At 41.3% G+C, this 60,948-nt stretch overlaps 3 protein-coding genes and 1 pseudogene across 3 annotated transcripts in view; 3 read left to right on the top strand and 1 right to left on the bottom strand.

Annotated features, from left to right (window-relative positions):
• The first annotated feature begins 3,671 nt into the window (after positions 1–3,671).
• On the top strand, positions 3,672–32,276 carry LOC135504260 (FERM domain-containing protein 4B-like). Its single transcript, XM_064922646.1, has 22 exons — positions 3,672–3,909; positions 15,992–16,057; positions 16,199–16,293; positions 18,076–18,171; positions 19,994–20,078; positions 20,398–20,454; positions 20,547–20,569; positions 21,643–21,726; positions 21,929–21,994; positions 22,443–22,500; positions 22,646–22,732; positions 24,388–24,464; positions 24,563–24,701; positions 24,877–25,018; positions 25,197–25,330; positions 25,606–25,722; positions 26,761–26,989; positions 27,100–27,156; positions 27,259–27,529; positions 28,214–28,983; positions 29,228–29,366; positions 31,532–32,276. The coding sequence occupies exons 2-22, from the start codon at positions 15,992–15,994 to the stop codon at positions 31,569–31,571; spliced, it is 2,832 nt and encodes a 943-aa protein (XP_064778718.1). The 5' UTR covers positions 3,672–3,909; the 3' UTR covers positions 31,572–32,276.
• Positions 32,277–32,761: 485 nt separating this feature from the next.
• Positions 32,762–35,726, top strand: LOC135559331 (leiomodin-3-like; annotated as a pseudogene).
• A 2,836-nt stretch (positions 35,727–38,562) lies between these two features.
• LOC135504257 (PRA1 family protein 3-like) lies at positions 38,563–42,866 on the bottom strand. Its single transcript, XM_064922645.1, has 3 exons — positions 42,635–42,866; positions 41,505–41,722; positions 38,563–39,812 (listed from the first exon to the last, which is right to left on the bottom strand). Exons 1-3 carry the CDS (start codon positions 42,811–42,813, stop codon positions 39,634–39,636), a joined length of 576 nt encoding a protein of 191 aa, XP_064778717.1. The 5' UTR covers positions 42,814–42,866; the 3' UTR covers positions 38,563–39,633.
• A 59-nt stretch (positions 42,867–42,925) lies between these two features.
• The window catches only part of LOC135559330 (NEDD8-activating enzyme E1 catalytic subunit-like), an 18,276-nt gene continuing 253 nt past the window's right edge, over positions 42,926–60,948 (top strand). The window contains exons 1-13 of the mRNA XM_064993508.1: positions 42,926–43,290; positions 43,383–43,421; positions 52,720–52,831; positions 52,927–53,007; positions 55,415–55,690; positions 57,028–57,100; positions 57,226–57,339; positions 57,579–57,632; positions 58,227–58,263; positions 58,366–58,447; positions 58,622–58,722; positions 58,862–58,980; positions 59,071–60,948. The exon at positions 59,071–60,948 is cut by the window's right edge and continues 253 nt beyond it. Of these exons, the coding sequence (XP_064849580.1) occupies positions 43,271–43,290; positions 43,383–43,421; positions 52,720–52,831; positions 52,927–53,007; positions 55,415–55,690; positions 57,028–57,100; positions 57,226–57,339; positions 57,579–57,632; positions 58,227–58,263; positions 58,366–58,447; positions 58,622–58,722; positions 58,862–58,980; positions 59,071–59,159 (1,197 nt within the window). The 5' untranslated portion in view covers positions 42,926–43,270 and the 3' untranslated portion in view covers positions 59,160–60,948. The remainder of the gene's footprint in view (positions 43,291–43,382; positions 43,422–52,719; positions 52,832–52,926; positions 53,008–55,414; positions 55,691–57,027; positions 57,101–57,225; positions 57,340–57,578; positions 57,633–58,226; positions 58,264–58,365; positions 58,448–58,621; positions 58,723–58,861; positions 58,981–59,070) is intronic.

Genomic DNA, 60,948 nt, shown 5'->3' with positions numbered 1-60,948 from the left:
GGAGTTAGAATGTTGGCTGTCAGAAGTTTTACAATTTAAGTTAAATTTCATCTGCATATTTCACGACATGGCATATGAGAGTGGGATGAGATTCCCAATGGGTTGGAACATACTTTTCTCGTCAATCATTTTGAAAAATCCTTCACTTAAAAACTGTAAATCAAATAATCCTCCATCGTTTAGACAGTGGATGAATGAAACACATTATTATTTAAATATTGGAAAACTATGGGCTATGGAGAGAAACAGAATAGCGCAATTTGAGGCCATATGGCATAGAGTGTTACAATCACTGGAAATGTCCAGGGGGTGAAGGATGAGGGCAATTGTTGTGAGACAAATGGGATGTGTGTGGTTGTGGTGGGAACACGTGGGTCTGAGCAGGTGTGATGTCATTGATGTTTGCTTGAAAAAAGTTTGGACACCTAAAACTTTACATTACATTTTTTCATGATGGAAACTGAAATGTTAAAATGTAATTGTTAAAAATAAAATTGTTGGGAAAAACATTTAAAAGCTACAGTCTGACAGCAGTGGTTACAGTGACGGTTCGTACGGGCAGTTACAGTAAAGAGTTTCTCAGGAGCCTGGCGCTGTCACCTCTTTCTGGATGTAGCACCATGTCCTTCACTAGGTGCACTGCAGCCTGCTTTCACCTGCTCTGCAGTGACGTGAACTGTGGTTGGACTGCTCCATCTCTGGACATGATCTTCAGGGCCTTCTTTTGCACCCTGTGGAGTTGGGCCTGCTGCTTTTGGTTGCATCCAACTAACAGCAGTCCACCGTATTCCAGACAAGGTCTGATCAGTGTAGTATATACTGTTACCAGATCTTCAGTGGGTAGGCCATTTCTGTAAAGAACAGTCAAAAAGTGCAGGCGTTTTGTGGCCTTTCTCACTGACTGTTTCACACGTGTGTCACCACTGAGTTTAGAGTCTCAATGAAAACCAAGATACAGTACTTGGTACTTGTTACCACTGGTACTTTCTGTCCTACTACGATGAGTGGTGCTGGTTGTGGAGGGTCTCTTGAACACACACATTAAAAGACTTTAGAATGAATGTACCTTAAGCCACACCCCTACAAATATCACCAGCATGGTAACTGGAAAGTATGGAAAGTACATGGATGTGCATATGTTCCTTAGCTTTTGTACATGCACTCTCCAGCATGGCCAGATGGTGAGTAGCCTGTCTGCAAACATTTTGGAGAAAATGACTGAGCAAGTTGGTAAGTCATCATGTATTTTTGAGAAGTGTCACCACCGAACAATCTAATATATCCATAAATATGTAAAGTATGGTTGTGGGACTAAAATATATGTTTGCTGGGATGTACATCTGTCAAAATGAAAGAAAGCTATGGGGATTCTTTAAAGTCCAAAATATGTTAAAATTTACCAATAGTTACAACCAAAATAATTGACTAAATAGAGTTATATAGAGGTCTCATCTTTGTATCTGTGTCATTATGGCGTTTGTGGCACCACTGGTACCATGTGTGCCATGCTCTACCAACTGAGCTGCAGAGGACCACCATGTGGGTAGTGGACAAGTGCACACTTCAGGAAAAAGTGTAGAGTATAGAGATGCATAGCCAGCTGGGGGGTTCCAACCCTCCAAGAGCCCAAACATTGACATCTATTTGGTCCAAACATAGATGTCTATAATGTGCTCTACAGTACTGTACTGTAATGTATTGTACTTTACTGTACTGTGCTCTACTGTATTGTGCTCTATTTAAAAAAAATATTTGCGGGATTTAGTCATGTGAAAAAATATATATATTTTATGAATATCGCTAGCTGCAACAGAAAACCACCATTTTTATGTCTCTGTGTCCAGTATGAAAGAAGTTAGAGCGAGTTTCACAAGCCAATGATAACCGGTTCTAGCTGTTCCTGTTCAACCGGATCTGGGGAAGTAGAGAAAAGGCTTCATTGACAAAATCTCTTACTACCCCTTAAATATAGAGGAAATTACAGTCATTGCAACTAATTACATTTTTTTTTTCCTGCAAAACACCTTAGTCTCAATGTCAACAGTGAAGAGGTTACTCCAGGATGCTGGCCTTCGAGGCAGAGTTGCAAAGAAAAAGCCATATCTCAGACTGGTCAATAAAAAGAAAAGATTAAGATGGGCAAAAGAATACAGACACTGGACAGAGGAACTCTGCCTAGAAGGCCAGCATCCCGGAGTCGCCTCTTCACTGTTGACATTGAGACTGGTGTTATGCGGGTGCTATTTAATGAAGCTGCCAGTTGAGGACTTGTGAGGTGTCTGTTTCTCAAACTAGACACTCTAATGTACTTGTCCTCTTGCTCAGTTGTGCACCGGGGCCTCACACTCCTCTTTCCATTCTGGTTAGAGCCGGTTTGTGCTGTTCTGTGAAGGGAGTAGTGCACGGCGTTGTACGAGATCTTCAGTTTCTTGGCAATTTTTCGCATGGAATAGCCTTCATTTCTCAGAACAAGAATAGACTGACGAGTTTACGAAGAAAGTGCTATGTTTCTGACCATTTTGAACCTGCAATCGAACCCACAAATGCTGATGCTCCAGATACTCAACTAGTCTAAAGAAGGCCAGTTTTATTGCTTCTTTAATCTGAACAACAGTGTTCAGCTGTGCTAACATAATTGCAAAAGGGTTTTCTAAGGATCAGTTAGCCTTTTATAATGATAAACTTGGATTAGCTAACACAACGTGCCAGTGGAACACAGGAGTGATGGTTGCTAATAATGGGCCTCTGTACACCTATGTAGATATTAATAGTCATTTACAACATTAACAATGTCTATACTGTATTTCTGATCAATTTGATGTCTTTCAAAATCCAGAACATTTCTAAGTGACCCCAAACTTTTGAACGGTAGTGTATATATATTGAAACTGTCTAGCAAACGTATTAATTTTAAAATGTTGAAACCCTTTACCTCTCATTATCATTCACGTGATGACAATATGTGAGTTTTTTTTTTGCTAACATATAATGGAGGGTCCCTGGGTCCCTAATGGTCTTGGTCTTGAGACCACTCAAGACCATATTCATTTGGTTTTTAAATTGTCATGGTCTCAACTCACTGTGTCTGGATCTTGGGACCAATGTCCTGGTAGAAATATTGGTCTTGGCTCCTGGATATTATCTTTAGTCTTTGGATACAAACCATAGGCAACCCAAAAAGATGACAATGATCATTGGCTGATCACTCCCGACAATGAGATTATTTGATCTGGTTCTTCTTGGCAGCACGTTATAAACCACAAATTGCCTCAGGTTGCTTTCATGAGATTTACATTTGAGATTTTCTGAAATATAGAGCATTTTATGTCACTTTAGTTCAATCCTATTAATTGTTGATGAATAGATTTTTTTGAAGGCAATGGATGGGTGGGGTTTATGTCACAGCCAATAAACAGTATTTTGGACATGCATTAATTTATACAATGGCCACAATTGGCTACAATAATAATTATTATTTTAAAACCCTGAAAGGCATGTAGATAGGTTTGCGATAATAGCTAGGTAGAAAAAAATGGTATTCCGCATTGGTCTGCATCATGTCTAATTCTAAAACATTAACCTTATTTACCAGCAATGAGCATAGTGTGATCCATTGTGTACAGTTCAGTACAGCCGCCGGAGCTGAGGACAGCGAGCGCTAAAATCTCCTTTCACGTAAATAACTGCGGGGTGAAGGCGTGGTGAGCGTGGAAGAAAGCAAGCGTGCGCGAGTAGCCCTACGAGAGAAGGCTACTAATAGTTGACAGCGATACAGTCCACTGACTCTCTCCTCCTTTTGCTGAAAACGTAACAGGGATGCATTGAATGCGTTTCCAATATGCTGGGGGAGACCTATGTTAGATTCAAGAAACCAACTAGCTGAAATAAAAGGAAACGCCCAAAACGAAGGTAAGACTGTCCCAATACAACGTGACAATAAACGATAATGGGGAGAGTATTCTCTGAACTGTGCAGGGAACAAAGTATACCAGGTCATTCATGCATCGGAATGGGATCCCACTCGAGTGATCAATGATTTAACCGGCTTTATCATATCATTGTAGGCTTGGCTATCTTATTGTAATTGTATTATCAATATTGGCATCAGTGTTTTTTCTTTCAACAAAAGAATCATGCCAATTCATATACTTTTATTTCGCTTTTTCTGTAATCGGGGACTCAGGTTTGTCATTTGACTGAAAATAACCACCAATGTACAGTAGTAGTAACCTAGTCATTGTTCCTACCCCATTGTGAAATACGTGTTCCTGTTAGCGTACAACGTTTTAATGGGTCATTAGCCTACTGTATACAATTGGTAAATAATTTTCTTTATGTGAATGGAATATACTAAAATATGTTTTTGATGATGAGATAAGACACATAATACATTTGCATTCTGCCTGACACACCTTGCTATCCAGTCTTGTCTGCACTAAACAGCAGTGTATAGAAGGGATCGGTTCGGGACCGATATGGACCGGGGTTTGGTCAGTGAGGAAGGATACAGTGCAGAAAGAAGGCTTCCTTAAAGAAAATGGATTGGGTACATTAATATTAAGGCAATGATTATGTAGCTTTATTTATCTACATAAAGGATATCTTTAGGATTAGGCCTGTTGTAAGTAAATACAGTAAGCGATTTCAATTCATATATAAGCATCAGAAACGAAGTCCAGTTGATTAATTAGCAACATAATTTTACTCTGCAAGTATACTGTCTATCCGTTTTACCGATCTGTTTTTGTTCACGCGGTGTATGTCCATGCGGTGTATGCCTACTTAGGCTACATGTGGATAGTCATAAAGAGTTGTGGATTATTTGCATCCTTTATTTTGCATTGTACGTTGTCAGTGACTGCTCTAAGGCAGCTAGCAGGCTCACTCCACAATTTTCATGAGAAACATGTCACCTGTGTAGTAGCAGCCAAAGCAAACAGCAGCATACAGTATAATGTCCTGGTACAGGTGGCAGTGCCAGCTCTGGCCTGATGTTACCGATTGACTACGTAGTGAATTCGTTAAAACTATTTGAAAAAGTACTCAACTCAATTCTCAAAACTTTTTTTTTTTTACACTGTACAGATCTTGCAGTGAATAGAACAAAGAAAGAAGAGGAAAACCATCACTGATAGTGATGATAGTGTTGTCACTATTTGTCTACAAGTTGTCACTATTTGTCATGTTCTCTGTGAGATTCAGGAAAAGAAAGGCTTTTGACGTAGTTTTAGGCAGCCTGCATGGTCAACGGGAATTTCTAGTTTGATGGCTGTTTTTTTTTTTAGAAATGGAAGTGGATGAACTTCACTATCCTGAGACTTATCCCGTTGTGATGGCCCCTGCCGTTGTTGGTCAGGATATCCTGTTGAAAACAGTATGGTGAATAATGCAAAGCAGCACCACTGGAGATGGGGGGCATTGTTTAAAACCCACTACATAAAGCAATGACTGACCCCTTGAAACAAGCAACAAGGGTCATAACAAACAAGTTTTGTTTAAGTAACTAAATATGCAGTAAACTGAAATAATACATTGTACCTTTAACAGTAAACATACACCATGTAGGCATCAACTTCTGCTAGTTTACTGCCTCTACATATTTTCCTCTTGTGAGTGTACCTCAGTACATGAGAGATGGTTTGTGAGGCTGTTTGATGCTGGTGATGAGCCACACACCACAACACTCAGTTGGCAGTTTTCCTTTCAGGAGCCTTGACGTCTCCTGAGGATTTAAATGAAACACTGTCTAAAGAGAGGATTCTTTTTGGAAAGGCTGGTTATCCTGCATTTATTCATAACCTGGAAGAGTTAAATATTGTTACTTTACATAAATACTGTTACAAGTCCATAGGTAGGGAAGTATACACATTCTATGAAACTGCATAAGTGTTATGTCAGTCTTCATCATCAAGCATTCATTGGTAATCACACACCTGTTCAACTCCATAACTCTACATACTCCAGATTATCGGCTCTTGCTAGTAGCTATTATAACTGATGACAGTAAATGCTCATTTTCAATAAAAGTAATAGTGCTACATGTCACGATAATATTGTTTTGACAGCCAATGTTATCTTTTGATGATAGCATCTATAAAAGCTTTGTGATTCGTAGTTCTGTTTACCCCGTTGCAACATCATTAATATCCCAATCTCTACTCTGCTCCTCAGTGACTGAGTGCCTCGCTCCTTCCCCAGGGCTCTGCAGAAAGTCACAACAGCTCCAGATAATACAACGCCCATTTCAGTAGGCATGCATACCCCTCACTACAGCACCTGCTTCTGACACCCTATAGAGAAACAGCTTTTCATTCTCGTCGCATAGCAGCTGTAGTGGAGGGATAGCAACAGTTACGGGTACAACTAACACTCTACTACTAATACTACACTACTACTATTACTCCAACAACCCCAACTAGTACTACAACTACTACTACTACTACCACTACTACTGCTGCTACTACTGCTACTACCACTACTACTACTAATACTACTACTAATACTACACTACTACTGTTACACCAACAATTCCAACTAGTACTACAACTACTACTGCTACTACTATTACTACTACTAGTACTTATACTACAACAACTACTACTACTACTACTACTACTGCTTATACTACAACTACTACTACCACTACCACTACTCCTACTAATACCACTCCCACTCCTACTACTGATACTACTGCTGCTACTACTGTTACTACCACTACTACTACTGCTACTACTACTACTACTACTTATAATACAACTACTCCTACCACTACCACCCCTACTCCTACTACTACTACTACTGCGACTACTACTACTACTACCACTACTGTTACTACTACTACTACTGTTTATACTACAACTACTACTACCACTACTACTACTAATACTATTACTTCTACTACTACTACCACTCCTCCTACTACTACTGCTTCTACCGCTACTACTACTACTACTTCTACTTCTACTACTGCTACTACTGCTGCTACTACTGCTACTACCACTACTTCTACAACTACTACTACTGCTACTACTGCTGCTACTACTTTACTTCTACTCCTACTAGCCTACTACCTCTACCTCTACTTCTACCTTAACCACTACTTAGTGCTAATACTTCCACTACTTCTGAAAATACTGCTACTACAGCTGTCATGATTAGACAGCGTAGACAGCATGGTTAGTGTGCAGTGCTGAGTGCTCTTTGATTGCAGTAGTTGCAAAACACCAGTCTCAACGTCAACAGTGAAGAGGCGATTCCGGGATGCTGGCATTCTAGGCAGAGTTGCAAAGAAAAAGCCAAATCTCAGACTGGCCAATAAAAATAAAATATTAAGATGTGCAAAAGAACACAGACACTAGACAGAGGAACACTGCCTAGAAGGCCAGCATCCCGGAGTCGCCTCTTCACTGTTGACAATAAGACGGGTGTTTTGCGGGTAGTATTTAATGAAGCTGCCAGTTGAGGACTTGTGAGGCGTCTGTTTCTCAAACTAGACACTAATGTTGGGCTGGGCTAGACAACCTGGACCCTCTCTTTCTAACATTATCAGCCAAAATTGTTGCAACCCCTATTACTAACCTGTTCAACCTCTCTTCCATATCGTCTGAGATCCCCAAAGATTGGAAAGCTGCCACGGTCATACCCCTCTTCAAAGGGGGAGACACTCTAGACCCAAACTGTTACAGACCTATATCTATTCTACCCCGCCTTTCTAAGGTCATCGAAAGCCAAGTTAACAAACAGATCACCGACCATTTCGAATCCCACCATACCTTCTCCGCCATACAATCTAGTTTCCGAGCTGGTCACGGGTGCACCTCAGCCACGCTCAAGGTCCTAAATGATAACATAACCGCCATCGATAAAAGACAAATCTGTGCAGCCGTATTCATCGACCTGGCCAAGGCTTTCGACTCTGTCAATCACCACATTCTTATCGGCAGACTCAACAGCCTTCGGTTCTCAAACGACTGCCTCGCCTGGTTCACCAACTACTTCTCAGACAGAGTTCAGTGTGTCAAATCGGAGGGCCTGTTGTCAGGACCTCTGGCAGTCTGTATGGGGGTACCACAGGGTTCAATTCTCAGGCAGACTCTTTTCTCTGTATACATCAATGATGTTGCTCTTGCTGCTAGTGATTCTCTGATCCACCTCTACGCAGATGACACCATTCTGTATACTTATGGCCCTTCTTTGGACACTGTGTTAACTAACCTACAGATAAGCTTCAATGTCATACAACTCTCCTTCAGTGGCCTCCAACTGCTCTTAAATGCAAGTAAAACTAAATGCATGCTCTTCAACCGATCGCTGCCCGCACCTGCCTGCCCGTCCAGCATCAGTACTCTGGACGGTTCTGACATAATTTGTGGACAATTACAAATGCCTAGGTGTCTGGTTAGACTGTAAACTCTACTTCCAGACTCACATTAAGAATCTCCAATCCAAAATCAAATCTAGAATCGGCTTCCTATTTCGCAACAAAGCATCCTTCACTAATGCTGCCAAACATACCCTTGTAAAACTGACTATCCTACTGATCCTTGACATCGGCGATGTCATTTATAAAATATCCTCCAACACTCTACTCAGCAAATTGGATGCCGTCTATCACAGTGCCATCCGTTTTGTCACCAAAGCCCCATATACTACCCATCACTGCGATCTGTATGCTCTCGTTGGCTGGCCCTCGCTTCATATTCACACCAAACCCAGTGGCTCCAGGTCATCTATAAGTCTTTGCTAAGTAAATTGCCGCCTTATCTCAGCTCACTGGTCACTATAGCAGCACCCACCCGTAGCACGCGCTCCCACAGGTATACAGTGGGGCAAAAAAGTATTTAGTCAGCCACCAATTGGGCAAGTTCTCCCACTTAAAAATATGAGAGAGGCCTGTACTTTTCATCATAGGTACACTTCAACTATGACAGACAAAATGAGGAAAAAACATCCAGAAAATCACATTGAAGGATTTTTAAAGAATTTATTTGCAAATTATCGTGGAAAATAAGTATTTGGTCACCTACAAAAATGCAAGATTTCTGGCAGACCTGTAACTTCTTCTTTAAGAGGCTCCTCTGTCCTCCACTCATTACCTGTATTAATGGCACCTGTTTGAACTTTGTTATCAGTATAAAAGACACCTGTCCACAACCTCAAACAGTCACACCCCAAACTCCACTATAGCCAAGACCAAAGAGCTGTCAAAGGACACCAGAAACAAAATTGTAGACCTGCACCGGGCTGGGAAGACTGAATCTGCAATAGGTAAGCAGCTTGGTTTGAAGAAATCAACTGTGGGAGCAATTATTAGGAAATGGAAGACATACAAGACCACTGATAATCTCCCTCGATCTGGGGCTCCATGCAAGATCTCACCCCGTGGGGTCAAAATGATCACAAGAACGGTGAGCAAAAATCCCAGAACCACACGGGGGGACCTAGTGAATGACCTGCAGAGAGCTGGGACCAAAGTAACAGAGCCTACCATCAGTAACACACTACGCCGCCAGGGACTCAAATCCTGCAGTGCCAGACGTGTCCCACTGCTTAAGCCAGTACATGTCCAGACCCGTCTGAAGTTTGCCAGAGAGCATTTTGTATGATCCAGAAGAAGATTGGGAGAATGTCATATGGTCAGATGAAACCAAAATATAACTTTTTGGTAAAAACTCGCCGTGTTTGGAGAACAAAGTATTCTGAGTTGCATCCAAAGAGCACCATACCTACTGTGAAGCATGGTGGTGGAAACATCATGCTTTGGGGCTGTTTTTCTCCAAAGGGACCAGGACGACTGATCTGTGTAAAGGAAAGAATGAATGGGGCCATGTATTGTGAGATTTTGAGTGAAAACCTCCTTCCATCAGCAAGGACATTGAAGATGAAACATGGCTGGGTCTTTCAGCATGACAATGATCCCAAACACACCGCCCGGACAATGAAGGAGTGGCTTCGTAAGAAGCATTTCAAGGTCCTGGAGTGGCCTAAGTCTCCAGATCTCAACCCCATAGAAAATCTTTGGAGGGAGTTGAAAGTCCGTGTTGCCCAGCAACAGCCCCAAAACATCACTGCTCTAGAGGAGATTTGCATGGAGGAATGGGCCAAAACCTTGTGAAGACTTACAGAAAATGTTTGACCTCTGTCATTGCCAACAACGGGTATTTAACAAAGTATTGAGATAAACTTTTGTTATTGACCAAATACTTATTTTCCACCATAATTTGCAAATAAATTCATTAAAAATCCTACAATGTGATTTTCTGGATTTTGTCTGTCTTAGTTTGTCTGTCTTAGTTGAAGTGTACCTATGATGAAAATTACAGGCCTCTCTCATCTTTTTAAGTGGGAGAACTTGCACAATTGGTGGCTGACAAAATACTTTTTATGCCCCACTGTATTTCACTGGTCACCCCCAAAGCATATTCCTCCTTTGGCCGCCTTTCCTTCCAGTTCTCTGCTGCCAATGACTGGAACGAACTGCAAAAATCACTGAAGCTGGAGACTCATACCTCCCTCACTAACTTTAAGCATCAGCTGTCAGAGCAGCTCACAGACCACTGCATCTGTACATAGCCCATCTGTAAATAGCCCATCGAACTACCTCATCCCCATATAGTTATTTATATTTTGCTCCTTTGCACCCCAGTATCTCTACTTGCACATGCATCTTCTGCACATCTATCACTCCAGTGTTTAATTGCTAAATTGTAATTACTTCACCACTATGGCCTATTTATTGCCTTACCTCCGTTAACTTACCTCATTTGCACACAATGTATATAGATTTTTCCCCTATTGTGTTATTGACTGTACATTTGTTTATTCCATGTGTAACTCTGTGTTGTTGTTTGTGTCACACTGCTTTGCTTTATCTTGGCCAGGCCACAGTTGTAAATGAGAACTTGTTCTCAACTGGCCTTCATTCAAATAGCCTTCATTTCACAGAACAAGAATAAACTGAAGAGTTTCAGAAGAAAGTGCTATGTTTCTAGCCATTTTGAGCCTGTATGTCATGTTCTGACCATAGTTCTTTTGTGTTTTCCTTGTTTTAGTGTTGGTCAGGATGTGAGCTGGGTGGGCATTCTATGTTGGATGTCTAGTTTGTCTGTTTCTGTGTTTGGCCTGATATGGTTCTCAATCAGAGGCTGGCGTTAGTCGTTGTCTCTGATTGGGAACCATATTTAGGTAGCCTGTTTTGTCATTGTGGGTTGTGGGTGATTGTCTATGTTTGTTGCTTGTGTCAGCATAGGTATTATTATAGCGTCACTGTCGTTATTCGTATAGTACAGTTTTCTTTGTGTTTTTTCATCATCTATTAAATAATGCATTCACACCACGCTGCGCTTTGGTCCGCTTCTTACAACGATCGTGACACTGTAATCAAACCCACAAATGCTGATGCTCCAGATACTCCAGATAACTAGACTAAAGAAGGCCAATATTATTGCTTCTTTAATCAGAACAACATTTTCAGCTGCGCTAACATAATTGCAAAAGGGTTTTCTAATGATCAATTAGCCTTTTAAAATTATTAACTTGGATTAGCTAACACAATGTGCCATTGGAACACAGGAGTGATGGTTGCTGATAATGGGCCTCTGAACTCCTATGTAGATATTCCATTTAAAAAAATCATCAGTTTCCAGCTAGATGAAGGCCATGGTCATTATATTTTACCAATGACTAAATTTGGCCAAAGGAGAAATCAGATATGGTAGAATTCCAAACACCACTCCTATCAACTCACTGCCTCAGGATCCCAGAAGGCGCTAAGCCTGGGGGAACAGGTGTCCCAGCCTCCCCTCAAATACTGCTGCTCTGTGTAGCCTTACCTAGAGATTAGCTATGGTGCTGGAGGTCATGACCAGTCATCAGCAGAAGTCAAAGATGCAAGTTACAAGTTGCTTTTGGGTAATTTCCTTCCCAAGCAACCAACAAGTGGTCTCGTGTCACAACACTGGAGATTTTTTGTGGTGCCCTAGCTGAAAAGAGTGTTGTGACTGAATGGAAAACTACTTGATTACATTGAGGTCACTCTGGCTTGATAGAATTGGAGCTGGGTATCCTGTTTAGTAGGCTGTTGAAATCACAGGAAGACATTGTTTTGGCTGCTTAAGAGTGTTTGGTTTTCTTTTGGAGTGGGATCCCTGATGTTAACTTGTTTACTTTCTAATGACTTTTTACTGAACTAAAGTTGTCAAATCCACCCTTGACACATCAAAGCAAATTACCACAAAAACATAGACTAAGTCTTATAGATTGCTTTGCAGTATGACTCCAGGAAATGTCAACCTGATCATGGAAATGTGTATAAAGGAATCAAGAGATCATTTAGCCCTGCATCACAGTACATGTCTAAACCATGTGCAGAGGACAAGTATATAAGTCTAAAGAGCAGACGTGGGCTGGCGTGCGAGACCGGGTTTCATCAATAATGCATGAAGCCACTACCACTACTTCTAAAACAGGTCTAAATCAAAATGTACAAGCAACCGGAAAAATATGAATGGATTGTTTTTGATTGATCACATTGTCAGTGTTACAGGGCCTTTAAATCAGACCCCTTAATTGAATGATTGTTAATTAACATAATTAACAGAGGGTGATTTGTTAATTATGACTTTCCTACCCGAACTGCTTCAACTCCCAGCCTTTCATCCAAAGCCAAATATAGACATTCAATCTCCATCTCTACCATCTCAATTTAAATTAGTTCGTTGTTGGTTTAGCTTTTTTGGCTCTTTGAGATTATTTTATGGAATGAAATGCGCTATACAAAGTGTATTATTAGATTTGTCTGAGACAGAGGTGGTATTACTGTCTGGTATCCAACACCTCGGTTTCGTCATGCTCTATGTTTCCTAGAGCATAAATGATTTGGCTACAATAGGAGTCACCTGCACCACGTCTCCTGGCTGACCCATTTTCCCTCAGGCTTAGCAGAAGCAGTGCTCTGAAAGAAAAGTCTGTAGTCTAGCATCTGACCCAGACGTGCCTTGGCTCAATGGGTTAGCAGCACATATCAATGATATTGTTACGCAAACCAACCCAGCCAGACTTGGGTTCGGTAGGTATCAGGCGTTGCAGAACAGGGACAGCCAAGCCAAAGCCTGGCTGGGTGTTAGCTAGCGTGCAGTATGGACAAGCTGTTGGTCAGAGGTGCTCGCTTTGTGCTGGTTGTCAGTGTGTGGATCTTGAGGAAGAAGGGCTACATGCTAGGGACGATGAGCTCTGGACAGGGATGTGTTCAGACGTGTGTCCTCCCAGGGGAACTCTACCAGGTACAGCAGCACTTTATAGATCAGTAGGACTTCATCTGTCATTTACAGTATAGGGCTGTTAGAGGACAGGGCTGGTGGAGGTGTGTGTCTTTGCCTTCTTTAGTGTTACCTGTAACTATTATATGTGATATTGAGAATGTTTTGTGAGCCATTGCAGGTTGTATATTTTATATTTTAGCACTTCATGCCATAATTTGGTGGACACAGATTAGAGTCAGGTGTGGTGTTGATTGTTTTTGGAGTATGTGTATGTATTTTACGTTTTTAAGTGCTACAAAAAGCTTTTGGGGGAAGAGTGGGGTAAGGTGAGCCAAAGGGGTAAGTTGAGCCACCCTTATTTCTATGAAACCATACAAAAAATGTATAATTTGCTCAATATTTAGGTAGATGTCATCATTTCATGGAGTCTGTGAAGGAAGAAATCACATGAAAAAAGTGGTAGAAAGTTAGGTCCAAAAAATTTATTTTTGCCAAGTCAAAAGAATTTATTGTGTTAGAGGGTTCATGATGCTTGTATCTAAACCAAAGTAGATCATTTTAAAATGGCTGTAAACCTCAGTTGGGGTTTCTATAAGCTTCAGTATGAAGTTCTAAACCTAGCATGAAAGTGCATCCTTGTAGCTGTGTGGGCTAATATAGTCAAAACGTTTTGAGATAAATTGGGACAATAGCCATGGGGTAAGTTAAGCCAACGGTTGAGCCCATGGCAAGTTGAGCAAATTGAAGTGTTTTCTTCACAGGCGTAATGCAAGGCATTTTTCGATTGGATATGAGGCAACAACAGGGCCTGGCCTATGTAAAAAAAAGTACAGAGTATTTGATAGTTGTTAAGCCTATGTTAAAAGATGCTTCAAAGGATTAAAATACAAAAAAAGTGATGATTTAGTGATTTAGTTTAATTGTGTTTTGGAAATAAAGATAGACATGTTTTTAAGAGGTAGTGTTAATATTTAATTCAGTACTGAAATCTGCTTAAGGATCCGCCCCTTTTTTTAAATTTTCACCTAAAATTACATACCCAAATCTAACTGCCTATAGCTCAGGACCTGAAGCAAGGATATGGTATTCTTGATATCATTTGAAAGGAAACACGTTTCTGGAAATGTTAAATTAATGTAGGAGAATATAACACATTAGATCTAGTAAAAGATAATACAACCATATTTTTTGTACCATCATCTTTGAAATGCAACAGAAAGGCCATAATGTATTATTTCAGCCCAGGCGCAATTTAGATTTTTACCACTAGATAGCAGCAGTGTATGTGCAACGTTTTAGACTGATCCAATGAACCATTGTATTTCTGTTCAACATTTTATATCAAGACTGCCCAAATGTGCCTAATTGGTTTATTAATACATTTTCAAGTTCATAACTGTGCACTCTCCTCAAACAATAGCATGGTATCATTTCACTGTAATAGCTACTGTAAATTGGATAGTGAAGTTAGATTAAAAGAATTCAAGCTTTCTGCCAATATCAAATATGTCTATGTCCTTGGAAATGTTATTGTTAATTACAACCTCATGCTAATCACATTAGCTTAGGTTAGCTCAACCGTTCCGCAGGGGAGCCACCAATCCTGTAGAGGTTTTAACTTACCCTGACCTGCGGCTCAACTTACCCAATACCCGGTGTAATTTGTGCCAAGAGACCACTTTTTTTAGATAAGCTATGTTTTCAAAACTGAAATGTACATGAATTCTGATTAGTTTTAGGGATACACAACATATTGAAATACATGTACATATCTTTGTTGGAAGGAATACTATGTTTCCCTTGACGGAGTGATGCTGAATGCATCTCAACTTACCCCACTCTCCCCTTCAGAATTACTTAAAAACCTTCAGAACAACAAATCCTCTTTGGGTTACTTTAGTGCTAAATCCATGAGACAATGGAGTCCTTGTAATTAAAAACAACATCAGTTATTATTTCCTGAACGTGATTAAGCTCTCTATCCTGTGCATTGACTTTGTTAAAAAGAAAGCCCCGTGCCTCCTGAGTGGTGCAGCAGTCTAAGGCATTGCACCGCAGTGCGTGATGCGTCACTACAGACCCGTGTTCGATCCCAGGCAGTGTCGCAGCTGGCCGCTACTGGGAGGCCCATGAAGCGGGGCGTACAATTGGCCCAGCGCTGTCCGGGTTAGGGGAGGGTTTGGCTGGCCGGGATGTCCTTGTCCCATCACACTCTAGAGACTCCTTGTGGCGGGCAGGGTGCACACATGCTGACTTCAGTTGCCAGCTGTGGCCAATTCCTTTGTAGATGCACTGTAGCCAATTCCTTTGTAGCTGCACTGTGGCCAATTCCTTTGTAGCCGCACATTGGTGTGGCTGGCTTCTGGGTTAAGTGAACAGTGTGTCAAGAAAGAGTGCAGCTAGGCAGGGTCATGTTTCGGGGACGCATGGCTCTCAACCTTCGCCTCTCCCGAGTCCGTACGGGAGTTGCAGCGATGAGACAAGACTCTAACTACCAATTGGATATCATGAAACTGGGGAGAAAAGGGGTAAATATAAGGTTTTACAAAAAGAAAGAAAGCCTTGGCTGATGTTTGATTTTGGTCAATTTGTATTGACTGAGACAAGATTTCTACACAACTGAAATGTCCTACAATTGTCATTAATTGCATTTGCATCTAAGCAGGGTTGGTGTTGATTGACAGTATGAACAAATCCAATACTCAGCATTTACTTCCTGTACTCCATTGTAGATGACGGAGGGGAGACTCTGCCAGGTTCATCTCCTTGACGACAGGAAACTTGATCTGCTGGTTCAGGTACAATATCTTAAATAATTTATGAGATTATTGTAACAGTACTTTAGTTTCCTATGAATTTCAAATAATTTGGACCAAAAATGATAATGCCCTCAAATAGATAGGCCTAATGCCCGCTTCAAACAATCTCCTATTCCACAGCCCAAGCTGTTGTCCCGTGAACTGCTAGATCTGGTGTCCTCCCATTTTAACCTCAAAGAGAAGGAATACTTCGGCCTAACATTTGTTGATGACAGGTAAGACACTGCTTATTTTGAAAGTATATGGGTGTTAGAACATACTGTGTGTGTGTGTGTGTGTGTGTGTGTGTTTGTGCCAGTGTGTGTGAGTGCTTGCGAGCGCTCAGTGGTGGTCTTGGCTATTTAAGATTAGGGAGGACAATTAAACATTTTATGAGCATATTTCTATTACAACATATTGGATGACTGTCATTCATAACTGTCATTCATATTCCATTCACAAAGTAACATTGATAGGTTTAGGCTACTACAATGATACCATATTTTTCCCTACACCCATCATGAGGTTGCTACAAACTAGCCTATGAATGAAAGTTTATGAAAGTTTATAACGTAGGTGCACATGTCGAGAGACAAATTTGAGTAATCAAGGTGACAGACAGTGACACACACCAGACAGTGACACACACCAAATACCGTCATCTAGCTGATCAAGAGTGTAATCATTAGTCCAACTATCACGGCTCAGGAAAAGACCCAGATGCAGACAGTTCGAATAACGGACGTTTATTATTTAAACCTGGGGCAGGCAAAGGACAGGTTAAGGGCAGGCAGGGGTCGGTAGTCCAGGGCAGAGTCCAAAAGGGCAGGCAGAATGATAAAAAAAATGGAAAACTAGAAAACGGGCTCAAGGACAAGAGTAAGAAAAACACCCTGGTAGGCTTGACAAGACAAGACGAACTGGCAACAAATGCACAGGGGATAATGGGGAAGATGGGCGTCACCTGGAGGGGGTTGGAGACAAGCACAAAAACAGCTGAAACTGATCAGGATGTGACACCAACAGTTGCAAACGAGAGTTTCTATTGGACAAATTCAGGTAGGTTTATCCCCGTTTTGTTCTGTGTGCTTCCTTTTAAGAAACGTTTTTCGATGGAATGAATTGGTGGAATGAATACACCCCTGATCACTAGAGCTAGAGCATTAGTTAACTCATTACGATCACACAGTACTGTGTACAGCAAGCAGTTTAGCAGTTACACTAGCGGGCCCCGGTGGCAATAAATTAATAAAACCGAAAGCTTACCTTGACCTTGAGTTCTATTGTTGGATAGCCTTAGCTAGCTAACAAAAATAAATGGCATTCCTCTCTGTTTGAGCCTGGTGTTTGAGTAGGCTAAATTAGCTAGCTGCATTAAGTGAAAGTAAAAGTTTTAAAAATACAATGAAATCTCTCTCTCTCTCTCTCTGATGCTTCTCCTTAATTTTTAAAGAAATAAATTAGTTAAAAACTGTTCAACTATTATCTTTCTCTCTCTTTGAATCAACTACTCACCACATTTTAGCATTGCAGTGCTAGCTAGCTGTAGATTATGCTTTCATTAATAGATTAATTCTCTGAATCTTTGATTGGGTGGAAAACACGTCAGTTCATGCTGCAAGAGCTCTGATAGGTTGGAGGACGACCTCCGGAAGTCGTCATAATTATTGTGTAAGTCTGTGGAAGGGGGTGAGAACCATGAGCCTCATAGGTTTTGTATTGAAGTCAATGCACACAGAAAATAGCTGTCCCCCGGCTAAACCATGGTGCTACCCCAGAGAGTGCTGTTGAGGCTACTGTAACCTTCATTAAAAACAGTGTGTTTTAATCACACGTTAATATATTGCCGAGAATATATTTAGTATATGTTTTATCTATTTACATTTTTTGGGAAATTCACTGAGTAGGATGGTCCTCCCCTTCCTCCCATGAGGATCCTCCACTGATAAATGTATGCTTGTATGCTTCTTACCAGTGCTGTTTGTTTACTTAACACTTTTCTTCATTGTCTCTTGTAGTGGCCAGTGTAAATACTTGCAGTTGGACCGAAGAGTTCTAGAACATGACTTTTCAAAGAGGGCTACCGGGCCTATTGCCCTCAACTTCCTGGTCAGGTAGTTAATGCACCAGGTCCATATCTGTACCACATATATCCTGTTATTGGTTTAAGATGATAATGACGGCAGTAGTTTTATTACATAGGGAATATCTAGTAGTGGGTGATGAGATGTATTACTGATTATGCATGTACAGTGCCTTGCAAAAGTATTCGGCCCCCTTGAACTTTGCGACCTTTTGCCACATTTCAGGCTTCAAACATAAAGATATAAAACTGTATTTTTTTGTGAAGAATCAACAACAAGTGGGACACAATCATGAAGTGGAACGACATTTATTGGATATTTCAAACTTTTTTAACAAATCAAAAACTGAAAAATTGGGCGTGCAAAATTATTCAGCCCCCTTAAGTTAATACTTTGTAGCGCCACCTTTTGCTGCGATTACAGCTGTAAGTCGCTTGGGGTATGTCTCTATCAGTTTTGCACATTGAGAGACTGAAATTGTTTCCCATTCCTCCTTGCAAAACAGCTCGAGCTCAGTGAGGTTGGATGGAGAGCATTTGTGAACAGCAGTTTTCAGTTCTTTCCACAGATTCTTGATTAGATTCAGGTCTGGACTTTGACTTGGCCATTCTAACACCTGGATATGTTTAATTTTGAACCATTCCATTGTAGATTTTGCTTTATGTTTTGGATCATTGTCTTGTTGGAAGACAAATCTCCGTCCCAGTTTCAGGTCTTTTGCAGACTCCATCAGGTTTTCTTCCAGAATGGTCCTGTATTTGGCTCCATCCATCTTCCCATCAATTTTAACCATCTTCCCTGTCCCTGCTGAAGAAAAGCAGGCCCAAACCATGATGCTGCCACCACCATGTTTGACAGTGGGGATGGTGTGTTCATGGTGATGAGCTGTGTTGCTTTGACGCCAAACATAACGTTTTGCATTGTTGCCAAAAGGTTCAATTTTGGTTTCATCTGACCAGAGCACCTTCTTCCACATGTTTGGTGTGTCTCCCAGGTGGCTTGTGGCAAACTTTAAACAACACTCTTTATGGATATCTTTAAGAAATGGCTTTCTTCTTGCCACTCTTCCATAAAGGCCAGATTTGTGCAATATATGACTGATTGTTGTCCTATGGACAGAGTCTCCCACCTCAGCTGCAGTTCATCCAGAGTGATCATGGGCCTCTTGGCTGCATCTCTGATCAGTCTTCTCCTTGTATGAGCTGAAAGTTTAGAGGGACGGCCAGGTCTTGGTAGATTTGCAGTGGTCTGATACTCCTTCCATTTCAATATTATCGCTTGCACAGTGCTCATTGGGATGTTTAAAGCTTTGGAAATCTTTTTGTATCCAAATCCGGCTTTAAACTTCTTCACAACAGTATCTCGGATCTGCCTGGTGTGTTCCTTGTTCTTCATGATGCTCTCTGCGCTTTTAACGGACCTCTGAGACTATCACAGTGCAGGTGCATTTATACGGAGACTTGATTACACACAGGTGGATTGTATTTATCATCATTAGTCATTTAGGTCAACATTGGATCATTCAGAGATCCTCACTGAACTTCTGGAGAGAGTTTGCTGCACTGAAAGTAAAGGGGCTGAATAATTTTGCACGCCCAATTTTTCAGTTTTTGATTTGTTAAAAAAGTTTGAAATATCCAATAAATGTCGTTCCACTTCATGATTGTGTCCCACTTGTTGTTGATTCTTCACAAAAAAATACAGTTTTATATCTTTATGTTTGAAGCCTGAAATGTGGCAAAAGGTCGCAAAGTTCAAGGGGGCCGAATACTTTCGCAAGGCACTGTAATATGAACTTTAGAATTAAATTCAACAAATAGTCTTTGAAACTTCTTCGTACGTATCCCTGCAGGTTTTACATCGAGAGTATAACACTGCTGAAAGACAACACAACGGTGGAATTATTCTTCCTAAATGCAAAAGTTGCTGTCTACAATGTAAGCTACTCACCGTCTCATTGTCCCTCTTTATAAACCACCAAACCTCAGTCTGACTGTGGCCGTGAGACACTGTTTTGTTGGAATGAGATGAGACAGTCAGAAAGAGTACATTTACATTTACATTTAAGTCATTTAGCAGACGCTCTTATCCAGAGCGACTTACAAATTGGGTAGATTGCTGTTTAGTCAAAAATAATTATATTTTGATGAATATGTGTTAGTCATAGGAACAGAGCTCAGATACAGACATCTGCAAAGTGTCTCAGCAGCCCATAAGTACATTAACACATTTATGATGATGCTTTATTTCTTACAGGGGGATATAGAGGTGGAAAGTGAGAATGTATTCAAATTAGCAGCAAACGCCTTGCAGGTTAGTTTCTTATTTGCTTGGGATTTGTACTGTATATTAATTGGCCACTCTAAAGCATACATCTTCTGACATGCTGTTTTATATCAATTCAGGAAGCAAAGGGGAATTACTCAAGGTAAGGACATATATTCTAATGAGTATCAAACACAACAGCTACCTAAGCAACAAGACAACATCACACATTTAGCAAAGACTTTAAATATTGGAGCTGGTTTTCCAGACAAAACAGTAAAATCAATGACAGCGAAGGCAGTTATAAGAGGGAAGGCAGAGATGTTGTGTATTGTGAGGCCTGCCACGATGTGTTGAAATCTCACACAGGCCTTCGAATGAGTATCATACCACTGACAGCTCAGCCAAGGCTACTACAGTCTGCAAGGCTGCATTCTAACATCAAAGCTCTACCACTTTTAATAAAGTGTCTATTGCAGGAGCAGCATCCTCTTTACTGTCAGGGAGCATTCAGTTGGAACCATACTGTAGACAGAGAATTATGGAACACTGTGGATCTTTGTCTGCATTCACATCTGTCTCATTCCAAATTAACATAAATTACAGGGGTTAGATGGCCAGAGAATGGAGCTTCAGTTAGTTCATTATGAAGAACCTTCCTCTGCATGTGGCCATGCACCTGGAACATGTCTGCCAATGAGGTTTCTGCACCAGTGGCGTCAGGTCAGACTGTCTGATTAAATAGGGGTGATATCCTTTAGCAGCTCATTCCAAGTTGTTTGTACTTTAGAAGACCTTATTGCACCGGTTTCTCTACATCATTTCTGTATGGTAATTTACTAACTGTTATGTACAGAATATTAGTTAAAGGCCTGGTGCAGGCAAAAACGTGATTATCCTGTGTTTTATATACATTTCCACACTATGATATTTTGGTGGGATGAAGTTCTGGCCTACCTGGTGAAATCACCAGGTGATACATTAGAAAGCTAGTTTTCAGTGTTCCCCTCCCCACAGACCACTCCCAGGCAGTCCTAGTAAAAGTCTTGCTTGAGAAATGTTCTTTGCTAAGAGGCTATTTTTGTTTCTTTTGGAGAGAAAAAATTATGAAAATAATCACAGTAAGATACTTAACTGTTACACAGATACTATTTGATATTGAGATAAAAACGGCTGCATTGGGCCTACAGTATATTGTATTTCACTATCCACATTCTGTTTTATCATTATTATCAGTGATGAAACCACCAGAATGGATCTGAAGAAGCTCCCAACTCTTCCCAACAAGGTGCTAAAGGAGCACCCATCACTTACATACTGGTAAAATAACCTTGAATATGATGTGCATCCTTAGTAACTTTTTAGTTTACAAAACTGCTAAATAAAAATTGTTGCAAAAGAAATGTTGTAGCAGACAATGATTTAGGATGTATGATGCATTCCTGAGAGGGAGAAGGGATGCAGCCCATAACTTGGAAGTTGAAGGTGCCATCATCATGCGTTTTCACAATGTTTATTATAGTGAGGATCGAGTGATAGAGCACTACAAACAGCTGAAAGGAGTCTCCCGCGGACATGCCATAGTGCAGTGAGTATTGGAAAAACAATGATCCCTCATTCCCCTCACACACTCCTGTTTACCACAAGTCATAAAATTGAAAACATCAGTCCCTGGTTATCTCTCAGTCCTCTCTCTTTTTCTCTTTCTATCTCTTACTCCCTTTCTTGCTCTCTGTTTTCTCTCTCAAATACACACTCGTTACTCTCTTCTCTCTCTCCTCCCTCCGTTTTTTCTTCTCTCCCTTACTCTCTCTCTCTCTTTCTCACACTCTCCTTTCTCGCAGCCAAGGTCTGATAGAAATCAATAACCCAGTTCAGTTACTGTCTGGCCAGTGAATCATTGTGATTCACTGTAGGCACCTTTAACATATCATGCTCTCATTGTCCTGTACCATCTATAATATCCCTGGAAACCACCTTTTGGAAGTTAGAGTGATTCTGTGATGTTACTGTAACAGAAAATTATTTTATTTCAGGTATTTGACTCTAGTGGAATCCTTACCCACGTATGGTGTTCATTATTATGAAGTAAAGGTAATAATACAGTATATTGCATTATGCACACAACAACAACTGTGCATTGCACTTATACATCCTAATAAATAAAACTATAAATCAGATTTCTGTAAGGGAATGGATGAATGCAGTTCAGTAATGAAACTATGCTTTTGCCTTACAGGACAAGCAAGGTATCCCATGGTGGCTTGGGATCAGCTACAAAGGAATTGGCCAATATGATTTGCAGGACAAATTGAAACCAAGGAAGGTACAGTTATTTGTTTGTTCCCATTTGTTTTCTTCTCTGCTTACAGTATGAAGGAGTACAGGATTAGTTTTGCATGAGATATTTTATTGGCAGCATACAGCGGTTGTTTTGCAGTATAGCCTTTACAGGTAAATGTCAGTGATAAAGATACCTCCAGCACGTAGCACTATCATGATTCACTAACCTCTCACACACATTCATCACCCATTCATCTGATCGGGGTTAGGCCCTCAATACAGCTGAAGGAGGCCAGACTTGAATATGTAGTTTATAACAACTCTGTGATCAATCCCTTTAGGTAAACATTACTTTGGAGGCCTGTATTTATAATATTTATGTCTATCACTTATAACAGAGGTATGCCAGCTTAACTTCTACCAGATCAGTTGATACATGTAGATACAGTATATTCATCATTCTGAGAGTCCTACATAAAGTGTCAAGTGTGTAACCCGCTCTTCTGGGTCAGAGGATGTTTTATAGCTTGCTGTTCTCCTGGACAAACACCAAGCTTTGTGGTCTGCCTCTACATGATCATGGTGTTAAGTTAATGATCTATGTGCATATGATTTTGAACACGGAGAGAGAAGGAGATCTGGTTGGGCAGACATTTAGTGTTGAGAGGAGGGAGGATGGTGTGTATGTGATGTCAAAGACAGGAAGGCAGGGTACTGGGCGTTACCCTTCAGAGTGCTGAGAGTACCTGAGGAGACATGTTGGAAGCAGAGAGAAGGAGTTGTTTGTGTTGTTTGAGCTTGACAAAAAGGATTAGAGACAGCATTACTATAGAAACAGGATTACTGGACCTCTACTGGTAAGAGATAAAGCAACAGTTTTACATATTGGATGTTGACAATAACATTTTGTTAAATGAAAAACAACATATATGGATATATGCATACATATATGATGATATCATGCTTTTTTATGATGTGATTTTTGATGGTAGCACAATTTGGGTTATTGTTTTTTTCTGTCCCTGATATTATGTAATAGGTACAATAGTGTTGGTAAATGTTACAGATAGGATACAGAACTAGCTATAATAGGAGAGAGAGGGGTGGATTATAAAATCCAACCATTAGTTTGGGTCTGTAACAAGGCTGTAAATGCCTGCCTCGTGTGGCAAACCTAGACATGGGGATGAGTCATGCACCTCTGTGGATTCTTCATATCTTACAGTAAACAGTCAGCACCTGGAGGGGTTACTGAGCAATGTGATGAGCCATGGAAGCTGTTACACATTGTTATTTGTCTTTGTGGTATGCCCCTTTGTAGCAAAATGCTATTTACTCTGGACTAGCACCTGCATAATGATATAATGCTATCATAGACCTGACAGCCCTTGCCCGTTTCATGGCAGTTGAAGTTATAGTTGTGATTTAACTTACTTGATTAAAGGTTGCGGTTTGCTAGTTATTACATCATGGGATTGACTATGTGGGCATGTGTTATGACATAGCCAGGTCAGTATAAGGTCATTGTAATATATCTGTTGTGATTCATCATTACAGATGCTTATTATTTAATCATATACTTTATATGGGTACATATAAAGGTGTCATATGCAGGATTTGAGAGTTAAAGTTCAAGTAAATGTTTCACCAATCATTAATCAGTTGTTTCTCTGTGTCTCTCTATGTTTACCTCCATAGCTTTATCAGTGGAAGCAACTGGAGAACTTGTATTTTCGGGAGAAGAAATTTGCTGTTGAGGTGAATGACCCTCACAGGTGAGGGCAAGTCTAACTATAAATATTTATAACAACTACATTTCCTAGACAGCTAAAGAAGCTCTTCTTCCTGAGCCTAATGTATTTCCTCGAAACAGACGGGCAGTGACCAAGCGTACATTCGGCCAGACCGGCTTGGTCATCCACACATGGTACGCCAGCCATTCACTGATCAAAACCATCTGGGTCATGGCCATCAGTCAGCACCGGTTTTACTTGGACAGGAAGCAAAGCAAGGTACCATGTCATATTATCTCTTTTTAGTCCTGACCTAATCAGTGTACCTGTGTTCTGTACCTTCATGCGTCCCTAAATTAATAGATGTATTCATGTCGGATTAAATGCTGATATTTACATGTAGACAGTGTAGGTTTGTAGTATGTATTCACCCCATAAATCCCTAATCCAACAGGGTAAAATAACTGCAGCGAAAAGTTTGGGTGATATTGCCGTCGATCTAACAGAGCATGGAGGAGGAACCAAGATAACCAGACTAGGAGATAACCTAAAGCACAACCTCATTATGGCTAGTACTGGTAGCCTGGCGTCAACAGGTAGGTCAGCATTCAGGTAGCTGAAAGTCTATATTTAGCTAAGTGTTTTAAAATACCTGTATAAAGGGCTAGGAAAAAATATACCCTTATTTGTATGCACTGTGTTAGAAAAAGTACAACCAAAACTAACACATAGGCCTACGGTACATTTATAGTGTAAACAATGTCACCACTACAGGGTCTGCCGATTCAGCGGTGGACGAAGAGCAGAGAAAGGAGAAAATCTCTGAGCTAAAGAAGAAGGAACAAGAGATCCAAGACGTCTTGACCCAGAAAACAAAGGAGCTGAAGAAAATCTGCTTGCTGGAGGCGGTGAAAGGCCCATTTTTCTCTTGGACAATTACTTGCATTGATTTCTGGAGGTGCTAGGCTGGTACACTTCAGCAATTCATTTCAGTCAGGGTCAGTCAGTGAAACATCAGTCAAGCTACTGTACAAATTGCTTTAGTTTGGGCAGTTGAGACTATTGGAGTGAAACACTGTGTAACTGTATGAGCCAGTGTGCCACAGAGAGTGTCTGTTTTGTGTTTTCTCACATTGTTTTCTGTAAAGCTAACTGACCTGGATATTTTGTTGTGTGTTTCCAGGAGCTCACGGGCAAACTGCCAAAAGAGTATCCCTTGTTTGCAGGCGAGAGACCTCCTCATGTCAGACGACGCGTTGGAACGACCTTCAAACTGGATGACCTCTTCCCATATAACGAGGTCTGTATTGAAACTGCACTGTTCAGTATATGACATATATTTTGCGAACTAATCTAGGAACCCAGAACCAAATCTCACGTTCATGTGTGCACATGGGGATGTTTAAGCCGTGCGTACTGGCGGTAGAGAAGTCAGGCGCAGGAGAGCAAAGACTGTGTTACAAGGGCGCAGTTTAATGATAAAAATCACTGTGACAAAACAATATATATACAATGGGACAAAACCCCCAGACATAACGTGCACAAGCACTCACAATGAACAATTCCGGACAAGGACATGGGAAACAGAGGGTTAAATACACAACATGTAATGATGTAATTGGAACCAGGTGTGGGGAGACAAGACAAAACAAATGGAAAATGAAAGGTAGCTTGCCGACCGTCGAACACCGCCCGAATAAGGAGAAGGACCGACTTCGGCGCAAGTCATGACAGGATGTGTGAAATTTACTCCTCAGCCTGAGGTGCCGTCATTTGCGCTGCCGAATTATTAACTTTTCAGTGGTACCGAACTGGTAATACGCTTCAGGAGGGCGGTCATGCGTGCTAGCGAGGCAGAGGTCCTGTGTTCCAGCCTTTGTGTGAGCCCAATCAGGAAGCGGTACCTGCTAAGCAAGCAGTGTGACGTCCGTTGTACATGTTGGCCTTGTTAAGTTTGTAACAAGACTAATATTATGCAGAATATGACATAACATTAATTCCTCAGGGATTTGAACTTGGGGTTTTAGGATATTACTGTAAGCAATGAAACACATATACTGTACACTGAAGAAGAAAAAAAAATGTTGTGTCATGAATGGAATGTGATGAAGTTAGGATCATGTCCTGTCCTGTTTCGTATGGATCACGTGTTGATGAGTTGCCTGATGCTTTTCCCAATACAGGCACAAACTGCAAAATATTATGTTGTTGATATGACTACATTATACTGTAATTTACAATTGGATATTGCATGTAAAGTGCTCAGTGGATATTGAAATGGATCTGCCATTCTCTGATGTAATAATGTCTATAATAATGTCTGTACTCTGATCTTTAGGACCCTTATCTGAGGAACCTGGAGAGCATGTTTGCTCTGCAGCAGAAGATCGTAGAAGCAGCTAAGAAGCTGGCCTCAGAGGCAGAGCTCTGTAAGACTGTGAAGAGAAAGAGGAGGAGGAACTGTCAGGACGCCATGAGGAAACTGCAGCAGGTTGAAGACGAGATGAACCAGTACAGAATCAAGAAAGGCAAGAAGCCTACCCAAAGAGCCTCTGTGATTATCACAGGTACTGGGGATAAATATCGACAAACACATGCACTCACATTCCACAATATGACTTTATACATTTGTACTTTAATCTGTAGCCTATAATATACTTTCCTTCTTCTTCCCCAGATGAATTTATCAGTTTAGAGACCAGCTCCCTGTCAGATAGTCAGATTCTGGATGACGGTGAGTGGGACACAGAGTTCAGTCATACAGTAGCTACCTGACCTTTGTTGCACAGCTGCTTTACCAATCCAATCTGATCATGAGTTTTGTATTTTGGTCCAGATGACTCTGATGGTGCTCAGAGGCCCCGGTCACGGTCTGTCCAGTGCTCCCCTCAGCTCAGCCCTGCACACTCCCTAGATCACCACAACAACAAGAGTCTCAACAGGTTAGCGTTTGACGGCCAGGATGCTTCACACCACTACCACCCCAGAGAGGTGTCATCCGCACACAGCAGCCCCTACAAAACCTTACCCAGACCTTCACGGGACGCACGCAGCATGCCCTCCACCCCCGTTATGACCCGCAACGCCTACAGCAGCAGCCAGCTCAGGTGAGACCCTCCACCACCCCTCAGACCATGCCTAGCCAAACTCTTACCCTCTCACCCCGACCCTGAACATTTATCCTATACTCTCCTACCTTACCTGCATCCCACCGTTTAACAGAAAACAATTGTTTATTTTATTTTACCAATATTTTACCAGGTAAGTTAACTGAGAACACATTCTCATTTACAGCAACGACCTGTGGAATAGTTACAGGGGGATGAATGAGCTAATTGTAAGCTGGGGATGATTAGGTGACCATGATGGTATGCGGGACAGCTTGGGAATTTAGCCAGGACACCGGGGTTAACACCCCTACTTTTACGATAAGTGCCATGGGATCTTTAATGACCTCAGAGAGTCAGGACACCCGTTTAACATCCCATCCGAAAGACAGCACCCTACACAGAGCAGTGTCCCCAATCACTGCCCTGGGGCATTGGAATATATTATTTTTAAGACCAGAGGAAATAGTGCGTCCTACTGGCCCTCCAACACCACTTCCAGCAGCATCTGGTCTCCTATCCAGGGACCAACCAGGACCAACCCTGCTTTGCTTCAGAAGCAAGCCAGCAGTGGGATGCAGGGTGGAATGCAGGATGCAGAAAACAATTGTAATTTAGTGTGCTGTACATCTGGATTTCTTAACCATACTATTTGCTTCTTTTGTGTGTGTGTGACTTTTGCAGGTCGGATGGGAACTCTCAGTCCTTCAGGCACCGCAGTGGGAGTCTGGAGTCACAGCAACGGCTATTAAAGGATACTGACTCAGAGAAGCCAGTGTTTACCCAGTCCCCTGCCCGCAGGAACAACAGCACAGAAGCCCTGGAGGACTGCTCCTCCTACACCAGCCAGTCCAGCTTGGACTACGCAGGCAACCCCCACTACTGCACCCTGGACTCTCGGACCCGCAACCATCAGCTGCACAGGAGGGTGGAGGTCTACGGTAATACAGGCAGTATGCCCAATTTGGTCCAGAACCATATCGGCTTTAGTGATACTTACGAGCCCCAGGCACACTACGCGCCAACTGCTTACTACGTGGCAGGATACCCCTGTCCAGACATGGAGCCCTACTCCAACGGTGCTTACGTCTATGAGAACGAGATGGAGGGCCACTACAATGTCAACCCCTCCTACCAAGTCCACAATTACGGACACGAGCGATACAGGACCTACAGTAGTGATCGGGCGGACAGCCTTGCTCAGAACCCCTACGCTACCATGAGATTGCCCCGGACCAGACATGGGCCCCGCAATGAGCCCTTACAGAAGAACATGCAGAAGGCCATGGTGGCTGAGCACCTGAGAGGCTGGTACCACCGCAGCGGGGGCCACATAGAGGCAGGTAGAGGTCTGGCTGGGTATGACTACGATAATGGCTCTCAGCTCAGCCTTGGATACCAGACCATGCCAGCCCCCTTCAGGCATTCCAGCCGAACCACCTCCTACTCCTCAGGTAGTAGTTGATCCTGCTTCTCATCATACTGGGACAGGTCACCTCAGAAACCATACTCTGTCTGTTCACCCTCGGTAACACAGAGGGACATGTTTTTATTTTCTATTAATACAATTCATACATTCCTAACATACTGTATGAAAATATTATTCTGTATTAATTGTTAGGAGTAGGGTGTCATTCAATGAGACTCACCTTTATTTTTCTGTCTCTTTAGTGCAACTAAAAAGTGTTCTCTTTCTAGTTTCCTCATCCACCAGCACAGGAAACTGGCGCAGCCAGCTAACTGTGGGTCTAACAGACAATGATAACATGGCAGAGTCACCACAGCACCATCACCCAGGAGCCCATGGCACCTACAACCGGAGCCCCACCCATATCAGGTGAATACCTACCACAGCCCCACACCTACATGTAGTCATCTATATATCCCACATGATTTTAGAGGAAATAGTAGCATTAATTGTGTGACCTAAACTAAGGGAAATACATTGTTTCAATCAAGACCAGTCTTATGAGGGTTATTTAGCCAGCAGCATACCATCTTGCAGCCACTGCTGGCTTAAATATAAAGCTAAGCAGGGTTGGTCCCTGGATAGGAGACCATATGCTGCTGGAAGTGGTGTTAGAGTGCCAGTAGGAGGCACTCTTTCCCCTGGTCAAAATAAAACATCTCAATTCCCAAGGGCAGTGATTAGAGACATTGCCCTGTGTAGGGGTGGGATGTTAAACAGGGTTCCTGACTCTCTGTGGTCACTAAATATCTCATGGCACCTATCATAAGAGTAGGGGTGTCTTGGATAAATTCCCAATCTGGTCCTCATACCATCATGGCCACCTAATCATCCCCAGTTTCCAATTGACTCATTCATCTCCCCTATAACTATGCCCAAGATTGAAGCTGTAAATGAGAATGTGTTCTCAGTCAACTTACCAGGTAAAAACATGCTCATATTTTTCTCCTCCCTATGCACAATAGCAGGTATTCTTGTGGATGTCATTTCTGTTGACTCTCTGTGTTTGCCTGTAATGACATTGAACCTCAGGACCATCCTAGCGTTCGTTGTCATCACTTACCGCTATCCTTCCACCTGCTCTTAATACTCCTGCATCCTCTCCTCTTCTCCACCTTCATCCTGTTCCTCATGATTGGACAGGTCATTTTGGCTGTCAGATAGACTTTAAAATGTTATCCTTATCTATGAACAGTCTTTGATAGTAAGTGACATCAGTGTGTTTGGCCTGTTGGTGTGAAACTAAACCCCAATAACGAAGCAGTCTCTAATGAGTGTGGGTGTGTTCTTTGTGAACTGTTGATCTTTTCACTTTCTTCCTTTCTTTCTCTCCTTTCACGATCTGTCCATCCTCAATCCTCATGTACATAGATTTCCCCCAGAATGCAATGTGTTGAAGAGGTCTGATACAATGCCGGTAGATTCAGTAAAGATGTTTGGTGCTGTGGCCAATAGCGCTGAGGAAGACCATTAGGCAGCCATTCAAACACAGAAGGGTGAGATGCAAATAGGCTGTGGTAGTGCTAATCCATTTCCATCAGTGCCACTGTTTTCAGTTTTCATCTGCGTCTCATCATTTGCCATATTGATCAATATAGTGTATCTCATTTAGTGCCGTGAAAATCAAGGTGAAATCAATATGTAGACCATCCATTAAATATACAGCCAGAGCAGTGGTAACACATTCTGCCAAGGCCCAATCCAGATACTTCTAACTTATGGATGACCATGCCTTACCCGCTCGATCAAAGATTTTGCCAAATTATCTTGGTCTATTAGCAGGCTCACAAATTCAGTATGGCTGCATCCCACTGGGAAAAAACGGATTGAATCAACGTTCTTTCCATGTCATTTCAACAAAATAATTAAATGTGATGATGTTGAATCATCATGGAAAACTGATTGGATTTTCAAAATGTAAGGGAATTTAGCATTTTTAACCCAACTTTTAACCTAAATCCAATGACATGATGAAATGGTTTGTTGATTTCACATTGAATTCACATTAGTGGACAACTCAACCATTTAAATCAAAACTAGACGTTGAACTGACGACGCCTGTGCCCAGTGAAATGTGCAGCAAATTGTACATTACATTCTGTAGCTAGAAACCCCACTTTGACATTGTCTACGTTCACATGCACAGTTTAAACACCACATCCTGCACTTACTGTACCTCATAGCATCAGTAGGAGAATGTACCTACTTTCGCTTGCCTCTCATTAGTGTAAATTGTGATCTATATTAAGTGGAAAGTTGTAATTTCACATTTTACATTCCTTATATTGCATGGTATGCTTGACAAGACAGTAGGTCATTTGCTTTTGTTAAACATCCGTCTTTCTAATAGCATATTTTTTCATGGTGTTTATCTCTGGTTTGTTCTGTTCCATTTCCATGCCTGTAAAGTAGATTATAATCTCAGCTGTTGCAGCATGCAGGGAGTTTCGTGCAGTAATATGCTATCCTAAAGTATGGGAGTCTTTTATATTCACCTTGATTCAAATGTGTATGTTTTCATCTCTTCATTACAGGAGAATATTCATGGATGGAAATTACATGAGCATCCACTGAAGGTAAGAGGACTGGAATGAAATCTGTCACAATGACCCTGACACTGGAAGCACAGACCTCTGGATGGATGCCAACTAACCAATCTGTATAAATACTATGAAGCTTGAGAATGACTCTCCCATGTGCCTTGGATTGGATGGAGATCGATATTATTCAGGAAGACATGGATGTGGTGATGGCACAAAATGTTTGCTGATCTGGAAAAGCAGCTTCATCACTGTGAATTTCAAACCTTGGGATATCTTTGACCCAAATATATTGAACCAATTGTATTATGACATTATACATATTGTAAATCAACTTTAATATCTTTGTAAAACATTTAGGTATACATTTTGGAGTTATTATTCACAAAATGTGATAACAAAATAATAAACTAACCCTTCTTTAGTCCCAGGTTGTCAGTCCACTCTCTCCTCTCCCAAGTATGAATCTGAATGTACATGTTTATAGATTATTATTATTTGTGAATGTGTTATTGTGATGTAAATTGCTTGCATGTGGAGAACATAAACTTTTGATAAGTAGGTTTTTTGTATGATGTAAAAAGATATGTCTTTGAACTGGATAACCCTCAAATAATATTCCTTTATTTGTTTCTCTACATATTTCTACATTGTCCATGTATTGTTTGTCTTCTCTTACTCTGAGTGAATATCTCCCATTTGGATTTGGGACATTAATAAAAAACAGTGTGAGACTTTATTTATAGTGTGACTTCTTTAGCCCTGTGTGTGATAAACAAGACTTTCTCAATTACATGCTACAGGGTGTCATACTGATAACAGGACATTCCCATTGAGTATAGCAGCCCCCTACATATCAGATATTCTCATTTATATCAGCTGTTCATTGTTGTGCATCACTTTAGGGAGATATTATTACATTTTTCAGGGAACTCTGAGGGATTGGGCGGAGCCCTCTATGCAGTGGACCCTAGGATTCCTCCCCAGGCTTGTAAAACAACAATCCACCTGTTACTGTCTATCTCCCCCTCTTCCTGTCTCACAATCAACTGCCATGCTGCAAGATCATGAAGTCTGTTGAGCTGACTCAAGCTGATGAAAAAGGAATATGTTAGTATGTCTCCCCTGACACTCTTGCACCAAACATATTTTCCATGTGATGCTATGTGTTAATTTTAGACTTTGTCTGAGGTGTGAGCAGGCCATTTACCAGCTAGAGACAGAGCCAGTAGCACTGTCCACTCAGCTCTAGAACTGTTCATTGTGGATATACTTTTTACCCTTTAGGTTGATTGACAAACAGTTTATTTTGTCAAACGACTTCTAGATGGATATGTCCAACCAAAGAGACCTGGGACATGGAGGACATAAATGAGGAAGACATTGATGAAGATGATATCCTGGCTAGCTTCAAGAACTCCAGAAAAAGATGGATGTTTTAGCTCCAGACGAGAGAGTACCGCTTGGTCAGAGACAGAAGGACCAGAAGAAAGAAAAGCCATCTGCAGACTCTGATGATGAAGACATCGATGAAAATGACATCCTGGCAAACTTGTCTCCTGAGTAGCAGAAAGAGCTCCAGAAAGAGGTGGACGTTATAGCCCCAGATGAGAGAGTACCTGTGGGTCAGAGGCAGAAAACCCAGACAGAGAAGGTTCATTTGACCACAGGGGCCTGGTGGATTATCTGTACTGGGAGAAGGAGTCCAAACGCATGCTGGAGGAGGAGAGGATCCCCATCACTCTACTGCCCAATAAGGCAAGGGACTACATAACCAATGGACAATATACCGTAGATATAGCCTTCAAATAGGGTGGCCGGTAGCCTAGCGGTTAGAGCATTGGGCCAGAAATCAAAAGATTGCTGGTTTGAATATCTGAGTCGACAAGGTGAAGAATCTGTTGATGTGCCCTTGAGCAAGGCACTTAACCCTAATTTGCTTCGGGGGTGCCGTACTACTATGGCTGACCCTGTAAAACAGTAAATTTCACTGCACCTATCTGGTGAAACATCTTAATATTTCATACTGTATACCACTTGAATTATGATAACATTATAAACAAACACAATTAACTGACTGACTGTATGTTCTAAAAGGCTAAGTTTATTAAATGATTGTACTACTTGTCTTCATCAGAAAACCATGGAAGAGGATGCTGAAAAGAAAGAAAATGCCAAACTCATGGAAATTGTGTATGAGGTGCAAGAAGAAGTCATTGAGGTGGAAGCTACAGATGGTGTTAAAGGAGAGGAAATTATAGTGGAGGAAAAGGATGAGGATAAAAAGGACGTAAACTATGAAAGGGTCATAGTAAAACATGAACATCCAGTGAATAAACATTTAAATGAGTCATTGGATGACAATAGCACAAACTGTCACGTTCTGACCTTTATTTCCTTTGTTTTGTCATTATTTAGTATGGTCAGGGCGTGAGTTGGGGTGGGCAGTCTATGTTTGTTTTTCTATGATTTGGGTATTTCTATGTTTCGGCCTAGTATGGTTCTCAATCAGAGGCAGGTGTCATTAGTTGTCTCTGATTGAGAATCATACTTATGTAGCCTGGGTTTCACTGTGTGGGTGATTGTTCCTGTCTCTGTGTTTGCACCAGATAGCGCTGTTTAGATTTTCTCACGTTTATTGTTTTGTTAGTCTATTCATGTATAGTTTCCTTTATTAAAGAACCATGAATAGAAACCACGCTGCATTTTGGTCTGCCTCTCCTTCACCACAAGAAAACCGTTACACAAACACTGTATACACTACTAGTCCCTTGCAGCCCCCTCCAGAGTTCACCAACAAGAAAGAGGAGAAAAGACTGAGAGCAGAGAGCAAAAAAAGAGCACATCACAAATATCTGAGAAAGTAGAAATGAACACCACAGAGACTCCTGAAGAAACAGAGATGACTCCAGAGGAGAAGAGGGCCTGTTTTGTCCTGGAAAAAGAAGTGAGAGTAATAAACGAGCTAAATATTCCATTGCTGGCCCTTAGCGAGGGCCTAGGTGGCATTGATGGGGCCAAGAAGACATCAAGACCCTCAGGGAATGAGACAAACCTGTACACCACCCTGGATAAGATCTGCAACCCCACTATCACAGATGTAAACCTGAACAGCATAGAAAACATTCCAAAAGAAATGCTTATAGAATACGTCAATGCCTTGAAGAAGAACAAACACGTAGAAACCTTTAGCATAGCCAACACCGGTGCAGACAAAAACATTGCCTTCACCCTGGCCAACATGCTGAGAGAGAACCGTTTCATCACCACACTGAACATAGTCTAACTTCATAACAGGGAAGGGCATCATTGCCATTATCCGCTGCCTACAGTTCAACGAGACGCTCACTGAGCTCCGCTTCCACAACCAGAGACACATGCTGGGCCACCAATCGGAGATGGAGGTGTCGCGCCTGCTCAAGGCCAACAATACCCTCCTGATGATGGGCTACCACTTTGAGCAGGCAGGGCCTAGGATGGTGGTGACTAACCTACTGACCAGGAACCTGGACCGCCAGAGACAACAGAGGAACGAGGAGCAGAGCAAGCAGCAGAAGCAGGAGCAGAAGGAGGTGTTTGAGATGTATGAACGGGCTCTGAACCTGCCCCCAGGGCTGCTGGCGATGCTTGGCTACGTCCCTCCCGAAATCCTGCCCTCATGCCGCAGCTGCCCAAGGGTCCACAGGGTCCCATGGAACCCAAACCAGAGCCCTCCTCCCGAGTCAAGCAGTCCAACACTTCTCCACAGTATCAAAACAATCAGATTTACCACACTCCACAGCGCAACCCCATTCCACAACAACCCCCCAGCATGGACTCGTCTGGTAACCCTCTAAGAGACATCCAGCTGAAGAGGACCCACAAAAAGCTTGACCCTTTTCTGGATCTGGACCCAAGGGACGACAGGAGAGCAGAGAGGCTGAACGTCCAGCTCAGGAAGACAACAGGAAAACAGAGGGGTCCCGGAATTGATGAGATGGTGAAGGCCACTCTGAAAGATGTGATGAAGACATTAAAGCCTGTTCCTCGAAGGCGGCAGCCACCCAAGGTGGATGTGATGCCCCGCGATGAACTGCTTAATGAGATCAAAAAGAGCAATGTGGCCTATCTCAAAGCTGTGAGTTCAACTGATGATTCTCAGATTAGCACAGGGTCACGAACAGACACATTGTTATCGAACTTGATCTGACCAGCCTTCACAGTGTTTAGTCAGACGTCAGAAGTTGTCTGATTATTGCTTAAAACATTTTTTTGTAAGATAAACACTTCCCTTTTTCAGGACCCTGTCTTTCAAAGATAATTTGTAAAAATCCAAATAATTTAACAGATCTTCATTGTAAACGGTTTAAACACTGTTTCCCATGCTTGTTCAATGAACCATAAACAATTAATGAACATGCACCTGTGGAATGGTCATTAAGACAGACAGTAGACGGACAGCTTACAGACAGTAGGCAATTAAGGTCACAGTTATGAAAATTTAGGACTAAAGAGGCCTTTCTACTGACTCTGAAAAACACCCAAAGAAAGATGCCCAGGGTCCCTGCTCATCTGCATGAATGTGCCTTGGGCATGCTGCAAAGAGGCATGAGGACTGCAGATGTGCCCCAGGGCAATAAATTGCAATATCCGTACTGTGAGATGCCTAAGACAGCGCTACAGGGAGACAGGACGGACAGCTGATCGTCCTCTCAGTGGCAGACCAAGTGTAACAACACCTGCACAGGATCTGTACATCTGAACATCACACCTGCAGGATAGGTACAGGATGGCAACACCAACTGCCCTTGTTACACCAGGAACGCACAATCCCTCCATCAGTGTTTAGACTGTCCGCAGTAGGCTGAGAGAGGCTGGACTGAGGGCTTGTAGGCCTGTTGTAAGGCAGATCCTCACCAGACATCCCCGGCAACAACTTTGCCTATAGGCACAAAACCCACCGTCACTGGACCAGACAGGACGGGCAAAAAGTGCTCTTCACTGATGAGTCGTGGTTTTGTCTCACCGGGGTGATGGTTGGATTCGCGTTTATCGTCGAAGGAATGAGCGTTACACCGAGGCCCGTACTCTGGAGCGGGATCGATTTTGAGGTGGAGGGTCCGTCATGGTCTGGGGGCGGTGTGATATCATCGGACTGAGCTGGTTGTCATTGCAGGCAATCTCAACGCTGTGCTTTACAGATGGTGTGTTTAATGTCTTCCACTTGTAACAATAGTCTGCATCAGTTCTCATGGTCAGCCAGAACAAGTTTTGTTCTTTGAGGTTTGGAAGAACTTTTATCATATTTGGATATGAGTCTACAGCTGGAAAATGCACCATAGAATGTGCATCATAGGTATAAGTAGACTCAATGAAGACTGTCTAAGAAAAAAATTATTATATTTGTTTGTGTAAACTTCCATGACTTTGTACAGCCCCAAAACCATAGTACATCATCTACTGATGACTTGGAACTTTCATATATGGGTTTTTAAAACCACTATGGTGTCTAACTGCCAACTTTTCAATATAGATATAGCTGAACACCATATACAGAATATACAGTATACGGAGGCACCATGGATTCAATCCGTATTACAAAAGATCTACATCAAAATGTAAAGGTAATTTCCGATTGAGCAGACATATGCAGCCTTCACTGTGAATGCAGTCTCACAAGAACATTGACTTCCGGGGCTCTCCTCAATCTGTATTGCTGAAGTTCAGCATTACAGCATGATTGAAATTTAAAGGCAATGTTCCCGCGTTAGCAGAGACTGCATTCACGGTAAAGCTGCATGTGTCAGCTCAATAGTAAATTACCTTAACATTTTGATTGCGCAATCTGTAGCGCTTTAGCAATACAGATTGAATCAAGCCCTAAATTTCAATGAGCTATAATGTGGATCTTCCGTGATACTTTAGCGATGCGGATTGAATCCAGCCCTTAGTCTTTTACTGTGTAAAACACTGTGGATCAGTCATTCAGGGACTGGAATAATAACTGTATTGACATAAAAAGTCTGTGTACATACAAAATGTTTCAGATGTCAATCTTTCCTTCATTAACATACATTTGTATGATCTTCGGGTTGTGTCATTCCCTATTTCTTCTAAGTTGAAATAGAAAATAACTCTCAACACCTTGTTATTGGATTTTCAACATTTCAGAACAAATTTTATTTTAATTAAAAAAAATAAAGACAAATGGCAGACACAATTATTGGCAACCCGGACCTAGTACTTGGTTGCACCGCCTTTGGCCAAGATAACTGCCAACAAATGATTCTTGTAGCCATCAATGAGCTTGCCGCACCTTTCTACTGGCAATTTGTCCCACTCTTCAGCAGCAAACTGTTCTAATTCTTCAATGTTAGACAGGTTCCCTCCATCAACTGCTGTTTTCAGATCTTGCCATTGGTTATGGATCTGATTCAGATCTCGTCTCTTCGCTGGCCACCCCAGAACAGTCCAGTGTTTCTTCTTAAACCACTCCAGGGTGCTTTTGATGTGTGTTTTGGGTCGTTGTTTTTCTGGAAGACCCACAACCTTCAACAGAAACACAGTTTTTGGACACTGGGTTGAACATTGGACTACCAAACACCTTGATAGCCTGGTGATTTCATGATGTCTTGCACACATTCAAGGCCCCCAGTACCAGAGGCAGCAAAGCAACCCCACAGCAGGACAACAACCCCAAACACACGTCAAAAAGCACCCAGAAATGATTCAATAAGAGATGCTGGACTGTTCTGGAGTGGCTAGCTAAGAGTACAGATCTGAATCCCATCCAAAACGCATAGCGAGATCTGAAAGCAACAGTTGGGGGAGGGCATGAGGGCATCCCTGAAACACAAATATTTACACACGTTAGGTTTGGTGAAAATAAACACAGTTGACAGTGAGAGGACGTTTCTTTTTTTGCTGAGGCTATGTATAAAACACAGGAAATCATGTTTTTGCACTGGGCCTTTCATTCTGGGATCTGAACAGCGTCTTAAAATCTATTTAATCGTTTTATATGAATTACCAATGGTGATCCCTGGAATTGGATAGGCATTTTAATATGACAAAAAATAATAATAATCTCCAAACATCTGGGAAATACAATCAGAATCTCTATTTTCAAATACACAACAAAAATACACCAAACATTCATAATGTGTGTAATATTTAATAGTACAGAGGTAACATTCTTGCACTAATATTTTTTCCATCAATACTTTGGTGCCTTACCCTGTCCTTTTTGTAATGCAAACATTTGTTTTCTGCATGCTTTATGCTGAATACACAAGTACAGAAGATTTGGTGATATATGAAAGCACAACTTTAACATATACAACATGACTACTTCAATTAATAAAGCTGCATTTGCCATTCATTTTCTCATATTGCATAACTATGATCTGATAATGTTCATCTCAAGCCCAACCCACAGGGTCTGAAGTAACAAGAGGGACATTATTGCTACTTGTCAATAAGCAGTCACTGGTCCAGTGAATATAAGGGGGAGCCCAGCGACACCAGTTCAGCTTAAGAGAAAATACAGCGATGATTATTCTTCTGAGGTAGCAAATAAATTGGTTCTGATTGATTAAATGCTTTGATCTAAAAAATTAAAAAAGATAATTAAAAATGCTACGCTACTGAACACAATTGGTTTAACATGCAATAGTTGCATTCTGGCATGCAGCTTTTTTTGTTGTTGACATTGTACACGCACACTCAAAAGTCAAATGTGCCTGGGTACATATTGCAAATACATAATGACATGTGTATTGTGTGTTTATTTGGATGGACACACAATATACACAGGAATGCTCATGCCTCATTTCATTGTGCCAAGTGCCTTCCCCCCAACATCTGATCCATACACGACAGTACAAATCCTTCTGAAATGCTCCAAAGAAAATCAGGGACTGTGTGACACAAAATGTACAAAGGTGTTTCAATATAACAAAACAAATGGAGTGAGAATGATAAATAGGGGGAATGCGACAACACTGATATTATATGAGGTACAAATCAACACACTTGATTTTGGTGTTAAAGGAAAAAGCAAACCTTGTTGAATTTAATCAGAATGAGGTTGCGGGTGCCATTTTGGCTCTCTCCCCTCAATCCTTGTTTAGCTTTGACTCCAGGAAGTCCTGAATCTTGTTGATCTTCTCCTCCTGTTGGTCTAGCAGATCCAGGATGATGCCCATCGGGGACTTTTTCATGCCCACTCCCTCCATCTTATTCTCCAGTCTGTTCTTCATGTTGCGCAGCCTCAGAGACGCATGAACCAGGATCACTATAGGGAAGAAAGGCTGGATTAGTTTCCTACCCATTTAGGATATGCTATCCTCAATGGAGATTCCCATGGTAACATGTTCCCATTCTGTCAGCTGGAAACATGTTGTAAAAGTGCACACGTGTGCCTTACTCTTACACAGCTTCAACTGAGAAGTATAATTATTTTCCAGGTATGTTATGAAAAACAATTGACTAACGGGTTAAGGAGAGGCATCTTTACTCCCCTCGCCAGATGCTGACTGCATGATGTAAGCCAGTAAATGTAGTGGAGTTTATAGTACAGACAGTACATAGCAACCACGTCGGCAGCCCTCTTGGGATAGCCTGTGTTACATACTGACTGCCTCCTGTTTTTCCACCACAATGTTACAGTTGTTGCCTGTACTTTTCTCAGAACCACCAATTGCCCTAAACATTGTGTTCTGCAATGTGTATTTCAGAATGTAGCAGTTTGTCTAGGCCAGCACTTCAAATCTACAGTCTACTCCAACACCATACACTTTTGTTGTAGCTCCGGACAAACTCACCAGATTCAACTTAACGAGGTCTTGATGATTAGTTGAATAAGGTGTGCTCGTCCAGGGCTACAATTAAAATGTGTACTGTTTGGGGTACTCGAGGACTGGAATTGGGAAACACTGGTCTAGGCTATTTCTTTTCAAAACAGTGGCACATGCATTCTCCATATTGAACCCATACAATTAGAGAGTGTAGTTAAATAAAGGTTCAATAAAAATAAAAAATCGAAATCAATCTGTTTGCTCCATTTTCTGGGACTCATCCCCCATGTTTGCACCTACCCCATTCATAGACGCTAACTGCTTTAGCATCTATTGACGATAGTATCTGCTGACCAGGGGACTTATGTTAAGAGCCCAGACTCTTGCGTTGCGGCATGTATCTTTCATATCAGCGAGAACATTTTTCACAAAAAAAAGGTTAAATTACTACACACACACAAAAAAAAGTAGGGGAGTGGATCTGGTGCGACCATTTGCCTCATGCAGCATTACACATTTCCTTCTCATAGAGTTGATCAGGCTGTTGATTGTGGACTGTGGAATGTTGTCCCACTTCTTTTCAATGGCTCTGCGAAGTTGCTGAATATTTTTGTCCAGTGTATATTAAATCCATGTTTTGTATGAGATATGCCTCTTGCATCTGTGTGGGCGTGTTGCATTGAAATGAATAGTTCCTGCAAAGATGCTGGGAAGTGCTAGATGTGCGGCAGCTAAGATGGTGAGGAACAAAACATGGATTTCATATTTTTGAGGGGGTTCCGTTGATTTTTGTAGAACCACCTGCAACTGGGAACTGATATTTCTAAGATACTTCTTAAACCAAATCGAAAATGAAGAAAGTATCATCAAGGACAGGTTAGTTGAAAAATCTATGGTGGCAGTTTGTATGGGGCTTTCCTGTAACAGCCAGTAATGGACACCAAAAATCTTTGGTTATTATGTAGCTAGTTTGCACCATATTCCAATGGAGTTACCATTGGAAAAGGCCTGGAAGCTAGGATAAATCTACATGCTAGTTACTGTGTGCATACTTGTGCATTGTGTGATTATCAGGATTCTGACCCTATGGGCTAAATTCCCAGACATAGATAAAGCCTATAGTCTTGTACAAATATCTTAATCTGTGTCCAAAAAGCTGGCCCTATGAGTGTAGAATTTTTGAGACTCACACAGCAAGGGAAAAGTAATTCCGAAAATGAAGACCATCACTCCACCACACAGTGACAGCAGGAAGTAGCTCGTTCCCATAACAGCGATGACAAACAAAGTGGGGTTCTTCTTCTTGAAGTTCTTGATGAAATTCTTGTTCTCTCCTGCCCACACCGAGCACATGAAGACCAGAGAGACCACCGCACCGCCCAGAAACATGCCAAGAGGGTTCAGAAACCTACACAACAGAAGGGAAACAGATTACACAACCTCTAAATCCACTCAAACGCTATACATGGCAATGCAAAACAACAATTGGGGCTCTAAAACACAATACATGTAATGATGAGCACAACCTGGTGGCTGGAATAAGATGAACACCTTTACATTATTATTTGTTTTTATGTGAGCCATTTTCTAAAATAATATAACTTTCAAGCTAATGAAGCTGCAATTTAGTAATTAGGACGCATACAAAGCTGTTCCTCAGGTATCTTAACAATTTTATTAATAGCATACAATGACATGGACCAGTGTGTGGCTGAGATAAGGACCCAACAGCTGGGACAACTTGCAGCATCCACGTGTTGTCATTGTTAGGTCGACTCCAGAGACTTAATAGAAAAGAAATGTGACAGGAAACTCATCTCTGTCAAATTTTACAGAGTTCAGTTTCGTACTTGACTACCTTTTTATATTTTGAGTACCATTTATGTTAATTTCAAAAGAGAAAAAAGGTACTTAAGTACTCAAATGAAAATTAGACTATAAAGAAATGTTACTATTAGCCTAAGGCCTACACTACCTTGTAATTACTATGTTCATCATGGCTCCCATGATTCAAAAAAATGTCACACAGTTGCTGGCAGCTGATTCAGGAAAAGTGGTGCAATGACATTTGTTTTTAGCAGGCCAACTACAGTAGCTAATGCCAGACTCCATTCCAATTCCATGACATGACTGGATATCTTATTTTGTCGTTGCAGTAATATGAAAAGGTATATAGGGACTGCGCATTGCTATTAATAAATGCCCACGACTGGCGCGTGGATCGGATGGCAGGCTAATCAAAGAAACTAGTTATCTATCTAGCTAGCTATAGCAGCTGGGTAGATAATGCTAGGAAGCTCGCGCTGTCATGATGACTTACCCCACGATCAGGAAAACCACTATGGCCACGGCGAAATAATTGGTCTGATAGTATAACAAGTTGCTGATCACCCTGTTGTTCCATTTAGCTAAATCTCCGAAGTCGGGTTTCGCAAATCGATCAGCTCCTGGGAAGAAGTCATCCCATGGTCTAAGTGGTGCAAGCTCCATACTTGCCATCTCTTGAGTTTCACTGCGCGAGTATTTTAACTGATCAAATCAGTTCTCGTTCTTAGCAGTTCAGCTTCTCGCGAGAGTAGGACAAGCGCAGTAATGTTGACGTGAATCAAAATTACGTTGCGCTTCACCCTATTTTTTTTAACAGTCTATGGCTTCACCTTATGCCGCGTTTAAAACAAATGGGAACTCAGAAGTCTCCGACTTCCAAGCATTAACGAACTCGGAAAAAACGAAATATCGTTTTAACGGTCATCCAACTCGGAATCTTGAACATCTTTCTATAGCTCCGACGTGAATATCACTGACGTGATGATTTGACCTCGTTTTACCTGAGCTCTCAGTTGTCTTGAAAGCACCATTATAACTCAGTGTGCAAAATTTGAGCACATAATGCTAACGCAGATTTGATTTTTGTGAATATACAGTACAGGCACTGGGGACATGGCAGCGTGAAAGTATGGCGGATGCTGAAGAGCCGTAAGTAACGTTACCAAAATAGATATTGTAGCTGACAGAAATATGCTGCTGTAAAACAAGCATTGAACCTTCTTTTATACTCTCATTTTTAGGGAGAAGAAAAGAACGAAAATAGAGGAGCTGACTGAGAAGTTAGTGACGAACTGCTTGAAACTGTCAGCAGTAGGTTTGAGTTGAGTTGCACAAGTAGCATGGAGTGTGGAAATTTATTCATTCAACTATTTCAGTTTTGGAAATTGTCCCAATTCAAGTAGTTAGCTAGTTTACTATAACGACCAGGCAAATATTAGCTAGGAATAATAGGCCTAGTCAAAGTGTACCAAATCTACCCTCGGCCAGAGGCTCGAGCTCTGCAATATCAAAAAAGACCAATTAGTTATGGTAACGTTAGCTAGCCCTTGATCATGACTCTCAGTTCCACACAGATGAAAATCGGCTAACCGATAGGTAATTTATCTAGTTTACCAGCGTTACACATAAGAGGCAACATTAGACGAAGGCGTATTCTGTGTGCGGGAGTTTTGTTAAGAGGTCGACGCTCGCTCTGAACATTAACACGCAACGCTTGTGGTACGATTTTGGAAGCATAATAACCTTATCTTTCATATCAGTGAGAAATCATTTTCAGAAAACAAAAGGTTAAATTGATACACACCTGTTTATAGGGTTAGAGTACACACATGACCATATCTCCATGTTACAGCGCCTGTTTACATTTATAAAATAGTCTGGCAGGATATTGACGTTTATGAATGGGTTTTTGCCAGACCCAACCAGGGATGTAGTGGAGGATAAACGACGTTTACACACCTTTAATTTTGTTAATTATCATGTACACACTTATTGGGTTCCCAGCGTTGGTCAACACTCAGAAGGCTTCTTGATCTGAGTTCTAATCGCGCCTACCTGTGATAACGAGTGGATTCATGTATACTTATGGGGTGTGATACATGCCAGAATTAAGCCTCATGAAGCTACTGATACCTCTCACCGAGTCACCGAACGTCTTCCTAGCGCCATGAATTAACATGGACTGTCAATGGAGACAAGTTTGTTTCTACGGCGTCAAACTTCCGACGCTTCACGACACGTACACGTCATGTGGACGTAGTGTTCACATTGCGTAACGTGTCGCTGACACGTCATGTGTCAGTTTACATGTAATTTTGTTATGAATGATTTTACCACGAAAAACTTAAAAACGTCTACATGTGTTACGTGTTAGTTGAAGTCTCTGTTTAGTATAGCAATTTAGCTATACTAAACAGCATCATGATCAGCCAGATGAGGACTGGCCACCCCTCATAGCCTGGTTCCTCTCTAGGTTTCTTCCTAGGTTCTGGCCTTTTCTAGGGAGTTTTTCCTAGCCACTGTGCATCTACACCTGCATTGCTTGCTGTTTGGGATTTCAGGCTGGGTTTCTGTACAGCACTTTATGACATCAGCTGGTGTGAGAAGGGATTTATAAATACATTTGATTGAACAGATAACATGTATTATTCAGGAGAATCCCATTGAATCAGGCATTTGCGTTCTTACGCATATCCTTAGACTAAACGGAACCGTAAACACCCCATCCTGTTTTGATCACAGATCATGATGAAGCCTGAACATTTAAGCTCTTTGTCATGTATTTAGCCCACAATTGCCTATGGATTTGATACACATGAAGACCTATATTGGACCTATACCTGGAATTGACAAACAAAAGCCTGACTAGGATCCTGACTTTCCCCCACGTCATATTACCAATTAGGGTAAATGTATTCCTATTAATTTGCATAGGCTAACCATTGCGATTTAATTTTATTTACCATCTTCTGCTTTTTATGAATAAACAGACATCAGGGTAAACATAATATAATTTCAATGCCCCCCCACACACACATTAAATCAAATACAAATGCATTTGTCACATACACATGGTTAGCAGATGTTAATGCAAGTGTAGCGAAATGCTTGTGCTTCTTGTTCCAACAATGCAGTAATAACCAACAAGTAATCTAGCTAACAATTCCAAAACTACTACCTTATAGACACAAGTGTAAGGGGATAAAGAATATGTACATAAAGATATATGAATGAGTGATGGTACAGAGCGGCATAGGCAAGATAAAGTAGATGGTATTGAGTACAGTATATACATTTGAGATGAGTATGTAAACAAAGTGGCATAGTTAAAGTGGCTAGTGATACATGTATTACATAAAGATGCAGTAGATGATATAGAGTACAGTATATACGTATACATATGAGATGAATAATGTAGGCTATGTAAACATTATATTAGGTAGCATTGTTTAAAGTGGCTAGTGATATATTTTACATCATTTCCCATCATTTCCCATTATTAAAGTGGCTTGAGTTGAGTCAGTGTGTTGGCAGCAGCCACTCAATGTTAGTGGTGGCTGTTTAACAGTCTGATGGCCTTAAGATAGAAGCTGTTTTTCAGTCTCTCGGTCCCAGCTTTGATGCACCTGTACTGACCTCGCCTTCTGGATGATAGCGGGGTGAACAGGCAGTGGCTCGGGTGGTTGTTGTCCTTGATTATCTTTATGGCCTTCCTGTGACATCGGGTGGTGTAGGTGTCCTGGAGGGCAGGTAGTTTGCCCCCGGTGATGCGTTGTGCAGACCTCACTACCCTCTGGAGAGCCTTACGGTTGTGGGCGGAGCAGTTGCCGTACCAGGCGGTGATACAGCCCGACAGGATGCTCTCGATTGTGCATTTGTAGAAGTTTGTGAGTGCTTTTGGTGACAAGCCAAATTTCTTCAGCCTCCCGAGGTTGAAGAGGCGCTGCTGCGCCTTCTTCACGATGCTGTCTGTGTGGGTGGACCAATTCAGTTTGTATGTGATGTGTACTGCGAGGAATTTAAAACTTACTACCCTCTCCACTACTGTTCCATCGATGTGGATAGGGGGGTGTTCCCTCTGCTGTTTCCTGAAGTCCACAATCATCTCCTTAGTTTTGTTGACGTTGAGTGTGAGGTTATTTTCCTGACACCACACTCCGAGGGCCCTCACTTCCTCCCTGTAGGCTGTCTCATCGTTGTTGGTAATCAAGCCTACCACTGTTGTGTCGTCCGCAAACTTGATGATTGAGTTGGAGGCGTGCATGGCCACGCAGTCGTGGGTGAACAGGGAGTACAGGAGAGGGCTCAGAACGCACCCTTGTGGGGCTCCAGTGTTGATGATCAGCGGGGTGGAGATGTTGTTGCCTACCCTCACCACCTGGGGGCAACCAACATTAATGTTACTTACCTGACAGGTCACAAAGTGAACTAATTTCATCTCTATTAATATGCAAATACATTTGATTCATACACTGGCTTGTCTGGCTGGCATGTTTTCATTTTAAACAGGCATTCCCTTACCAACACTGAAATAATTTTAGTCCTCAATTATGATTTTAAAAAGTCATAGCTCATTAGTACACCCTTGTGGTTGAACATATATCAATTGTATGTCTTATGATACAATTAATAATGTTGAACTAACAAATACCTTCAAGGGATGCGTTACAATTTATAATAACAAACACCTTATGAAACAGCTGTGAAAACCAATTTAGCAATATTTTAGATTTAAATGCATAACCATTGATATTCTTTTGGTATATGTGTGTCAATTAATTCTCTGATTTTTTTTTTTGTACACTCACATGGCAATCAAAGACTGAAATACAGAATTCTGGTGTGTGGAATAGAGAGGAGGTGGGTCTTGTGTGGATGGAAGGTTCTGCCAAGTCCAGGCGCTGCTGCCCTCTTTGTTCTGAGTGTTTGCAGTGCTAGTGTTTTTAGTTAATCTGTGTATCTTACATTATGTGCCCAGTATGATAGTTGTCTTGCTCTTTCTTAGCAGATAATGACAACTGGACATAACAGTAGCTGTAGATGATGTAATGAAAAGTTGGAGGGTGGTTGGTAATGGAGGACATCAGGTGGATCCATGTCTGGGTGTTAGGCAGAACCCCTAGGTCCTGGAGAACAGGAGCAGAGTAAAGGGAACAGGGTAGGAGACAGACGTAAACAAGCAAACACACAGGTTGAATGATTCAGGTATTTAAAAATAGTTATTTAATTATTTACTTTAAATGTTTGATTAGACATGGATTAATGTTAACGGCAGACAGAAAATAAAGGATACCTTTCTAATTGTTGATGTCAGTGGGGTTGGGAAGGGATGGTCCTTGGGAAAGGTAGAGAGATGAGTTGTGAGAGAAACTCCAGGGTGGTGTCATGACCACTGGAGTCATACACCTTAACACCTTAACAGTACCTATCTGGAAGTGGTGGTTACTTAAAATGACCCAGTGGTTAGCCTTGAGATATTATTTGGAGAAACCCCTGGGTGTTGGTACTGCTGACAGCACGGCGATGTCGCCCACCACGAGGCAGAAAATGCAAATAGTTATCTGAGATTTTTTATATTCCCCTTAACGGATGTTGACCCCAGCTAGGAGCGAAAGAGCACCAAGCTTTCCCGGGTCTCGCCTTTTTCCAAGCCAAGTAATTTGCCCAGATGTCAAAGCACTTGGTTCTCTTGATTCTTCTCAGGTGGTTCCCCTTTTTCTCATGCGCTCTGTCCATGTTCAGTGTCACCTTTTATTGATAATAGAAATAAATGCAATTATATTTAATATTGTTACAAATACATCTCTTATATATCTCTTGGAAGGCCAGAAAATAAATGAACAGCGGACAATTTTTACCTTGTCAAAAACCTCCACAACCTTCTCCGTCTGTGCCTGAAGGTGGTCTTTGAAGGAGTTTCAATTTGGTTCGACAACTTCCACCACATCAGGTGGAGTATCACTGACCTCAAAGTGCGTTATACAAAAACAGCAAAAGAAAAACACTAAGTGAATCAAAAAAAGTGTACTACAGTATATGCAATAATGTTATATACAATTGTATTGTTTACATCAGTTAACTGCTGCGGCTTCCCTCCATATAGCAGGTGATAGAGTGAATACTGTGGAGGCCTGGACACTGCTGTGTTGTGTGCAAAGATAATTACCTTCAGATTGTCTCAATGTCAACAGTGAAGAGGTGACTCCAGGATGCTGTCCTTCTAGGCAGAGTCTCTCTGTCCAGTGTCTGTGTTATTTTGCCCATCTTAATCTTTTATTTTTATTGGCCAGTCTGAAATATGGCTTTTTCTTTTTAACCCTGCCTAGAAGGCCAGCATCCTGGAGTCACCTCTTCACTGTTGATGTTGAGACTGGTGTTTTGCAAGTACTATTTAATGAAGCTGCCAGTTGAGGACTTGTGAGGTGTCTATTTCTTAAACTAGACGCTCTAATGTACTTGTCCTCTTGCTCAGTTGTGCACCTGGGCCTCCCACTCCTCTTTCTATTCTGGTTAGAGCCAGTTTGTGCTGTTCTATGAAGGGAGTAGTACACAGTGTTGTGACAGATCTTCAGTTTCTTGGCAATTTCTCACATGGAATAGCCTTAATTTCTCAGAACAAGAATAGCCTGGCAAGTTTCAGAAGAAAGTTATTTGTTTCTGGCCATTTTGTGCCTGTAATCGAACCCACAAATGCTGATGCTCCAGATACTCAACTCGTCTAAAGGTCAGTTTTATTGCTTCTTTAATCAGCACAAAATTTTCAGCTGTGCTAACATAATTAAAAAAGGGTTTTCGAATGATGAATTAGCCTTTTTATAATGATAAACTTGGATTAGCGAACACAACGTGCCATTGGAACACAGGAGTGATGGTTGCTGGTACTGGGCCTCTGTATGCCTATGTAGATATTCCATACAAAAATCATCCGTTTCCAATAGTAATTTATAACATTAACAATGTCTACACTGTATTTTTTTAAATCAATTTGATGTTATTTTAATGGGCACAAAAATTGCTTTTCTTTCAAAAACAAGGACATTTCTGTGACCCCAAACTTTTGAACGGTAGTGTACATTTACATTAGTGTGGATACAGCAGTAGCCTATTCTACAACATGTTAGGATACTGTTGTGATATTGTCAGGCATGATTTTAGGTCTTTGATCATTGTTGCATGTTGTACCTCGTTTCCCTTCAGTGAAAAGTAATTATCTCATTTACAATTAAATGAATCCATTAAATATATAATGCTAGCACATACAATTACGTTATTGTACAATAACCTACTATGCTATCAACACAGTAAATAATATTGCCTATGTGCTTTCAACAGTACGTTATCAGCAAAAAATATTTATTTTCAAATAGACCACATTTGCCTTAACACAGTAGACCTAAATATTTCCTAACAATATCACAACTTAAATATAGCCTACTTCCTGCTCAGTTGGATCAAGGACATCTTGGTAATTATTTTTATCATCTCTAATAAGGAAACTATCTGGGGCAGACATTCAAATCGCTTCTGCCAATTGTAAAAAAACAAATAATTGAATGTCTGTGTTGCCGCTTAGCTCTCAAATACTGTGCCAGTCTCACTCTATGAACGGTCACTGCTATCTAGATTCCTTGGGTCGTCCTTACCCTGAACCCTAAGTTAACACTAAACTTAACCAATTAACATTTATACTTGATAGAGGTATTGTCATCCCAAGGATCCAGACTAGCAAAGCCCCTCTGGGAAAGTCTATGAACAGCTCTATTCGACTGAAGGGACATCCCAAGGAGTCTGAATAGCAACTATGAACTCCTGAAAGCCGTGGACACAACTCTTATTGGTTGTCTGATGTGGAACTGGTAACAACACAGTCTGTGATTGGCTAACAACATTTAGATCTGTATACAGCGAGATAAGATATCATACCATGCCATGAGTTGTTGAGGGAAAGACAGAATATCTATAGATTGGGCATCATCATTTCTAGGCCATTAGCGATAACAGGAAATACACAAGCCGTAGGCTACACTATAATTCAAGGTGGCTATGTCGGAATGTCTGCTTGCACGGGAAAAATTGTACATTTCTAACATTTATGGTTGAGATTTAATTAATATAAATATAAACTATGCACATTATGTCTTTCATTAACATGCGATGCAAGTGTCACGCAGACGTTAGTAAGGCGCTATCATGTCAGGTGGTACGGTTGCCTAGACTTATATATGTTCCTTACCACCCCCCATAAATGCTTGTTATGTTCACCTGCTCCCTCGGATTTACCTGGTTCGCAGCACTTTCATTCACCACTCTGTCCAATGGGAAACTCCGCCCACCACATAGGCTGAGACGTGAAATGAACTACCTCAGCCCAGACCTACAGTGGCAAGTTGTCAGAGAGACTGCGGGAATTTTTTGAAATCCCTCGACTCCTTCCGTGACAATAGACATCCCCCCCTAAACCACCCTCCCGACTCTCTGAGAATGATTGTACAACTGTTAAAGAGTCGCTGATATTTCAGTCTGACTCTAGCTAGCTCAAAGTACTTAAAAGTCCTTGAATTTGACTTGCCACTGTTTGTATGAAACCTGAATATTTTTGATTATGGAAATATAAAGGGAACACTAACATAACACATCCTCGATCTGAATGAATTAAATATTCTTATTAAACACTTTTTTCTTTACATAGTTGACTGTGCTGACCACAAAATCACACACAAATGATCAATGGAAATCAAATTTATCAACCCATGGATGTCTGGATTTGGAGTCACACTCAAAATTAAAGTGGAAAACCACACTAAAAGGGTGATCCAACTTTGATGTAATGTCCTTAAAACAAGTCAAAATGAGGCTCAGTAGTGTGTCAACTCCTGGACAGTCTGTGGTGCAACGTGGCGTTGGTGGATGGAGCGAGACATGATGTCCCAGATGTGCTTAATTGGATTCAGGTCTGGGGAACGGGCGGGCCAGTCCATAGCATCAATGCTTTCCTCTTGCAGGAACTACTGACACACTCCAGCCAAATGAGGTCTAGCATTGTCTTGCATTAGGAGGAACCCAGGGCCAACCGCACCAGCATATGGTCTCACAAGGAGCCTGAGGATCTCATTTCGGTACCTAATGGCAGTCAGGCTACCTCTGGCGAGCACATGGAGGGCTGTGCGGCCCCCCAAAGAAATGCCACCCCACACCATGACTGACTCACCGCCAAACCGATCATGCTGGAGGATGTTGCAGGCAGCAGAACATTCTCCACGGCGTCTCCAGACTCTGTCACGTCTGTCACATGTGCTCCGTGTGAACCTGCTTTCATCTGTGAAGAGCACAGGGCACCAGTGGCGAATTTGCCAATCTTGGTGTTCTCTGGCAAATGCCAAACGTCCTGCACGGTGTTGGGCTGTAAGCACAACCCCCACCTGTGGATGTCGGGCCCTCATACCACCCTCATGGAGTCTGTTTTTGACCGTTTGAGCAGACACATGCACATTTGTGGCCTGCTGGAGGTCATTTTGCAGGGCTCTGGCAGTGCTCCTCCTGCTCCTCCTTGCACAAAGTCAGAGGTAGTGGTCCTGCTGCTGGATTGTTGCCCTCCTACGGCCTCCTCCACGTCTCCTGATGTACTGGCCTGTCTCCTGGTAGCGCCTCCATGCTCTGGACACTACGCTGACAGACACAGCAAACCTTCTTGCCACAGCTCGCTTTGATGTGCCATCCTGGATGAGCTGCACTACCTGAGCCACTTGTGTTGGTTGTAGAATCTGTCTCATGCTACCACTAGAGTGAAAGCACCGCCAGCATTCAAAAGTGACCAAAACATCAGCCAGGAAGCATAGGAACTGAGAAGTGGTCTGTGGTCACCACCTGCAGAACCACTCCTTTATTGGGGGTGTCTTGCTAATTGCCTATAATTTCCACCTGTTGTCTATTTCATTTGCACAACAGCATGTGACATTTATTGTCAATCAGTGTTGCTTCCTAAGTGGACAGTTTGATTTCACAGAAGTGTGATTGACTTGGAGTTACATTGTGTTGTTTAAGTGTACCCTTTATTTTTTTGAGCAGTGTATTTCACAGCGGTTTAGATGGTATAATTATTCTCTACACTATACTTGCTTTGTTTGTCACACAAACTAAAACTATTAGAATTTTAGCGACCAGAAATTGGAGGAGCAAATTCTGCTTAGTACACCTTTTAAAACAGTGTTGGGATTGTAGTTCACGTGAGCCAGTCATGGGAGACGCTAACTGCTGAGAACTGTAGTAGGGATAATTCAGAATGCCACCTATAGTTTTGGAGAGCTATTATGGTTGCCAGCTAGTTTCTATTAGCTAGTTAGCAGCAGCAACATCTGCTGCCAATGATGAAATCTGTAGCCTGAATTTTCACACATGATAATCGAAAAATTGATTAGGTACTAGCTAGCTAGTTATACTAGGGGAATCATCATGATATTAATGTACACAGACCTGTGTCTACCTAGCTAGCTATCTCATTTTGACTCATCAAACTTGTAAAGGTTTGAATGATTTCTCATTGATATGTGCAGAAGAGCACCGTGTGTTCTCTGTGTGCAGAATGGCTGTAGATGGAGACAGTAGAGACTGGGATGGCCGATGGAACCATGTGAAGAAGTTCCTTGAGAGACCCGGCCCATTCACTCATCCTGACTTTGAGCCAAGCATTGAGGTAAGGAAGAAATAACAAATAGATAACTAATAACATTTCCTTCATTTAGGGGATAGAGATAATCATTCACCAAACCAACTCTTTTATGCTCTCAGTCCCTTGGGTTTTTATTGGAGACATGCAAGATCCTGGTCATTGGAGCTGGAGGACTTGGGTGTGAGCTGCTCAGAAATCTGGTATGAGAGTTTATGTCCAGCATCCAGGTTCAAATGCATGCAAGCCTTTTGTTTCTTTGTCTGTTTCTGCACATCAAGAGGTATCTTAAAGTGGAACTGACAGCGTTTGAACTACTTTGCATATGACATTCCCAGTTTATGCTTCAAAACCAACTTAATAAGACGTTTTAAAAATAGGTTATATTTTAATCAAAATTCCATGACTTATAATTACACATTGTTGGCAGAATACAGTTGAAGTTTACATTCACCTTAGCCAAATACATTTAAACTCAGTTTTACACAATTCCTGACATCTATTTCCTGAAGTGCACCAGTTCCTCCTGCAACAAATAGTTCCCACAACATGATGCTGCCACCCCCGTGCTTCATGGTTGAGATGGTGTTCTTCGGCTTGCAAGCCTCCCATTTTTTCCTCCAAACATAACAATGGTCTTTATGGCCAAACAATTATTTTTGTTTCATCAGACCAGAGGACATTTCTCCAAAAAGTATGATATTTGTCCCCATGTGCAGTTGCAAACCGTAGTCTGGCTTTTTTTATGGCGGTTTTGGAGCAGTGGCTTCTTCCTTGCTGAGCGGCCTTTCAATTTATGTCGATATAGGACTCGTTTTACTGTGGATATAGATACTTTTGTACCTGAATCCTCCAGCATCTTCACAAGGTACTTTGCTGTTGTTCTGGGATTGATTTGCTTTTATCGTACAAAAGTACGTTCATCTCTAGGAGACAGAATGCATCTCCTTCCTGAGCGGTATGACGGCTGCGTGGTCCCATGGTTTTTATACTTGCATACTATTGTTTGTACAGAGGAACGTGGTACCTTCAGGCATTTAGAAATTGCTCCCAAGGATGAACCAGAATTGTGGAGGTCTACACATTTTTTTCTGAAGTCTTGGCTGACTTCTTTTGATTTTCCTATGATGTCAAGCAAAGAGGCAAATGATTTCAATTAGCCTATCAGAAGCTTCTTGGATTTTTCGAAGCTGTTTAAAGGCACAGTCAACTTAGTGTATGTAAACTTCTGACCCACTGGAAATGTGACACAGTAAATTACAAGTTAAATAATCTGTCTGTAAACAATTGTTGGAAAAATTACTTGCACAAAGTAGATATCCTAACCGACTTGCCAAAACTATAGTTTGTTAACAAGAAATTTGTGTAGTGGTTGACAAACAGGTTCTAATGACTCCAACCTGAGTGAATGTAAAATTCTGACTTCAACTGTATTTGGAAGGAGTTCAATGCATTATTAATATAATTCACAAATATATTTCCTGGTAGTCCAAAAAATATTGCTATCAGATGGTCTGGCCCATTTTTTTGCTGCATTCACCCATTGGATGCACTGTTTCAGTTTAAATGGCTCAATATTTTGACAAATGGACGACTGTAACTAAGGCTTGGTATGTCAATACAATCAAACTATCAAGGGCAATGATCAAAAGTCAGTCATAACGTGGCAAATTGGCTAGCACAAGTGTCAAACACAAGCGAATATAATAATCAAATTGAATCATCTACTTTCTGAAATTACAGCCTGATGCGCTTGCTTGTTTACAGCGCATAGCGGATGGGAACGTTTACAGACAGACATGCCTAGCTAGGTAGGCTACTAAAATGTTGCAGTCTGGCTTTGGTTTTTAAGGCTTGACAGTGAGTACGTTTACATGTACACTAGTAATTTGCCTTCTGGCAGAAGGCAGAGTATGGCATTAGTAAACACCTAACTCTACTTGCCTTAATCAGTGTAAAGTCATAATCAAAGTAAGCATATCCCGATTAACACCTGGTTTTCTAAGCAATCTTTCTAATTACTAAAACATGTAAACGGCATAATCGGCGTTCCAGCGTAGTATTTGATTTGCGCATGTGCCAGCTCAATCTTATGCACGAGTGAAGTGAGCTCAGAAAAACGTAATAGTTTTTTACATACAAAAGGTATATGTTCAAAATCAGAATCAAGAAGTTTTCGCAAAAATAACATTGTCACTGTGGTAGAACGTTACTTTTTATTTGCGGATTTCTGTATTTATCGAAAGTTCCTTCAGTAGCCTGATTTTCAGATGTGTCCATGTAAACAGGATAATTAGGGAAATCATTTTTCTTGCAAAGCATGCCAACTTTTTAAACAAACGATTATATAGCCGTGACTATCCACAATAATCGCAGTAGGCTAGGTTGGCTACTGACTACAATACATGTGTATGTTCATGTACTCCATGCAGTACAAAAAAAATGAAAAACATGTTATAAGTTTAAATGTTACAATTTATTGCTACGTTTTTGTTATTTAGAGTTAAGTACTTTTTTGATTAGGGTCGCAGCATATTATGCATAGCAGCAAAGGCTGTACAAATATGATTTATATTTTTTTGTTTTAATATGTAACAATTCTGTATACAGTATGCTATGCTTCGCAGTGCTAGCTGTGCCACTACAGATTCTGGGATCGAGTCCAGCCGGGCCATGACTTCGCAGCCAGCCATGACCGGGAGACCCATAAGGCGGAGCACAATTGGCCCAGCATCGTCCGGGTTAGGGGAGTGTTTGGCCGGCAGGGATGTCCTTGTCTCATCGCGCAGTAGCGACTCCTGTGGCGGGTCGTGTGCAGTGCACGCTGACACAATCACCAGGTGTATGGTGTTTCCTCCAACACATTGGTGCGGCTGGCTTCCGGGTTAACTGGGCATTGTGTCAAGAGGCTGGGTTGTGTTTCGGAGGACGCACGGCTCTCAGTCTTCGCCTCTCCCGAGTTCATACGGGAGTTGCAGCGATGAGACAAGACTGTAACTACCAATTGGATACCACGAAATTGGGGTGATAAAAGGGTCAAAAAGAAAAAAGATTTGACTACCTATTATATCAGCTGTGGAGGTATTATGACTATGACAATCTTTATGATAGTGTAATGGAGGTATTATAACAGGTGATACAGCATAATTATTTTCTGACCTTTTTGATTGCAATCAAGAGGTGATGTGACAATGAATAGAGTAGTGTTATTCATGGTTGTACCTCCAAAAGGCTTGTCTTTGGGCCACTGTAGCATTCTGACATATTCAACGCAGTGCTCTGGCAACCACGGCATAGACGCAATGGTGCACATGGGGAAATTAATCTATGGACCAAAAGAATACATCAAATTAGGCTATACAACACACATACAATTTAACACACAAGTTAATTTTGCGTCACTGATAACACAAAATGGCTGCAGAACACAAATCACTGTCCAACTTAACATAGAAGTGGGCTACTGAAGTAGTACACAAAAAAATTGGCAGGTCTGAGAGAACTTGGAGCACCTGTGGTGGGTAGAGCTCCAGGGTGCAGTCGATGCATGCAGTCATGCCAGGCAGAATGACCCGAGCATTGCCTTTGAAACCCTCCGTCCCACCGTCAATGAGGGGGATGATGGAACTGGGGTCCAGAACACCATACTCATAGCTCTGGCCTTCTCGGCAGAGTTGCAAAAAAAAAGCCATATTTCAGACTGTTCAATAAAAAATTAAGATGGGCAAAAGAAAACAGACACTGGACAGAGGAACTCTGCCTAGAAGGCCAGCATCCCGGAGTCTTCTCTTCACTGTTGATGTTGAGACTGGTGTTTTGAGGGTACTATTTAATGAAGCTTATAATGGGCCTCTGTACGCCTATGTAGATATTCCATTAAAAAAACAGCCGTTTCCAGCTACAATAGTCATTCACAACATTAACAATGTCTACACTGTATTTCTGATCAATTTAATGTTATTTAAATGGACAACAAAAATTTGCTTTTCTTTCAAAAACAAGAACATTTCTAAGTGACTTTTGTGTGTGTGTGTGTGTGTGTGTGTGTGTGTGTGTGTGTATATATCTATAACCCTACCTCATTGGAGTAAACTAAATATATATTTGTTATATTGTTATTTTCCCGTAAACCTGCCACCCTCCCCTAATTAGAGTAAATTAATGGACAACAATACAGCTTATAGATGCTATGTACATTTGCTGGACAGTATGTTTTACATTAGTTATATTTTTGTTTGTTTTTAGTCCGAGCCTTCAGCTACCCTCAACCTCTCCCACCCACCCCTCCCCAAACTGGTATTGCACAATGTGCCATTTGGTGGTCATAATTCCTTCATAACACTATCATAAAGATCAACATAATACCCATTTATAACAGATAATGGCAGCTAATGACAGTCCGGCTCTTGTCTGTCCCTCAGATGGTGTTGGTTTGGATGGGGATAACCCTGAGCACATCCATTGTGTGTTCCAGAGGGCCCAGGAGAGAGCTGTTGACTACAGCATCACAGGAGTCACATACAGACTCACACAAGGTGAGGAGAACCATACTGTAACACCCTGTCCTGGAGATGATAAAACTCATGTTTTACCAGCTTTCAGCCATACATTCTGTTTAGGACAAACAATTTGCTATCAATTCTATTTTCAATTAGAATTTTAAAATATTTTCTAATTGAAGTTGTATTGACACCAACTCCCCCGCTTACAAGTATTGGTTGCTGAAATCTGAACAGTGGAGTTAAAGATTTATTTTGACATGGTTTTGCCTCAGGTGTCGTGAAAAGGATCATCCCTGCTGTGGCGTCAACTAATGCTGTAATAGCTGGTAGGAAACCCTTAATGACTGTCTGTTAGAGGAATTCTAAATTCCTATATGTTTTGTAGCCAAAACCAAATTCACACACTATCTATTTCATAATAAGTTGTAAGTTTATCATTTTTGCATGAAATAGATCGAGACTAGTCTTAAAAGTCAGGTAACAGCGTTTAATTCAAGAGAGTACTAACCTAAAATACAAAGAACATTACATTTTAAAGGGAAGATAAAAATGACGTCATCAGTTTCTCACACTCTCTCTGATCCACACAATAGCGCAGTGTCTTCAGGTCTGGAGATTGTCTCCTACTCCTCTCATAAAGCAAACATTCCAATCTGTCTAAAAGAGGCCCTCCTTCTCCCTTAAACCAGCAAGGTACAGACAATTAATTTGTTTTACCTACATTTTCGGTCCGGGTTTAACCATGAAATCCATACATTTCATACCATAACATAATAGTATTAAAACTTAATGGTTCTAATAATAATGTATACATAATTAATCATTTCAACTATAATTTCCTCCAACACTGTCATTGGGTTTTATCTTGAAGAATCCTGAAGTAAAGTGTAACATATTTCACCGTTTGTGTTGCTTTGCAGCTGCCTGCTCCACTGAAGTTTTTAAAATGGCTTCAAGGTTAGTACTATGACTCATCCCTTTTTCACATGATGGACTCACTGGAGAGTAGGTAAATTCCATACTAGGTATCATTCATATTACCTTTCTCTGACTTTGCAGCACTTATATTCCACTGAATAATTATCTGGTATTTAATATTGTGGACGGACTGTACACCTACACCTTTGAGGCAGAGCGAAAGGTTAGTCATGTTTTTGATATAACCAGATGAATGTCCTTAATGGATATATATTTGGCCATTTTATTTAGGAGAACTGTATTAATGTAACTGACGGTGCTATTGACACACAAGGCTATAACAGTATGGCGTGGTTTCAGGCTACTTGTGCCTTCATGCTCTTGTTTGGTCTGACAGGAGAACTGCTCAGCTTGTAGCCAGGTGCCCCAGGATCTACAGTTCCCACCCTCTGCCAAGCTACAGGAGGTCCTGGAGTACTTGACAGAGAACGCCTCCCTGTGAGTACATCTCCTAGTAACCAGATCGACTGATATTGATGTCTGCCATGTCTTCACACAGAAGAGGCTGTTTTTTATGGTTACTGAAGTGTAAATGTGACGTTGTCATTGTTAACTTTAAAAAGTTATTGATTTCCAGACAAATGAAATCCCCAGCCATCACAGCAACCCTGGATGGGAAAAATAAGACACTGTATTTACAGACTATAGCTTCAATTGAAGAAAGAACTAGACCAAACCTTTGCAAAACCTTGAAAGGTAAGATGCGTGCATTGCGTGTGTGGTAGATCATATAAAGCTATGTGTTTATTTCGGCCATCTTGTAAATGTAATGTTGTGTTGTTGCAGAACTGGGATTGTCCGAGGGACAGGAACTAGCAGTGGCGGATGTCACCACACCTCAGACTGTCCTCTTCAAGTTGAAACTCACCTCTTAAAGGGCTAGTGCAGTTATAAATGTGATTTTCTTATCTTTATCTATTTTTCCACACCGAGGTTGGAATAATTCTGTGAAATTGTGAAAATGATGATAATACCCTTTTAGTGTAAGCGTTGTTTGAAAAAAACTCCTGAAATTTCAGGTAATTTTGCATGGGTGGAGTTTTGGCCATCCTGGCGACATTACCGGGCGGTGTTAATAGACCAATAACAGAGAGTTCCAAACTTCTGCCAATAGCAGCTAGTTTTCAGGTTACATATCCCTCCCATTAAGCTTCTCCAATTAGGTACCACTCCGAGACAGTCCTAATGAAATTATTGCTTGAGAAATAGCTTTTTGCCAAGAAGCTATTTTTGTTTCTTTTTTACCATTGTTTTCAATTAAAATCACAGTAAGGTACTTAATTGTTACCCAGAAATAATTTGATATTGAGAAAAAAAAACGACTGCATTGGACCTTTTTTTAAATGCAGAATCTGTCGACATTTGACAACCTTTGGGGAGAAAGTAGCAAGGGATACAGCGTGGCATGGTTTTAATATATATTTAGTCTGATAATGTATATAAGATCATTTTCTCTGTCGTATTGGCCCATTGTGAGAGATAGCTGAGGTCCATCAACCTTCTATATCACTAAATGTGGAATCAGTCTGTGAAAATGTTTCTTAATGTTTTACTCCTAAATGTTTGCTCCAAACGTCTGTCTTCTTTCCCTCACTCAAAAGAGCAGTAGTTTATATAGGCTACCAGTCAAAAGTTTGGACACACCTACTCATTCCAGGGTTTTAGTTGATTTTTTAAATAGTTTTGTTCTACATTGTAGAATAACAGTGAAGACATCAAAACTATGAAATACACACATGGAATCATGTAGTAACCAAAAAAGTGTTGAACACATCAAAATATATTTTAGGTTCTTCAAAGTAGCCATCCTTTGCCTTGATGACAGCTTTGCAACCAGCTTCACATGGAATGCTTTTCCAACAGTCTTGAAGGAGTTCCAACATATGCTGAGCACTTCTTGGCTGCTTTTCCTTCATGCTGCAGTCCAACTCATCCCAAACCATCTCAGTTGGGTTGAGGTTGGGTGATTGTGGAGGCTATGTCATCTGATGTAGCACCCCATCACTCTCCTTCTTGGTCAAAGTGTGTTTGGGTCATTGTCCTGTTGAAAAACAAATTATAGTCCCACTAAGCGCAAACCAGATGGGATGGTGTATCGCTGTAGAATGCTTTGGTAGCCTTGCTGGTTTCTTGGCCCAAGCAAGTCTCTTCTTATTGGTGTCCTTTAGTAGTGGTTTCTTTGCAGCAATTTGGCCATGAAGGCTGGATTCACACAGTTGATGTTGAGATGTGTGAACTCTGAAGCATTTATTTGGGCTGCAATTTCTGAGGCTGGTAACTCTAATGAACTTATCCTCTGCAGCAGAGGTAACTCTGGGTCTTCCATTCCTGTGGCGGTTCTCATGAGAGCCAGTTTCATCTGCACTTGAAGAAACTTTCAAAGTTCTTGAAATTTTTCAGATCACTGACCTTCATGTCTTAAAGTAATGATGGACTGTCATTTCTCTTTGCTAATTTGAGCTGTTCTTGCCATTATATGGACTTGGTCTTTTTCCAAATAGGGCTGTCTTCTGTATACCACCCCTACCTTGTCACGTCACAACACAACTGATTGCCTCAAACACATCAAGAAGGAAAGAAATGACACAAATGAACATTTAACAAGGCACACCTGTTAATTGAAATGCATTCCAGATGACTACCTCATGAAGCTGGTTGAGAGAA

Source organism: Oncorhynchus masou, chromosome 18, assembly GCF_036934945.1.
Source record: "Oncorhynchus masou masou isolate Uvic2021 chromosome 18, UVic_Omas_1.1, whole genome shotgun sequence".
Classification (NCBI taxonomy): domain Eukaryota; kingdom Metazoa; phylum Chordata; class Actinopteri; order Salmoniformes; family Salmonidae; genus Oncorhynchus; species Oncorhynchus masou.
Note: the sequence above shows the minus strand (reverse complement) of the source record. Positions and strands in the feature narration are given on the sequence as shown.

Excerpts from the sequence above, each read along its gene's own strand:
- LOC135504257 (XM_064922645.1), bottom strand. The coding sequence starts at position 42,813 with ATGGCAAGTATGGAGCTTGCACCACTTAGACCATGGGATGACTTCTTC. Across the intron at positions 41,723-42,634 it reads GTGGTTTTCCTGATCGTGGG|GTTTCTGAACCCTCTTGGCA; the intron begins GTAAGTCATCAT and ends TCTGTTGTGTAG. Across the intron at positions 39,813-41,504 it reads AATTACTTTTCCCTTGCTGT|TGATCCTGGTTCATGCGTCT; the intron begins GTGAGTCTCAAA and ends TCTTCCCTATAG.
- LOC135504260 (XM_064922646.1), top strand. The coding sequence starts at position 15,992 with ATGACGGAGGGGAGACTCTGCCAGGTTCATCTCCTTGACGACAGGAAA. Across the intron at positions 16,058-16,198 it reads AACTTGATCTGCTGGTTCAG|CCCAAGCTGTTGTCCCGTGA; the intron begins GTACAATATCTT and ends CCTATTCCACAG. Across the intron at positions 22,501-22,645 it reads TTCATTATTATGAAGTAAAG|GACAAGCAAGGTATCCCATG; the intron begins GTAATAATACAG and ends TTTGCCTTACAG.